Here is a 72089-nt window from a genome sequence, read left to right on the forward strand (position 1 = left end):
GTTGAGTACAATCGTAACGATTGGATTGAGATTGTTATCTCCGATAGGTAAGATATAAAAGTAGTCACAAACATCTTCGTCTCATCGTTTGTGATTCCACAATATCTTCTTTCGCCGCATCGATTAAGATTATTGTGAGGTGATTGATAATACTAGGCTGTTCTTCGGGAATATAAGTCCGGGTTATCAATTGGTTCCTGTTCATCTTGATTTATCAAAAGACGGAATAAATCTTGTAGGTATTTCTGTGAGAGACATATTTATATAGTAGGAATTACCTATAGATCCTATTATAGTGTTCTTAGTTAGTGGCAGGTCCACCCACTAAAGCCCAGTAACCGGAGGTCCATAATTAAAAGAAAAGAGAAAAATGGACCCAATTTTTTAAGCCCAGGTCCTGCACACGTGTGTAACCTATTACGTGCATTTTAAGAATTCCCAAAATAGCCTTCACTATATATAACAGAAATAAAAACAACTTTCCTCAATTTTCTTTTTCTTCTCAGATGCGTTTTCTCTCTCTCTCTCTCCATCTCCTCTTCTCTGCTGCTGCCGCTTATGAAGTTTAAACCTAGGGTTTGTGAAGATGTTTAGTGATTTTACAGGTATGTTATTTAATTTTTCTCTAGTTTTTCTTTTTTTTTTTGTTTTGTTTCTCAACTGAATCATGAAAATTCGATCGATTTCATGATGTTTTCACTTTCTTTTTGCGGTTTTGGTAGTTCGATCTCATGATGCGTCTCTTGTTTTCACGTGCTGCTGATTTTTAGACTATGAATCAACAATACATATTTGGTATACTGAAATATACTGCTCTAATCTTGTTGTTTTTTATAGTTTTGGAGATTTTTCTTGTTTGATCCAGAAGTACATATATGGAATACTCAAATAAAAGTGTTTCGATTCTATTTTTTCATAGATTCGTTACTTGTTTTTCACATGCAGCTAAATTTTAGATTATGAATCAGCAGTGCATATATGATGTACTGAAAAATTATGCTTTAATTTTGTTATTTTGTAGTTTTGGATATTTTTCTTCTTCGATCTAGAAGTATATATATGGAATACTGGAAAAAAAAAGTGTTTCGATTCTGTTTTTTATGGATTCATTACTTGGTTTTCACATGCAGATGATTTTAGTTTCATTTTTGTTGTTTTTTATATGCTTTTGAGTTGCTTTTGTGTATCAATCATCGGTACGTATATGATATACTGGTGGATTTTTTATGAAACAAGTTCATATCTAAATAAAAAATCATGTTTTATGTTTATTTCATTAGTAGATCTGATATTTTTATGGTTTTTGGTTTGTTTTTCAGTTTTCTTTTGTGTATTAACCATCAGTACATATATACGTACTGTTTATTTTTGTGTTTACTATGAATTTATAGATTTTTTCTTATTTTTTTGGTTTGATCCAGGAGTACATATATGGAATACTGAAATATGTGCTTTGATTCAGTTAGATTTTACGGATTCATCACTTCTTCTTGACATTCAGTTAAGTTTTTCTCTACCTGATCAGGTGCGTATTAACTTTGATTCTTCGTTTTTATTTACTTCTTTAAAAAATGAGTTCGATAGACTTACAAAATGAGTCTTTACAGGGATACCAGGTAACCCTAGATTTGTTAATTTTCAAAGAACCAAATTTGAAATTTTGAAGTTTCGTTCAAAACCCTAATTTTGATTTCCTTGGATGAGCAAATTAGTTCTGAGCTACTAGAGGCATTATATGAGAAATTTCAGTCTGAATGTGCAAAGTTCTCGCAATATCAGGTCAGTTAAGGAATGCGGGACAATTTTCAGGTCTTAACATTACTTTGTTCTCATTTACTTGATTTCCTATTGGAATCCACTTTGAATAACGATATTTTACCTTGATTTGTTCTTATGGGTATTTTATTTTGCAGTTTGATTTTCTTGCTTCTAGCTAATTTAGGATATCGATCCCGATGCAATAGGATTTCTCGGAATGTACTGCCTTTCTATTGGAGCTTAACAATAATTTTTCTGTTTGACTAGATATTTCTCGGCATATGTTTAAGAATTACACATCATATACCAACTTGAACGAGTTCCCCAAGTTGCATGATGCTAGGTCATGTTTGAGGTGATTCACACTAAGGAAAATGTGGTTTGGGTTCTGATTTAGATGCGATTATTTTCGACTTAGCAGACCATCATTCTCAGATGTGAATGATGAATACAAATACAAAGGGTAATATCCGCCATCAGACGACATTCCATGTACAAAAAACTTTGCTCGCATTTAGAAAAATTTGTAATATTGTAGGTTTAGAAATCATATTCTATTGTGTTCATAATTATAGGCATAAATTTGGTGCATATCAAAGCACTTAAATGAATCTTAATTAGAGATTGCATAGGACGGACACAAAAATGACATGAGTTATTGCGAGATAAATTAATCATCTTTTAGATGCCTATATGATAACGATGTTTTACTTGCATTTGATAGTCTGTGTTGCAGTAGAATTGAAATGACAATGGTGTTGATGTAGCTGTTGCAGTTGTGGTTTAAGCTAAGAATATTGTGATGCAGCAAGATAGAAGATTACTGAGAAGATGGAGCTGAAGGCAGTGGTGACTGGTTGACTGCAGAGGTGCTGGTGCTGCAATAAAGTAAAGTGAATTGAGGAGTACTCAGATTCCTAAGTAGTGTAGCAGATGTGTACTCATATTTGTAAGCAGTGTGGCAGATATGTACTCAAATTTGTAAACAGTGTAGCAGATATGTACTCAAATTTGTAAACAGTGTATCAGTTATGTACTCAAATCTATGGTAGTATGTTATTTCACACGTACTTAAACAGTGGGGTATATTAGTCATTTCCATGTTTTCAAATAACTTTGGACCTTAGAATAAGAGTAAAATCTAGTTGGACCCTGCTATAAATAAACTTATGGGCTTAGGACCAAACAAGAAATTTTCCATTTATATATTATCTTAGACTTTTCTGTGTGATACAGATTTGTTTATTAAAGTCTTCGACTTTGGGTCGTAGCAACTCTTAGTTGTGGGTGAGATCAGCTAAGGGAATCAAGTGCGTAGTATCCTGCTGGGATCTGAGACGTAAGAAGCGCAACTGTACCTTGGATCAGTGTGAGATTGATTGGGGTTCAACTACAGTCCAGACCGAAGTTAGTTTGTAGTAGGTTAGTTTTGTAGCGTCCTAATACAATGTGTATTCAATATGGACTAGGTCCCAGGGTTTTTCTTCATTTGCGGTTTCCTCGTTAACAAAATTCTGGTGTCTGTGTTATTTCTTTTCCACATTATATTTTGTTATATTATTGAAATATCACAGGTTGTGCGTTAAGATCAATCAATTAGAATATCCAACCTTTGGTTGTTGATTTATATTGATTGACACTTGAACATTGGTCTTTGGTACCTTTCAAGTTATTTCACGTAATAATCAGGCTCACGGATTTCTATCTGTTCGATTTGCTGATTACATTGTGAAAAAGAGATATTAAAACTCTTTGATATACTTTATTAAGATTGAGTCTAGTTGATTCTCTTGAAGTTAGTCCATACAGATTGCTAATCGAAATATTGGGTGTGGTTGTTGTACCCCCGCTTTTTCAATGGGGATGGTGGTGGTGGTTTTCTCCGTCTCCTCGCTGATTTTTCACCTCAGAGCTTCATAATTAAGTTGGAGACGAAACAAAAACACGGGTAAGAAGATTGAAGTCGAATATGTACCTGAATTTCTAAATATTTACGTTGATTTTACATTACCACGAAAACACGGGAGGGTATACGTGTAATATCACTGTCGATTGAAATTTTTGGTTACAAACACCAAAAAGACCTCTTTTCTTTATATTAGTATAAGATTGGATCCCTTCACAAAGATAAGCAATAACTGCTTCTACTGCATCCATTTTTGTGGTTAATAGGAACCATGAAACTGTATCTTTCAATGAGAAAAGAGTGAAGGGCATTTTGATCACAAATGAATATAAATAGCATACCGGATAAGTAAACCTTAAACAAAAACTTTGACAAAGTCTTTATGGTTCAAGATCCATTATTTTGCAAATCTTAACTTGAATAAACTTAAACTCCCAAGGATAATAAATTAACAACTATATATGACTTGAGCAACCTTGATGTAATCCTCATATTCTCAAGTTAATAATGAGGATGCAAACATCACTATAGTTAAATAGTGATGAAGTGAGAAGAATGCTCACATCTTGTGTCATCTGGTGACTTATCAAGGTTTGTCGTATAAACAACTTTCTTACCTCGTCTGACTCTGGTTCTCTTAGACTTCTTCTTGTCTTCAGGAGTTTCCTGTTGATTACCTAAAACCATATTCATCCTTTTGCATGCCATTTTGAAGCTTGGAAATTCGCTTGTTGTTTCTCTTGAATTTCCAAAACTTACTTTGAACATGACTTGTACTTCCACAAAACATACACTTCAGAGATGAATTTTCGTTTTGCAGATTTGACTCATGTTTATCACAACTTTTAATATCCACAGTTCCATAACCAGCCGGAACAAAGGAATTATTTGTGCTCACAGTCTTGCTTTTGAACCCTAAACCATTTGTGTTTCCAAAATACTTATGACTGAATAACATTGTTGAAATCTTGTCAGCACTTCCATATAACCTTTGCAGGTCACACTTTCTTTTTCTTTTAAAGATAGGGTTCTGGTGAATTCATCATTAAGATAGTCAATCTCAAGATTTTTCATCTAAAGTGATGATTCAAGTTTCTTCAAATTTATATTTAGTTGAAGAATTTCTTGGTGAATTTCTTCATTTTTATCTAAGAATTTAAAAATCTCAGTGTCAGACTCGCATTCTAAATCATAATTTGAGTTGGAAGAAGTTTCTGGTGTGATTTGGAAGTATGCAGATTGACCAACTGAATTGATATTATTTGTATTGAATCATCTGAAGCATTAGAGAGAAAAGGATGTCCCTCAGATATTTTGCTTCTTCTCACAATTTCCTTGATCTTTTGTAAAATCAATGACCTGTCAGGATCAATATGATTTGACAACATTCATTAGCCCAAGACAAGCAAGAAGGACTACTTGAGTTGGTCACAACATTGAACGCGGATGTTCTGACTGTATTCTGATGATGATCAAGAACTCTCAACTTTCCAATGAGTGAGTTCCTGGAAAGTGTTTCAAGGTTATTTTCTTCAACGATGGCGTGCTTCTTAGAATAGTATTTGGATGGTAACGATATGAGAATTTTCATCATAATGTCCTTTCCAGGAATAGTCTTACCCAATGCAAAAGATGCATTAACAATTTCAGACACTTTGTGATTAAAATCATCAAACGAATCTTCATCATCCATAAGAAGGTTTTCCGAATCAGAATTTAGGTTTTAAGGCCTAGCTTCTTTCTCATAGTAATTTCCTTTGAATACAGTTTCTAAGATATCCCAAGCATCTTTAGACTTAGTGCACGTAGTCACATGGCGATGAAGATCTGTGGTAATGGCATGTATGATAGCATTTAATCCGTCAGAATTTGGCTTCGCAGCAAGGATTTCATCAGGCTCATATCTACCTATATCCTTTGGAACAGTTACATCGCCTTCTGTAACAACTGGAAGATCATAACCATTAACTACACGAACCCATGTTTGAAAATCACGCGCTTGAAGATAGGCACGCATAGCAATTTTTCACCACGAGTAATTTGAACCATCGAAGACTCGTGGTACATTTATTGAACCACGCCGGATTCTGCGCACTTGATTCCCTTAGCTGATCTCACCCACAACTAAGAGTTTCTACGACCCAAAGTTCGAAGACTTGATAAAAAAATCTGTCTCACGCAGAAAAGTCTATTGAATAGATAAAGTTGTCTCCCACAGAAATACCTATGAGTTTTGTTCCGTCTTTTAATAAATCAAGGTGAACATGAACTAGTTGATACACCGGTCTTATTATCCCGAAGAAAAGCCTAATAATATCAATCATCGCACAATAATCTTAATCATATGGAAGAGAAACAAGATATTGTGGAATCACAAACGATGAGATGAACATGTCTATAACTAGTTTTTATCTTACCTATCGGAGATTAAATCTCGAGAAAATCTTAGAAAATATAGTACTCAACACGATAGAACAAGGTAAGTTCAGAACACGCAACTATAGAGAAAATAGATGGGTCTGGCTTTAGAATCCCGATGAAGTCTTTAAGTCGTAAACATATAATGGTTTCAAGAAAAACCTAGGTTAAAGGAGAATCGACTCTAGTCGCAACTAGTATCACACAAGAGGTGTGGGGATTGGGTTTCCCAGTTGCTAGAGTTCTCCCTTATATAATATTCAAATCAGGGTTTGCAATCAATGCTACATAGGTAACAAAGCATTCAATATTCAGCGTTATATGAAAACCTGATTAGAGTCAAGCTAATTTCAACCGTTAGATCGAACTTAGCTTGTTATACACAAATGAAATGTGACTTCATTTAGGTATAAGTAACCGTACGTAAACATGTGAACATGGTTGGATCAACAATAGTTAACCGAAGTTAGCCATATCAACACTTTCATATAAACCTTGTTCATCTTAATCACAACTAGTTCAAATGACTCAAATGAAATAAGTTATGGAGTTGTTCAATTGTTTATATTCTCATAGAAGTATACAAGACACAATTGAAGCAAAATCGATTTTGATTCACTCGAATCAATTCATGAACATTATAGCCATAGTTTGCAAAAGGTTGCATTCCTTATTATATAAATGTATTTGTTCCTGAACAAACCGATTTTACAACTTAACCAACTCAAGTATGCAAACGGGTACGCATACCTAGAGTTACGGACTTGGTCTGGGTTCGCCAGTATGCGAATGGGTACGCATACTGTCGTACATGGCCAACCTCAGTTGAATTCCCGAATTTGAATTGTTAAGCCGGTACGCATATGATATGCATACTAAGTTCCCGGATTTCAACTATAAAACCAGTACGCATACGGATATGCATACTATGGTTCCCGGACTTTGAATAACTTGAAACAGTTAGCATACAAGTACACATACTGTGTTATATCCAATCAATGGTTAATCATTATAAACTCCATATTAATCATTGAAACATTCTTGGAAGACGGGAATAGCTATCTCACACAAACTATTAACTTCAAAGAAATTTTCAAGTGATCAATAGATCAATAGAAACATTCCGAGTCTACATTAATTGACTGTCTCACACAAATCATGTAAGATGTTACCAGGCGATTTTCACATGATCATCTTTTAATTTTTGTCAAGAACAAAGATGAAATTGGTTAAAGCGAAAGCTTACCAACACATATTTCGAGAAATATGTAAGCGAGTTAAACTCAGCTCGAAATATCAAATGTGTATAAAATAAAGTCTATAAATCTATACGACTTTTGTCTCGATAGGAGATAGAATAGAAATAGAATTTTGAGTGACAGATGAGTTCAAGTCTCCACATACATTTTGTTGATGAAGTTCCACAAGCTCCCCTTAGTAGCTCTTCGTCTTCAATCGATGAGAGTCGTGAAGTCTAAAGCTCAACTACACATTTCATCCTAATCCGAGTCATAGATATAAGTAGACTAGAAATCAAGACTTATAGTTTTTGCAAATAAACTTGACAAATAAGCTTGAGATAACAACGCTTGAGAGTTCGACCGAGCAATGCTCTAACAGTTTGTATAAGAATATACATAGCTATCCGGATCACGAAACAAACATATTTTCCCATGATGTACATACTAGTATGCATATCACACAAATCTGAAAGTCGATATATAGCTACTCCGCTACGTGGGGGGCACACAGTTCCAATCCTAGATTAGGTACTCTTAGAAAAGTAGGTTTAACAGTATCTTTACAAACCAAGTCTAGGTCGTGAATCAACGACTGACTCAGAGAATTTTTCTATACGGATCTCGTTTTCAGCGCTCTCGTTTTCTTGAATTTAGGTGATTTGTTCTTTAATTCCTTCAAATTATACAATCTAAATGATTACTGATGATTAGGTGGTTTGATACGTGGTTTATTTGATGGATAATTGTCCTAAATCTAACATCAATATGTCTGAAGTTGTTAAAAAAGTTCCATCTATTACTTTACCTGATAATCTGTTTGAAGAAGTTTTAAATCCATGGAAATTTTCATTAATAGGAAGATTATAACTACAGAAGATTAAATTTGTGGATGCTGCTGTTATACTCAGAAATCAGTGGAAATTGGTAGGAGATTGTAAACTCATTCCAATGGGAAAAGTTTTTTTCTTTTACAATTAAGATTGATAATGAGGTTGATCGTCAATATATTAAAGCAGGATTGTGGGAAGTTCAAAATCAGGTATTAAGAATCATAAATTGGATTTCCAGCTTTCGTCCTTCTTATAAGAGAATATCTAAGGCTCTGGTGTGGGTAAGACTGTTTGGTTTAGGTTTGGAATTCTGGAAGGAGAAGATCTTATTTGCTATTTGTAGTGAAATAGGTACTCCATTGAAAATTGATGCAACTACTGATAAATGTGAAGTTGGATATTATACAAATGTGCTTGTTGAAATTGATTTTAATCAATCCATTCCTAACAAAATATGGATAAATACTAAGTATGGGAGTTTCTTTCAAGACACTAATTCCAGATTGTCCAAAGTTTTGCAGTTCTTGCAGAATTATAGGGCACCTAATTTCTGAATACAGAGTGGAGAAGAACAAGCAGCAATCAAATGATAAAAATCCTCCACAAATTAATGTTAGACAAGTACCTGAAGTCAATAATGTTCCTTTTGATATATGTGACAGGTCTGAAGTTGAAAATCAGGTCACTAAAGAAGTAGTTCAAGTTGTTCCACCTAATAATCAATCAGTTGAGGGGGATTCAATAATTAGTAATATTACTATTTCTCAAAAGTTGATGAAAACCCCAGAATCCATTCCTCTGGTGGGTGGAAGATTTAGCACTTTGTCACAACAATAAAAGGAGGATGATGATATTGTTGAAGAAGAAATAGTGGCAGCTTTGGATCCAAATCAGCTCATTCAAATGGCAGAGGTTGATACTTTAGAAAGAAGTGAAGTTAAATTTGTGGATTCTGGCTCAGGAAAGGTAACTACAGAACCTGTTGCTTTTACCACTTGGTCTTCAATTGCTTATAGTTCTTCCACAAAAAAGGGAGGAGCTTATACAAAGCAGAACACATGTCCAAGTGTAGTAGCTGACAAACACATTGCAGATACTACTAAAAAGGTTACAAATAAATATAATTTTAGGAAAAATGTTGGTAAAGGGGTACCAAACATCCCCATTACTCCAACATGAAGATTATCTTTTGGAATCTTAGGGGTCTTAGAAGAGATAGGGCCCAACAAAAACTTAGAACTTTAATTAAAATTTTTTTCTCATTCTTAGCAACAAAAATCTTCCTGGGATGCAGTCAATGGAAATTCACAATACTACTTCTTCTCATAAGGGAAATATCTGGTTATTTTGGAGTAGATCAATTTCAACTCCTTTAGTGGTTTCTATTACAAGTCAAATGATAATAGTGGCAGTTGGTGAAGTCATGATTTTTGGAGTTCATGCTAGTGTTAATGTAGTACAAAGAAGATTTTTATGGTCTGAAATGTAAATGATTAGTGAATTTAAAAAGCCTTGGATTGTATTAGGTGATTTCAATGCAATTTTGTCAGTTGAAGAAAAAGTGGTTGGTAGAGCTCCTTCTAGAAGATCAATGCTGGACTTTAATGAATGTTTGGATCAGTGTCAGTTACTACAAGCTCCAAAAAATGGTTTGGATTTTTCTTGGTCTAATTGCCAATATGGAGATAGGAGAATTTTATGTCATCTTGATAGAGCCCTTTATTACATGGAATGGTTGGAGAAATTTCCAAATTGGGGGTATAAAGTTGGATTGAGGGTTGTGTCAGATCATTCACCATTACTTGGAGGGTGTGTCAATATTCCTCAACCAAGAAATGTTCCCTTTAGATTTCAAAAAATGTGGCTTGAACATTCAGATTTTATGAATTTAGTTGCAGAAAATTGGGCATTACAGATGCCTGGTGATTCAGCTTTTGTTTATATGCAGAAGCTAAAAAGATTAAAACAAGTATTGAAGGACTGGAACTGGAATGTTTTTGGAGATGTACAAACAAAAATTAAGGAAGCAGAATAAGATGTAAGAATCAAAATGATTATTTTATATAGTGATCCACAGAATGTTACTGCATTAGGTGATTTGGTGAAGGCACAAAATGAATATAATTCAAGAGAAGTTCACTATAACACAATGATGAGGCAAAAATCAAGAGTCAAATAGGTTAAAGAAGGTTCAGCTGATACTCAATTTTTTCATACTAATATAAAAGTTAGGCAGTCTCAAAATATCATTACTAAAGTGGAAAATGAAAATGGAAATATGGTAGTTGATCAGAGAAAATTAAAAATGTACTTTTCGATTTTTTTGAGAAGAAATTTCAGCATCAAGAAAAAATTATAGATGATTCTATTCTTTCAGTGATACCTCAACTTATTACAGAAGAAGATCAACAAATGATGGAAGCATTACCAACAACATATGAAATTCAACAAGCAATTTTTGACATAGATGCAGAAAGTGCTCCTCGGCCTGATGGTTTCTCAGGTATGTTTTATAGAAAATGTTGGAGTATTATTCAACAAGATTTTGTCAGTGTTGTTCAGTTTTGTTGGAGAAGGAAATTTATTCCAAAGGGTCTTAATTCAGATTTTTTAGTTCTTCTACCTAAAACACAAGGAGCCAAAAAGCATAGTCAATTCAGACCTATAGGATTAAGCAATGTAAGTTTTAAATTTTTCATTAAAATCATTACATCTAGAATGGGAACTTTAATTACAAAGCTCATATCTCCATAACAAGTTGCATGTGTTACAGGAAGAAGTATCCATGAGCAAATCCTTCTAGTTTCAGAACTTGTGAATGAAATGAAAACTAAAAGAAGGGGAGGTAATGTTGGTTTAAAGATGGACATATCCCAAGAATATGATTCTGTGAGTTGGTCTTTTCTATTTAAAGTTCTTCAACAGTTAGGTTTTTCTCCTGCTTGGTGCCAATTTCAAATACTATTTGAGTCTGCAAGAGTGTCAGTAATGGTCAATGGAGGACCAAGAGGTTTCTTTTCAACATGAAGAGGATTAAAACAAGGAGATCCATTATCTTCCATTCAATTTATTCTAATGGAAGGAGTGTTAAGCAGAGGAATAACTCAATTGGTTCACTCTAGAAAATTACATCCAATGGTAAACAGAAAAGGTATTCACCCTACTCACTTGATGTTTGCTGATGATGTTTTCATATTCACAAATGGTTCTAAAAGGTGTTTAAATAATCTTCTTCATTTTTTTAAACAATATCAAGATAGTTCTGGTCAGATCATAAATAAAAGTAAAAGCAAATGCTTTGTAGATGGTTGCACTCCAGAGAGAAAACAACAAGTATCTACTCTATTGCATATGGGTTTTACATCTTTTCTACACAAGTACTTGGATATTATTCTAATGCCAGGAAGAGTGAATCATTAATTTTATGGACAGTAGTTGAAATGATGCAGACAACATTAGCTAGATGGAAAGGAAAGTTATTGTCTTTTCATGACAGACTGATACTAATCAAGTCAGTGTTGTCTAGTTATCCAGTATATTCTATGGCAATATATAAATGGCCAAAAACAATCATCAAAATCTGTGAAAGGATTATGAGGAATTTTTTATGGTCAGGGGATGGTGAAAGAAGGAAATATGATATATTAGCATGGAAAGAAGTCTGTACTCCTATCAATGAAGGAGGTCTTGGCATAAGAAGACTTTAAGTTCTTAATCAAGCATTGTTCATGAAGATAATGTAGAAGATGCATAACTCCGGTGAAGAGTGGGCTAACTTCTTTGCAGCTAAGTATAAAGACGAAAATGGTCAATGGTGCAACAAATGGAAGTTCTCATCAGTATGGTCTGGTTTGAAGTGGGCTTGGAAACATTTGAGGAATGATATTAGGTGGAATATTGGTAATGGTGACAATATTTCTGTATGGTTTGATGTGTGGATAGGTGATCAGCCTTTAATTGAAATAATAGGGTATACAGAATATGTGAAGGCTAATTTGAATATGAAAGTTGGAGCATTATTATCTCATCAAATGTGGAAGATTCCAGAAGAAATACAAGATGATTTGCCTACTTTGTCGCCTGTAGTGAGTGGAGGAGCTGATATCATTGTGTGGTGTGGAGATCTGAAGGGGATTTTTTCTGCTTCTTCTGCAGTTAATATAATAAGAGACAAGGAACCTTCAGTTCAGTGGCCAACAAAAATTTGGAAGAGGTTCTTACACCCCACTATTTCAAGTAACATTTGGAAAATTAAATAAGGTGTTTATGTGGATGATATCAAGAAGATGAGTCAAGGTTATTCCATAGCTTCAAGATGCTATATTTGCAAAAATCATCAAGACAGCATGGAGCACATTCTATGGAACTGTCAGTTCAGTACAAATATATGGGAATGGCTAGGTAATATTTTCAGCTTTAAAATTCCTTCCTCCTTTGATGATATTTTTATAGCTGCTAAGCATAAAAGTTCCATCATACAAGAAATCTGGGCTACAACTGCATATTTCACTATTAGAGAACTTTGGTTTTAGAAAAATAAGGCCATGTTTGAAAACTTTCAACCAAATATGTCTCATTTCAAACGTAGAATTGTGAACCTAGTGTTTGAAGGTAGTTATAGAATGAAGGGAACAAAATGGAACCAAGTCTATGATACAGATATTCTTAACTTCTTCAATATCAGAAATAGATATACAAAGTACAGTTCAATTGTAGAATGCCAATGGTTTGCACCAGCAGAAGGTTACATAATGTTTTGTTGTGATGGATCAGCATTTGGAAATCCAGGCAATGCAGGTTTTGGAATTATTGCAAGGGATCATACTTGTTGTGTGTTGGGGACAATTTCAGGTGGTATTGGAATAGCTACCAACTACATTGCAGAAGTCATGGTTGTGGTATGAGCAATTGAATGGGCAGTAAAATTAGCTTGTCAGAAAATTATCATATGTTCAGACTCCAAGGCTGTTGTTGAAGATTTTAAGAAAGGTAATATACCTTGGTTTATTCATACCAGATGGGTGAATGCTTGCAGAATGTTGCAGGAAATCATATATTCTCATTGCTTTCTTTTTCTCTTTCATTCTTGTAAGAACTTTTGGCCATTCTCAATAATAAAAATTGTGACTTAGCAAAAAAAATAAATAAATACTCCACTACGTGTACGAATACATGTAATACGGCTTCAGAAAAATTCCGAATATAATAGTTCTATATTTCTCTAAGTCGATTCGAAATAATCCTGAATAATATCAATGACACTTTTCACCGTTCCAGGCTATTTTCGAATGATAAACTTGAATCATGATTTGGTTCCGAACAATAAATTGTTCTCCACCGAATTTGATCAAGTATGAACAAATGTTCATTAAGGTTAGTCATATATTTCGAGAAATTCGTAAACTAAATAATTAGTTCTCGGATCTAAATTCTTGTCTACGCAAGCTAGTCTAATTAGTTATGCTACAATCGTCCCAAGATAAAAAAAAAATGAATGTAACTTGAGAAATAGGTGGTTCAGTCTTCACTTACCTTTTGTTGATGAAGTTCTCCAAGAGCTTCGGTTGATCTTCGCCTTCAAACGGTAGAATGCAAATGATGACTAGTTTATTTCTCAACTCCATTATTCTAGACCGAAACTTAAATAATTGTAGACTAGAAATCAAGATATAGTTTTGACAACTAAATTTTACAAAAAGCTTGATATAGCAACACTTGTGAGTTTGATCGAGCAATGCTCTAACAGTTTGTAATAGAAAAAGCGAGCAACCCTCAAAAATCTGGAACTTACGACACTCGAAAAACATCCTGGATTCTTAAGTACCTCTCAAGAACAATCTTCAAACGATAAATTAAGATCAGTTTTCAGATATCTATCTCGAGGAATCATAAAGTCTGAGATGAAGAGAACTTTGTGATTACTATTTATCTTTCTTGAAAGAGATTACGGAAATCTCGATAACAGAAAAGCAAGATCAACATGCACGAACTATCAAGGTAAAGATAGTCGGACCTGGCTTCACGAATCTCCAAAGCGAAGTCTTTTGGTCGTAGACCTAATTATATTTCTCAGAGGAAACCTAGGTCTATAGAGGACGACTCTATAATCAACTAGGACACAAAGTGTTAGGGATTGAATTTCCTAGTTGAAAAAGCATCTCTATTTATAGTTTTCAAAGACCATGTGTTGCTGAGAATTCAAGTTAAGATAACTTGAGAATCAAGCAAACACTTTTAGATCTTGAAAATACAATAAAATAATATATATACTAGGATCCGGTTCTAGAACCGTGTATAATGATTGTTCGGTTTGGCAAGTATGCCAAAGTACTAAAGCAATTTGACGTTCGTTTAAACACCTAACATTTTGATCATGACACACACACATAAGTGTTTGAATGATCAATGAAGTCTTACAAGTGTTTGAGAGAGTTCTGGTAATGCTAAATACTTTAAAAATAAGTCTTTGAGCATATACTAAAAACTTAAACTGGGACAGTTGGTACAATGGTTCGTGAACCGTTAGGCTTGTTCACAATTCAGAGTGCAACGGTTCGTGAATAGGGCTCGCCAACCCTACAAGACTACCGAACTCAGTTGACCACAGTTCGTGAACCAGGTTCGTCAACTGCTAGCCTTTAATACCAACTTTCAAATTTCAGTTCACACCGGTTCGTGAACAGTCCCCAATGGTTTCGAACTGGTTCGCTAACCCTCTTGTATTTCAGAAACTCATATATCTATGATTTGCGAAATTGTTCGCCAACCTACCCTGGGTAAAAATATCAGAAAGTTCAATATTTCTCTCTTATGATGTTTGAAACATTCTCGCGAGATTACGCGAGTAATTTTCAAATGATCCACAAATTAATTCACACAATTGTTCAAAACTAATATTATTAAGAACCGTTGAACATATTTGCTTAGAATCATATTTTGAGATTTTTAACAAGATAAGCTTGACTCGAAATTTCTTCTTTGTAAATCTACTAGAAGTCATACGACATCGTCTCAAAAATATATAAATAGTAAGATAGTGAGTAAAACAGAACGGTTCAGTCTTCACATACCCGATACAGAAGTTCTCCATATGCCTTTGTCGATCTTCAGTCTTTGAGGGTGATGTATGATACTCAACTACCAAATTCTAACCTAGTATGATACTTGCCTTAGTAGACTAGAAATCAAGATATAGTTTTGATCATCTAACATTGACAACAAGCTTGAGATAGCAAAACTCGTGGGTTCAACCGAGCAATGCTCTAACAATACCCCTAAGTGTAGTCATGACCATTAATAGTGAAATTACAGTATGGAGCCAACACATCTTAAGATCATCAAACAATAGTGATTTATGCAAAACATTGATGTAATTTTGTGAACCTGGTAGTCCAAAGAAAGCATGCCAAATCCAACAATCATAAATAGACGAAGCTTCAAGTACTGCAGTTGGTTTTGGATAGTGACCCTTATATTGACATGCCCATTCAACAGGACACGCATCTCACTTCCAGTACGTGCAATCTAGATTACCTAGCATTCTTGGAAAACCTCTACTTTTGTTTTGGGCAGTGATTCTATCAACATATAACTGAGGTAAGTTTTCGTAAGAAAGTTTGATTAAAATGCTCGAGTATTGTTTCACAAAAAAATTTGAGATACCTAAATGCGATTGTTTTTCCCTTACGGATGTACTCATTTGTGGAATCTACCGGTACCCCATAACATAATATTCAGAGGGCTGCATTGACCTTTTGTTCAGGTTACTAATAAGTTGTACCTAACAAAGCTCAGCAATAATCCTTTAAGTCAAGTTGCAGCCCATGCGGAATCGGCGCAAAAAATCTGCATCAGAAAACGCTTGTCGTGGTAAAAATGTCGATCTTGTCACTTCCATCTTCTAGTCATAACATCTTGTGGTTCTAAAGGCTTTGATATCATTCCTGAATGTAATTGTAATATAAGAAAATTGCCGCCATCTATCCTCAATTGCATCTTTGTCCACTTGACGCAAAATCTCTAGATACCTTTCTTGCTCTTTTTAGTACAAGATTTCATTCATTTTCATATCTTCCTCAGAAGAACCAAAATCAGGATTAATGGTTGAAAATTAAAAGAGATTGAAAATGTAGAGATAATGAGAAAATTTTGATTGGATGAAAAAGAGTTGTGGAAAAGGAGAAAGTACCCGTTCTGGTGACCATTGGAAAATTAGTTGTCGGTGGTCGTGGCTAACTTGCCAACGACTGAGCTTTAACCACTTTCAGTTCTACTTCGGCCGCGCGTTCCAACTTTCTCCCCACGGGTTTTTCATCGTCCGTCAACTTCATTTTACCATAGTTGAAAATTCACTTTGCCTATCCATGTAACTTACCAAATAATTTTATTAGATCATTCCCATAGGAATTGCCCCAAGTGATTCAAAATTTGCCCTAAACCTGTAAACCTGAAATCTATCATGGTCACTTGAAATATGCTCCATGACCCGTGACAAAAATCTTGACTGTGACCCAGGCCTACCTCTATGACTTTAATTGCAAAGCAAAATGTTCTATTGAGACCAAAAATATGGCATGCTACCCAGAATCGGGTTGTACCAAAATTCAGAAGCCTTTTAATTGGTGAGATCATTTTTACTATTGTTTGCATTTTGAACATGTTCCGGGAAATCTCAAACTGTAGTCAAAGAGGGGACAATAGTGGAAGAGAGTTGAGAGAAAAGTGCCTCACAAAGCAAACCCCTATCTTCTATTAATGTACTCGTAGTAGTACTATACCCAAATAGGTAGAACCTCGGATCTTAGCTGCTACATGTGTTGGTGGAAATGTTGCCGGAGAACTTTGTACGTTGCTGCTGCTCCGTGGCACGATCAAACCACAATAACATATACAGTGTGTCCTTTGATGCGACAACCTTGGGTGGAGTGTAAAGTCAAATACGAATAACCCCCGTACTGCAAAGGAATAGCATAGCTTAGGGAGGTAGACCCAAACAATTTATATACTTGCAATTTGATGAAAAAATAATAAAAAGTTTCAAGAAAAAAAGAAGAAAAGAATCTGATCATCGAACTGATGTTGATAATAGTAATTAACAAGAGAAGAATGTTTTCCTTTCACTTTTTTTGTCTTAGCTTCAAACATCTTTTGTACAAGTACATATAATAAAGAATGAGCCGAAAGGGGAGGAGGGAATCAAGTAGATGAGGTGAGTTGTGAAATTTAGTGCCATTTCCATATATGTATGCTGCCATTCTTCTTCTAGCAATAGCTTTTCATCTTGCAAGTACTCCTTTTCTCTACTTTGATTAAGAAATAAACACATATGAAATAAACACATATTAGCAGCAATAGCTGCTGCGTACTTAACCCATGGCATGCACTGAGAATTAAATTTATCATTTAAGAGATGAGAAACCTAACCTAACTAATAAGTAAAGGCACTATGCAAGTACACATATCCACCATTGAATACTACACTAGAGCTGCTTACTCATTCACTTGTCAAGCACCATTAACCTTTTCTTTTATACCAAGAGTTCTTGAAGTATAAAACAAGTGCTTTTGCTTGATATAGAAAAGTTTAACAACATATGTCCATATATGTTTTTAGTTCTACAAGTAAAATATTGAGTTCAACAGCTTCAATCCTAACACTTTACTCCTCTTTGTCAAAAAGCTAAGGTTTTGTTGTTTTATGCAGTCCCTCCACTTCAGAGCCAATGAAACTGATGATAATTAATGGGGCGGTGTTCGTGATATTTTATTTTTATGGTCCCTTTTAGCAGCATGTCTTTGAAATTTCAAACACACATAAAAAAATATACTGCAGCAGCCACACAACAAGGAGGAGGTCCGTTTTTATACAGTTTTGCATCAAGCACGTGTCGATTCATCTAATTTCTAAAGAATGTATGTAGCATTTTCTTTTGGTAATAACCATTTGGGTGGACTCGAGAGATATCACACAATGACTTCAAAAACAATAGAAAAATTATTTCTCTCACAAGCAAAATTTGTTTGTAACCCCATACTGAAGCAAGTTGAAGTGTGAGCTGAACTGAACTGGTTCATTCGTAGGGACAACTATGGTGTGGTGTGTTTTCTAAAGAAAGGGACTCTAGCTACAGGGCTGCTTATTTTAGGGGACTGGGGGTCTCCTCTTGGGATGTCGGGAGGAAAACATAATAATAATAATAATAATAATAATAAATAATAATAATAATAATAATAATAATGCATTGAATTATTGGGTTTAGAGGGGAGATTTATATTCGGGAGTCCTTAATTAATTTTGGAGATAAGGAAGATAAGGGTAAGTACGTAGTAAGAGTACATAGGATGAGTTATATGTTACAGTGTAGAATTGGAAATGAAATGATGTTCTAAAACAGCAGCAGCAGCAGCAAACTGATGCTGATAGATGATAATCATCATGCATGTACACAAACTCTATTCTCTTTACTTGGTAGTTCGGTTTTAATGTGAAAGAATAAACTCCAGTTACTCCAAATTCTAGTACATTAATTAACTAGTTGGGTGCCCCTGTTAAACTGACAGACCTTAGGACGATGATAATGATGATGATAAGATGCATGTGTGCATGATCTGAATCTGTCAATGTTACAAACAGTAAAAAGAAAAGTGTACTTAAGATTACTTACTATAATTTAAACCTACATATAAAGTGTTAAAGGAAAGTTTTGTTGCCATTTTTTATTTATATAATTACCCCACAAAGGAAGAAAAAAGAAGCACCACCACCCGCAAGTTGCAATTCATACAGTAGTCTACACCGAGAGATGGATAGTGAAAGACGATAAGAATGGAGATAGAAAGTATATGATGCTGGAGATGGTGGTATGTGTTATTTTCAAAGCATGAGCAGTGGTTATGTGCATATCAATATGAGGAATTGTAGCATGAAGAAGACTGTGTTGAGTGTGGGGTGGTAAGGGGGTAAGAGAGAGTGCCCCCTACTTTTGTCATCCTTAGAAGCAGACAGAAGTAATTATAGCTGGATTTTTTTTGTTTCTTCAATTCGAATCAGGGGACCCCTATACTACCCTACCCCCCCAAAGGACCCAACCCCTTCTCCTTCCAATTATTCCATCACCCCCCTCTCCATCTCCTCTGCCACTAATACTGTTTGCTATAACTTGATGAAATTGTGCCCACCTCCATAATTATTGTTATTCTTTTGCTATAGTACTACTGTTTTTTACATGCTTAGTACATTCTACAAGGACATTATAAGCATCTCTGTCTTTTGAAAATTCTCCCAAAATGCTTTATGTTACTCGGAAGATATTTACTTGGTATGCAAGATTTACTGGCCTCAGTTTCAGCAGTTTTTACTCTCCGGCAAAGTTTTCTTTTGCTTTAAATTTTCAGGCAACTTTTGGTATAGTTTTAAATAGAAAAGAAACACCAAGGAAAAGATAGGAGATACTTCCTATACTCGCCTTAAAACAACCGACAGCTTACCCTTTTCCAAGATCTCTCTCTAGTGTCTCTACTATCCATCTTCTTCTGCAAAGTGTACACCAACTTGTAATAAGATAAAAAATTTATCCTCTTTTTTCTATATATTCAAACATTAATAACATTAACACCCCAAAATTAACAGAAAGTGGAAAAAAAAAAAATGTTCCCTAATGGATCACCTCCTCCTCCCTCTCATCTACACCCTACATTACATTTTTTTTTCTTCTTTTTTTTTCCTCTCCACAATAATCTTCTCATCATCACCATCTCAAGTGAAAACAAGAAAGAAAAAGAAAAAAAAATGTATTATTATTTGAATATGGATGTACTAGAAATGAGTGGGTCTGTTTCAAGTGATGATGACTGCTGCTGCTTCACTTGATCATCCTCATCATCTGTTACACACAAAACTTGTTCCAAATTAACCACCTTTTTGTTAACAACTTCTTTGGTAGAAGATGAATCATATGTTAATTCCTTTGCTCTTTGTACTTGGACACTCCAATCAGTTGTTAATAAAACATACAGCATTAGCAGTGCACATGAGCCTTGAGCTGCTAACAATCCAAGCCAAAGTCCTGTAAAACCCATCTTGATGACAAACCCCATGACAATTGCAACTGGCATTCCTATTAGATAGAACGAGCTCAAGTTTATATTTGCTCCAGTACTTGGTCTTGCACTTCCCCGTAAAACACCGCAACCGGTTGTTTGCGGACAATTTCCAAGCTCGCAGAGTCCGACAATTGGCAAAGCCATTGCTGTGATTTCAAGAATTTCGGCGTCGTTCGTGAATAATCTTCCCCATTGGTGTCTCATCAGGACTGTAAATGTCATGGCTCCGAGGCCTAATACAACTGCACAAGCTAAAGATACGATCATGGAGATACGGGCTTTACCGGGTCGGTTCGCACCTAATTCATTCCCGACCCGAGTTGATACTCCGAGACTTAAAGCCGATGGAAAGACATAAACTAGAGAAGTTGTTTGAATTAGAATTCCCATGGAAGAAATGGTGGCCTTGGGATTAACTAGTAACCCACATAGCAGTATCATGAATTCATACCACCACCATTCTAGACACACTGAAATGCAAGTTGGAATGGCTAAGCTAAGTAATGAAGACCAACCTCTTAGACAATCCATACTAGGAGCAACCCATGAATCTTTATACACACCAGAGAAGAATATAAAGGCAGCCAATAAGATGAAAAGGTTGAGATTAGTCCAAACCATGGCTAGTGCAACACCTGCAATACCCATCTTGAGATGAATGACTAGTAGATAATTCAGAGGGATATGGATGATAACAGAGATGGCTGAACAGAAAGATATTGGTAATGTGATGCTTTGAGTTCTGAGATAGATTCTAAGAGGATGGAGAAGAGATAGAAAGAATAAGTCAGGAATGGAGAAAAGTATAAAGACATGAGCCACTGATGAGATCTCTTCATCTTGTCCACACCATAAGAGAATCCTCTTCATGTTAACCCACATGAATGAAATGGGTATGGATGTAGTGAGTAGTAGCAGAACTGTTCTCTGTGAAGTTAAACCTAAAATCTTCTTCTGTTTGGCACCAAATGCTTGACCACAAATGGGTTCCATTCCCATGGCTAAACCAGAAATGACTGAATAACCAGTGATATTAGCAAACCCAATTGCTAATGATCCTCCAGCCAGTTCAAGTTCACCTAGATAGCCTAAGAAAAGCATGGAGATCATTGCTCTTGAATATAAAAGTAGACCAGTTAAAGCTGTTGGACCTGAAATCTTTCCAATAGCTTTGATCTCTTCCACAACCTGAAACAACACAAAAACATAATTCAGCAAAATGACGAAATTTCTGTACAAAAAAACTAAATGCATTTGTAATGATCATCAAGTACTAGGAATATATCTGATCATTCTCTTTTAATTACCTCAGTGGGAGTTGGCAATCTATGAAGTTCTGCATCATCTTGTTCATAGTCAGAAGAATTACGGACAGGAAGAAGATCCATGGTTTTGTGATTATTATTACTCATGAGAAGAGTTTTTTTATTAGGAGGTAGATATGAAGAAGGAGAAGATGGTTTTGAATTACACATACTCTCAGCAGGTCTCTCTATATGTAATCCTTCAGGGTTCTTATAATTACTCACTCTGGGAAATAATAAACACAAGAAGAAGAATAAGAACAATAACTCTGATCAGAAGAGACTGAATGAATTAATTTGTTGTGTTTAGAGTATTTGGAAAAAAATTTACTTGATGATATGAATATGGAAGAGATAGAAGAAGTGAATGGGCTATATATATACATGAAATGAGTGGGGTTTTTGCTTTGCAATTCTGCACAGCAGCAACAGGTGTCAAGATTTCATGAAAGAATCACAAAAAGCGGCTAAAAATGTTTTTGGTTTCTTCAAACTAGTACCACACTGTGCATTCAAGAAGAGGGAGCTTAATTGGAAGGGAAATTATGAGTGGGGGCCTCTATCACTCCAGCTATCTAAAAAAAAAGTTGCTCTTGGGGTGTTTCAGTACAACTCACTCTCTATTTAGAGATGATGATGATCATCATCAATGAAGACTAGTGCAAAGAGAAGAATTGGGATGATGTTGTTGGATTAGACAGTTTTTGTGTTGACTGAGCAACTACTGATTAGTTAGAAGAACAAGGAAGGAAGAATGAACAAGTAGTAGAAGAAGATTGATTTTCTTGCATTAGTGTTTGTTTCAATGTGGAATTTTTTTGGATGATATGTCTGTCTGAATCCTTATCTTCAATTGAAACTGGGGGATGTGATGGTTCCAATTGTTTTTTACCGCCCCATATAATCAGTTTTTATTTTTTTCTTTCTATGTTTCTGTGTCTGTGGGTGGTAAAGGATTTTGGATTTGTTTTTGGTTATGATAATTATTGATGATGATAATTTGTTGATTATTGGATCATTTTTTTCCCCTTCCTATGTTCTAACTCTATTTGTGTTCAAGTTCAAGTAAACTCTTTAGTAGGCTTTGTGTTTATAGATTAGATTGTGTTTTAGATTTTTTGAGATTAATATAAGTCATCCCATAATGCTTAATTTTGATTGGTACTTGTTAGATTTTCATATAATTGAATTGAAACAATAATTTATGGCACCCAATCTAAGTTGCATATCATTGAGTTGTCAGGCATTCACCCAAACAGGTTGTCCATCGAACAAATGCATCCCGGTGCAATGGATGCTACTATATGGCTCTATTTTAACACTAATCACCATCATTATAATGTGTGTGCTTCTCCTCTCTTTCATGTGTATATATAAGACAAGTGATTACTGATTCTGTTTTAAATGTTTTACTTTTTTTTTTTCCTCCTTGATGAAAAATCTCAGTTTGTTTTTAACCTTTTATCAGTTGTCTGCTGCTGCATAGTTTGTGTTTTGTGTGACGGATACATTCTATTGTTACCTACTTACCATGCATGTATTGTATTGTCATTTACACACACAACAATACTTGCTGCTTAATTATTCCAATTTCCAACTCATGCTTGCTGTAAATTAACATAATAAGATACATTGAAAGTGTGTCAGGTTTCAAAGAATATTTCCAACAATATCTTTCAGTTTTCAAATTTCTAATCTAATTATACAAAATGATTTCTATGTAAAAACTGGAAATTCTTAGAGTTTTATGCGTTCGATTCAATGTTTCCAATCTAAATTGGCAAGGCAATGAAGATAATAAAAAGATAAATCAGTTTCTTGCAAGTGACATACAGCTTTTCTTGTTTGTTCTGTAAAATTTAGGTGCTGACGAGTTTTAAACTCACGTCATTTTTTCAACGCCTATTATTCAAATTTCACCTCCATTCTTTTGTGCACGTTCGATTTGTTTTTCAATCATTTTGCTTTCCCTCGTTTTTCTCTTTTTTATTTCTAAATTTATTATTAATTGATATTAGATGAATATATATAAATGTGTGGTTGATAGTGAGGTGGCATCTTGTTCTTTTTGACCCTTATCATACCAAATGTATACTAGAAATGGTTCCTATATATGGCCCCTTGGCCTCTGCCACTAATCAAATTCTTTGTATTACAGAAGGTTTTTCCATATACAAAAGAAAATAATGGGAGCCAAATTCGAACCAAATTCGAGGTCCTACTGTTTTCCAAATTTTTGTCAAATTAGCAAAAAAATCATACATGGACCTGCAATTTTGCTTTTGTGAAAGGGTGTGTGGGTCGGTCTATTGCCCGTACATTCAGTAGTTCTTCTTCCTTGCTTTTCTTTTTGCAGAATGAATATTGACAGCATTGCCAATACCATTACCATCTAAGGCAATGTGTAGTAATTGCATGGGGGCAGCATGGTGGAGTGGACTCTTGAAAATTGAAATCCCAAGCTAAGAACAAATGCTTGAGATAATATATTTTTTGGGGGAGTTTTAATTCAACCCTTAGTTAAATTGCATTATCATTGGATTATGGATTAGGGAATAATCACACTTTGCAATTTTGGTCATGCATTAATACAACTTACAATTGGTTAATTTGTTTCAATTGTCCATTTCATTGTTATGTTGACATTCTCTTCTAGATTATTATTGTAATCTTTCGCAAAATCAGAGGACAAAACCGAAGCCAAGTATGGATAAGTAGGTACAACTACCACTTCTGCTTGCCAACTGGCTCGCAGCTTGTATTTTTTGTTCATTGTTTGCTCATAAATAGTAAGAATTTATTGGGCTTCCTGGCTCCTCCTTAGCCAAAGGGTTACAGGTAAGAAATTTCAAATTTCAAGATTTCAAATTTTAGAAATTAAATTCTAACAACCAATAGGGGAAATAAAAAAGATTCTGTGATGAGATTAGAAAGAAAGAAAAAAAGATCATTTCTTCTTTTCAAATGAGTCCAAAAATGGTGTTTGGACATTAATAAAAATCAATCAAAAACCTAATTTTGAGTCCACACATAAAACTACTTTGATGAATTGACTGTTAGTGACGATGATGCAGTTACTGCGAAGACTCTCTATCACGTGTGCATATGAATTTGTCAGGCAGGCAACAATAAAACTGATACATGTGCACAGAGCCACAGGGCATAGTGCATATACATACACTTGACACACTACTACTTGCATTCTCTTGAAACTCACTTACTCACTCACCCCATGCATGTGATGATCATCAACTCTTTTGATCTCTAGCTTCTCGTGTGTGTGTGTGTCCATTACTTATTTGGACTTACACGGGCACATAATTTTGCTGCATCCACTATTACTACTGAAACTCTAGCTAGCACTATGCCAATCTCCCATTTGTTTGTCTGCCAAAATCTCTGACCGACCGATAAGACATGGAACACACCACACAACCCTGTTTCTGGTCTAGTCTCATTCATTCATTTATTTTTTGTTTCTCTTTTTTAAGACCCCTCCACAAATTACTCAACCATTTGGATTTGGATACGATTCATTCCATGATACACACACATTTGTTTATAAGGTTATCCGTTTCCAAGATTATATATCATCAACTAGTTTGTGAATCACTTGTTTTCTCTATTTTGTCTAGCTTCAAATTTTCACAATATCCCTTCCCCAAGCTTATGTGAAAGCAGTTTGCTCTTTATCTTCGGGAAATATCTTTTTCTGGATGAGATTTTTCCAGCACAAATGCATGAAATTTTGCATGAGTGGCCGTTATTTTCTATCTAGTGGAGTTCAATTGAAGTGTGTTATGTATGCGCTCACTGTCGCAGAACATGGCCATGAGCCTTAAAATGACCGTTTGTCAAATCTTGCTTCCAGCTATTGATCTTGCCACAGTTTCAAAACTGATGACAAAGTTGACACTATATTCTTAGTTATATCTAGTCACCAAATAAAAATCCCTTAAACGTGATTTGTTAGACTTGATAATGATGCCAATTTGTTGGATTTTTAGGGTATCAAATCACTAGATTTCAAATAACCCCATAAAATTCATCATAAGCATTGCAGATTTGCAGTTGTCAGTGAAACAGTGATTCTGTCACCCCACTGAGTAAATATAATCTGAACATTTTCAAGGGTATGGTTTTTGAGCTGTGTATGAATAGGACCACAGTGGGGGAGTAATAATGATAGATGAAAATGGTAGTGCTAAGAACCGGCAGCCGGAAGGAAGGAAACATTGATAGACAAGGAGACAACTACGTGCATAATTTGCAGCCAGCCATTCAAATCTCTTATCATTACAAAGGCAAAAACTGTGAACACTCACACGCACTCACCTCTGCTATCACACTTATTGTTTTTGCAAGAACAGTGCCCCCACCACACTCTCGATTCTTTCTTTTTAACAGTCTGAGCAACTACAAGAATCAGTTTCTATTTTGTTTCAAAAGAATAGAAAAATAAATACAATCCATGATTCATCATCTACTCAGTCCTCGTGTGGGATGTCAGAAACTCCTGTCTGTCTCCAGCAATATACACCTCTTCTTCTGCTGCTGCTGCTCTATCTTTCTCTACAGATTACCATATGTGTTCTATCTACAAAAACAAGAAAAGGTTAATACACAAATAGTTTTCACAAAAACAAGAGTTTTATCTCATTTGGGTCTATGTGGGTTTCTCTCAAGTATAGACTGATTATGGAGATAGAATCATGTCACTACACATTGCTCTATGTCAATAATTGAGCACCTTTGCTATCCACATATGCATCATCGGCATTTCTAGCTGCTACTACTACTGCACAACAGCTTATCCAAAAACAATGGGAAAGGAAACATGAATGATCCTTATTCACCCGGAAAAGAAAAGCTGGAAATTTACTCCAAGTAAAAAGAATCCTACTGGATTCCTTTTTTCTTTTCTTTTGAAATAAAACTTTTGGCAAGGAATCGAAAGTGTTTCAAAAAATAGAAAAGAAAAATAAAAGAAATGAAAATTCCCAAGGAACAACTATGAGAAAATTGATTACAATGTGCTAAGTGGGATTAAAGTGTTTTATTCCATAAACCATTTATCTGAGAATTAGAAAAGATTCTATGTTATTATCATTATTTAACTAAAAAGAGTCGTATAATAAGAAGGAAAGATGCTCATAATAGAATTTTACTCTATCCCTGTGATGAGACGTCAAGCAATCGTTTCTTCTCTTTCTTGCTAACTTCCCTTCTTTTTAACTTTTAGCAATTTACCTTTCATAATAGCGTTTCTGATAAAACTCTTGAAGACATGCAATTGAAAAAACAATAAATATCTGCTATCAAGTTTTGCTACTAAAAACAAATTATGAGGAATTAAAGGCAAACAACATGATATTCTTTGAAAGATAAATGCAATAAACTTCAGAATTTGTGCCAATATTCTGAAGTAACAAGCATGAAAGAAAAAGAAAACGAATAATAATTATAATAATGAAGAGAAAAAACCTTTCAAGAAATCAAATAGACAATCAAATATGTCTTCATCAACAAAAGGTTTCAATACGAATATTTCATATATTCTGCCACCTAAAATACTCGCACTATAATGCTTAACCCATGATATGCATGACAGAATGTGTGATTCTTCAGTATCAGCATTGTAGACAAACAGACGGACTAAATTTTTGTAAGAAGGAATAACTCTAACTACCGGTTAATGAATGATTAGACATGCTCCTACTCATCACTCAATTCAACCATGTAACATGAAAAACTATACATCAACTATACATCCAACTAACACGATAAATGTACCCTTGGTCATATTCCAGTTATCCCCTCATCAAAAATTTCCAATCTCTATACCTGTCCCTTTCAAGGAGAGTTAAGCTCATTCAACTTTAACATGGTATCAGGGACGGTGTGTCAGTGATGGGTAGGTTTATCTTTTTGTTTGTTGTCCCTAAAGCAAAGGAAACGGCTACATTTGCAGGCATACTTTGCCTTAGCTAGCGTACAGGGAGAGTGCTGTGCGGCAAAAGTCCTAGTGGAAGGAGGGTAACAGAATAGTACTCCTCCCAATATGTGCAGAGTACAAGCTGGACCCCGGTTTAGATTTCTGAGATAAAATCATCACCTCCAGTAGCGTGCATACTTGGCCTAAACTAAAGCAAAGGGGAGAGTACCAAGCGGCTGAAGCCCCAGTCGAAGGAGGGTTTAAGTAAAACAGATTAGTCCATCACGCCTTTGTACTCGATTTATGCGGTGTATGAGTTGGAACCATTCGACAGATCTGAGGTAACCAGTCTACCGCCAACCCCCTCCCCACCCCATCCCACACACACACAAGGATGTCTGACGTAAAATCATCTCATACCCCCATTAAAATGAGAGTAATCCAACTTGTCATTAAGCTAGCTAACAACAACAAACGAGAAACCTGAAACTAAGTTTATAAAAATAAAGTGCTTCTTCAATCCCAGATCAACCGAACAGAATGAAAAGATAAATGCATTACACATGTTTAAGGAGAAGCGTGAAAGAAAGGGACAAGATTCCTTGGACGAACAAATGAAACAAAACTGTTTATAGATCTCTATAACGCATTATTCAACTAGCTATATTGATGAAAACAGCTATAAAATTCAAATAATATACATTACCTTATAGGATGGTCCAACTGCTCAGTATGTCATTTGATAAGAGAAGGCTGGTTCTCTCCTGTAATAAGCAATTGCACCAGCTCTTGCCACGCCATGAACCTATACATCAAATCACATTATTTTTCATAAGCTACAACTAGAGCCATTCAGTAGTCAATGAATTTGAAAGAGTAAAAGCTCTTTCACTTTATTCTCCCAAATCCTAAATACACCGAATGGGGTAAAATCAGTGGTCGTACCTTGTCATATCATGAATAACAGGGGTATATTCAAATCAAAAACAAAAAGGAAGGCAACTGAGTGAGACATATACACCAATAACAAAATAAATTGTTAATGTAAGGATTATGATCCAATGTCTTGAGATAGCTTTCCATATACATAGTAACATGTATGTTACCACTGGTGAACCCACCAACAAAAGCCTGATTCGCCGCTTTTAAATCACTAGAGGTGAACATATCGTCTACCTCAAATAATTGGTTTCAAAGGAAATGTTAAGATGTGCTAAGAGTTTGTGGGGTAACAGCAATCAGATAAGGTACTGAATCAATGAGAGGATGGACAGGACTATCTGTCTAGGTTTCTGGAATATACAAGTGACGAAGAACTAAACAAATGCAAAGCACAGAGTTCAGGCACGAAACTGTATGATTTGTTGTGTTTTGGCAGCATATTCTTATACAACTTAAACGTAAATGTGGTTGGGTACATACTTCGGCGTCTTCAGTGTAATAAATTAGATTTAAATCTTTAATTATACAGTTCATCACTTTCTAAGTTCCTTTTTATTTTAGTTTTTGTTGCTTGGAAGTTTACCGATAAGAAAAAACTCGGTGAATTCTATAACTTGAGGTATACATGCTAAAGGCTAAGAAGAGATAAGAATATCTGTTATAATAGTTGAAGTTATGACGCAATTTTCTAACGAAAGCTAACTTTAGCATTCCCATTTTGAGCATAAGCTGTTCAAGCAACTAAGTTGTTAAGGGTTCCGTAAGCCACCCTGTCTCTCTGACATACACAAATCCTCATTCGATCTATAATTCTTGCAACAGAAAAATATGATATATCACCTACTATTAAAACAATCAAGAAAGGCTACTTTCACAAGGATAATAAAATCATGTCTTCAAAAGCAATGCAACTTGGGGGGAAATATGGCCTGTCATAATCAAATTAAGGGCCAGATTCGAGTAACATTCATGAAACTACTGTAATTACTTCACATTGTCAAACAATTCCTAGTAAGAGATACACACATCAATCAAAATAAATTCGCAATTATTGACAGGGGAAAAACAAATAAAAACGTGTTAACACTTACAGAGCAGTTCCAAAAGACCAAGAAGAGAGCTTTGCGGCCTCTGCCTCGGATAGAGCAATAGTGACAGGCCTTGTCCTGGAGGCAAGTGAGTCTTCCTCCTGTGTCTAAATGGGCTCAAAACCCCACCAGCATCAAGAAACACCAATATTCGATACATTTTTTTTATATGTTTGACACTCATGTTCTTCAGAGTACATCTATGATAATGGCAACTGTCTCATACTCCGAGAACCAAAATCCTGTAGGAAAGATACTTTTGTCCACAACTGAAAAACCCTCTTCCGAAGAATTGTCAAGTGTTTCATTACAAGACTAAATTGTTTACATGCACATTTTACTTTATTTCCTCTGCTTAAAGCATGCTGCTCTTTCATTTTTGGTTGCAATCGTTTGTGTACAGAAATCATAGTGCAACAAACGCAATTACAATGTATGAACCTAAATCCCAGTACAAAAGAATCAAAAACTCCCATAAGGTATTTTACCTATCTTCATATCTCATTGCCATCGACTGGACTTGGTTCCACAGTTGATTAAGTCTTCCTCCACATCTCTCCCCCATCCCTTTCTGAAGATAAACGACTCTACTGACTGAAGCTGAATCTCAAATCAGACAATTGTTTTTCAAATTAGAAATAACTCCATTGCTGAAATGATATTTAGAACTATAAAGAGTAGAACCTTCAAATGGGGAGGGTGAGAAAAGAAAAAAAAAAACCTAAGGGATTCGGGTGATGATCGAATTGGAGCCGAGATTGGGTATTTAGGGTTAGTAATTGAGAATGAATGATTGAAGGGTTTCTTGTGAGTGAAGATCCTGTGGAGATTTGAATGTCTGAGATGGCTGGCGATTTAGAGAAGATCACATTGCTGTTTGCATATTTGCTCAACACAGTCAAAGGGAACCTAGTCAGTGTTCGAGACTGATCTCGACGGACCTCGGCCCATGACTAAGACGAATCTCTGCCAGGCGAGATGTTTTTGGGGTGGGTGGATAATGTGACGGTGGAGATCTCGCCAAGATGAATTGTTGAGTGTTCAGTATAAAAATTTCACTATAAAATATCAAAACCAATCCGGAAATACTGGATTTTCTTTTACTATATAAGGGTAAAGGCTATATGGGTGTTGATGGTGGTTTTTAATTTAGGGTTAAAATCGTAATCTGATGTGACGTCATTCTGTATATGCGGAGACATGAGTGTCAACCTCTTCACTGGCATATTTATTGAGCCGTTCAATATATTTACATGAAATTTATCAAGACTGGCACATGTAGCAATAATCCCAGATGCTCTGTAAATTTCGGCGTTTGCCTATATTACTTATTAATATGAGACTCACTGAGTACCTTTCTGGTGCTATGTTTCCCGGCAGAACGCTTAATATCGGTATGGCATGACGGATTTGTGTTCACTCGCAGCAGAGTAGCACGGATCTCCAAGTACCAAAGTTAAGTCCCTTGCACAAAATACTCAGTCATAAAGTGCACTGCACTCTGTAAATAAAGAATTTTGTGTCAGCACATAGAATTCAATCAATTTTGTGATAACTCACAAAACTCATGGACCTTAATTTACAAAGTTAGGGTTTCTGCGCCCTGCGCAGTATACCAGACCCCGTCGGTCGAGACTATGCTTAAACAACTAAGCAATTAATCCGTTATGGATTAGTAGGAGCAGGGTCCTACCCAAAATCAGAATACAAAGAATAACGGAGTCACGCCATAGGCTAGCCAGCGCCGCTTGGCCACGCCCCATGCTACTCAACCGGCCCTTATTCCTTTATTGACCAATCATGTCGTATTAAATCTGCCACGCGCACCAAAAGGGTAGCCTCGCCCGTGCTTGGCCAGCCCCCTACTTTCAGTGACCAATCAGGTTTCTCTAAACCTGCCACAGAGAGTTGGAAATTGTGTCAAGAGGTCTCCATACAATGTTGGCTTTCCAAAACCGTGCCAACATGCTAACGGCATGCCAAACATGCCAAAACAAGCATGCCAGGCGCACATGCCAAACGCGCCACTTACCGCGACAGCATGCCAAAACTTGTCAACCCACTCTCCGTGCGTGACTAGTTTCACAAAGGACTTCAATTTGGCTAGCCTAAACCCTAGGTGCGGCCATGCTCTAGTGGCGGTGGAAGAAACCCTAATTTCTAATCGTTGCACAAAACTATGCCACCTCGGGGCCGCAACATGCCATATATGCTAATTAGGATTTCGACATGCCAAACCTTAATTTAGGCAAATTTGCTGCGCCAACCGAGCCAAACAATGTTCCACGGAACATGGGGGTCAATGTGGCCATTGAAACTGATGTTGCCACACCATATTTGAGTCTAACACCAACGTGCCAAAATTTCAGTCGCCATGGCTACGCCAGGCGCCACTTGCACCATCGTTGGCATGCACAAACTATGCCAGCCATTCCACCGTGTCACTGGCATGCACGAACTATGGCAACCATGCCGCAATGTCGCTGGATTACACTAAAGGCGCCATTGTGCCACTATCAGGCGCCAACAGAAGGTAGCGATAATCAACGGCTACCCTTCCTCATGAGATACAATCTCATCCATCCAAGTTTTCCACCGAACTGACAGACTTGTGGCAACTTTTAGGCGACCAGCCACCTAAGTCTAGTGTTCATGGCTATGACAGGCGCCACTTGCACCATCGTTCCTATGGCATGCACAAACTATGCCAGCCATTCCATTGTGCCACTGGCATGCACGAACTATGCCAGCCATGCCGCAATGCCGTTGGCATGCACGAACTATGCCAGTCATGCCGAAATGCCGCTGGCATGCACTAAAGGCGCCATTGTGCCACTATCAGGCGCCAACAAAAGGTAGCCATAATCAACGGCTACCCTTCCTCATGAGATGCAATATCAGGCATCCAAGTTCGCCACCAATCTGACAGGCTTGTGGCAAGTTTTGGGCGACCGACCGCCTAAATCTAGTGGCCATGGCTACGCCAGGCGCCACCGTTCCACTGGCATGCACTAGCCATGCCATCCATGCCGCACTTCCACTGACATACACCAAAACAACACTGTGCCATTATCAGGCGCCAACACAAGGTATCCATAATCAACGGCTACCCTTCCTCATGAGATGTAATCTCAGCCATCAAAGTTTGCCACCGAACTGACAAACTTGTGGCAAGTTTTAGGCGACCATCCAAGACGAGCCTAATAGCATCACATGTTATTTTCCTACGGCAAGCCTCTTGATTTTAACTTTCAACATGTAGCAAAGTGCTACATGTTTTCCACGAAAATACTTGAGACATCAAACATGTCACAAACTAGGGGATACTCATCAGGGTATTGGTCTGGCGGTTTACAGCGTACGGCGTGCAATACGCCCGTTACAAGAAATTGTCATAAAGTGGGGCGGTTAGTAATGACAAGAAGTAATGGTGTAAACGGATCCTTCATTATGGAAGCATAATTCCTGACATTACACATTACTCCACTCTTCCACCACTCAATCGTTTTCCACTTCCTACGAGGCCAAGGTACGTTTTATTACGACTTGTATAAATAGGTTTCACCTATTTCCACCAAACAACAAGTTTCGGTCGAAGAACATCACAGTATCCAGAAATCACCTGGTAGCTATCCATTTTGCTAGCCAGTTCTACTTTCTTATACAAGTCATAAACAACCACACCTTCAGGATCAACGATTCTGGTCTCAATAATTTCTTCGCTTCCCTCCCTAAGACCAACCCTTCTCCTTCACTTTGTGACCGAAGCAAGCCTGGAACGACAATTTCTTGGTTTAGGCCAGGATTGTACAGATTGATCTCTCGAATCAAAAGTACTCATGTGCAGTACATTGTTTAGGGTTTAGACTCGTTCCTCATCCACACTCAAGAATTTACCAAAACCAGCAGAAACTGTTTTCACCCTCAAATAATTGGAGACCACAGTGGGAGATTAATCTCTCGATTACAATATAAATTTCCAATTTCCAATTTCATTTTTCAACCCTGGTCTCAAGATGGTAGAACTCAAGTTCGGATCAGCAACAAACCCTGAGAGCACAAGCGCTGGAATCATCCTCGGTATTAGTGCTCCTTCCAGTGGCATTAATACGCCACTTTCCAATACTAGCGGCGCGAAAAAGTTTTCCTTCAGGCGTTACGCCTCCGATCACCAGAGCCAGAGCCGCTGGTGCTACCCCCAACGTTTCTTCAAGTATGACACCTCCAACCGTCACCAGAGCCGCTGCTACTCCACCATCAGGGAGAGAGACTGGAGGAGCCAGAGGAAGCCGATCCTATATTACCATTGCTGATCTGATTAAAATACAAAAGTTCTTGCTAGAGCTCAGACGTACATGGCTTCGACTCAGGAGGAGGTGTTTGTTTTCCTCAAGACACTAACAGAGCGGCTAGCAAAGGAATCACGCCAACCAGAGCCAATGAGGAACACATTCAATTCCCCTGGCGCCGATACCTCAGCAGGGCGTACTTTTACAGATGATGAGACTCGTTCAGGAGCTCCAGCATAGAGGAATCATCCATACAATTTCGTCACACGAGAAGATTTGGAACGACTCCTTCGAAACCGAGACAAAAGCGATTATGCGTGCATGCATCAGCATCAACCACCGTACCCTCCCAAAGTAAAAAGAATCCCTCTTCTGAGGGGGTACTCTTCCCCTCAATTCTCCCTGTATGACGGCACCGGTAATGCGCGTGAACATATCTTTCGATTTTTGGAATCCTTGGGCGAGCACGAATACAATCATGTTCTCCGTTTGAGAGAGTTTTCGAGGTCACTTAGCGAAAGAGCATACACATGGTACAACAACATTGCACCAAACAACATCTCCAACTGGTGTGACATGTTTACAACTTTCTACAAGAAGTACTTCTTTGTGTCTGAGCAAATTATATTCTCAAATTTAGGAAGGATGTTCCAACGAAACAATGAACATCCAAATGATTTTGTCAAAAGGTTCAGAATTCAAGCGTTGGATTGTCACGACCCAAACATGACCGAACAACAATTGGTGGATTCTTGCATCAATGGCATGGTTCCCATCTACCGCGCCTTACTAGAGAATCTGCGATTCCAGACATTCCCTGAACTTCATGAGGCTGCTAAACGGTCGGCCACAACAACACCAACATTGTTGGAAAGAACCAGGACAACCAAAGGTGAAGACACACGAGAAACTCGAGGAAATAGACGCCTCATCAACAAGAAATATAACACTGGCCCCTCTATGAGCGTGGTAGAGGAAGGAGGAAAAAGGAAGGATCCAGCGGCAGAACAACAATCCAAGCGCGCGGCGGCAGCACGTCAGACGGCTCCACCGCGGAAGACTGCAACCAGAGCTCCCGCGCGACACCAAGAAGCCGGAGAAAATACCTTAGATTTCCCGTTCCCAATCGAGGAACTAATCGAACTCCTGGAGGCATGGATCCAAGATAACGCCATCAAACTACCTCATATCAGGCTCCTACCAACCGAGGAGGAAATGGCGAATCCCAAGTGTTGCCGCTACCACAGGTTTGTCCATCACCCGACCAGTGAATGCAATATATTAAAGCATATATTCAAAGAAAAAAGTGGAGGCATGGAACTTCAACTGGGCAACGAGGGAGTTCACAGAGATCCACTTCCAATCAGGAGTTGCATGCTCTCTGGGGACTCTGTTCACGAAACCGTGCAATCCATCATGCAGCATGTGTGCGAAATCCTCTATTTCTCCAAGGCACAGCGTCCATATATATTTGCAGCCCTTAATCGTGTTGTATCGGACAAGCGACTTTTTCTTATTACAGAGGCCACACCAGAATCCCAAGCTCTCTCAGGAAGTTGTGCTGGAAAATACAACTGGGGATTGCTCACCACAGCTTGCTTGAAGAATACCGAGTTTGATAGCATATTGATCGACACAACCTCTAACTTCAACATCATTACCATCAAGATCCTGAGAGCCGCAGGAATTTCGAAACAGGAGGCTACCCACTCCCCAGTCGTGGTCAAGAATTCAGAAGGAGAAGCAATGAATGCGTACGGCTACATTAACCTCGAAATCAAGGTAGGAGATGCTCTAACACTCGGAAAATTCCACATTGTCAAAGAATTCCTAGAATATGACATGATTCTGGGACGCTCATGGGTACATGAAAATAAAGTAAAGATGGGAGTGTCCCCTTTGCCGGTGTCCATACCTGAAAGAATCTCCAACAATCCATCCAGTCCTGGAGATTATCGGTTGCCGCATAAACAACTTTCTCATGTAACCCAACTACCTGGAGGGAACATGCCTACGTTCGTCCGCAGATTCCGAGAAAAAGTAAGTTTTATTGAACAACCCTTTCTGCAATCAACGACTTCTCCTCTCGTCCGGACTTGGGGACTCGATCTGATCCTTAAACCGAGCGCCACTAAGAGATGTGAATGGGTTTCCGGGCCTTTCAAGTGTTTTGTCAAAAATATGGAGGATGTCCTAGACGAGAATAATGGATCCGGAGATCAAATAACCATGAAGCCTCAAAACCCCTTCCAGGTCGGAGATATGGTGGTAAAAATTTCCGTTCAGCCTCTTTCGTCTAAGCCCGCAGACGAACCCTGCCTAGTAGCAGAAGTCATTTCAGGAGGCTACTGCAAGCTCATCAATGCCGACAAGTTGGAAGGTGTTATAATACATGCCCGCTGGCTCAAACCCTTTAAAACTTGAAAGTGTTACACCGCCTCTTGCCTCAAAATTCTCCTTAGTATTTCTTTCAGTAATTTCCCATTTATTCAATATTTGTAATTCCTCCGAAAGTGATTGCACTGCTTGCATTCATGGATAGGGTTTCACTTTTAATTAAAAGCATCTTCCCTTCAAAAATAAGCTTTTTTCCTGGATTATTTCAAGAGAAAAACACCGATTAAATTCAAACCCTCACAAAAACCATTGTCCATCAAATCGAAACCAGAAAAGTCAAACCCTACAAGAAATACCTCATTCGAAAACACCGAAGAAGAGAATATGCAAGAAAGATAATCATCAAGTGGAGGAACATATATCTTCTTCAAGGATATCTAGCTTCAAGTCTCAGCTGACGCTCCTCTATTTCTCGTGGCATGCGATAATTGTGCTACTACAAGGGGGAGACAAGAAACAGGTCGGTCAAACCTTTAACCATTATTATTATTTCCCTTGTTTTGGGTCGTTATGGATAGTGCCGGCACTCAGAGGTGTTAGCTGCGAAAACAACATGCTGGCCAGCACGTGTGGAAATTCCATCCAACTATTTGCGTACGATGTCTTTCCATTTGTTGGATAGTCTAGGAGAACCGAGGAACTTATTTTCGCAAGAGGGGTTTCAGATTCAAAGATTTTATTCAATCATTCAAGACGTGAAACTACAAAAGCTGAATGAAAGAATATTACTTGGCGAAGCCCTAGCTCCGTCATATAAACGAGAAAATAAAAATAAATCCCTGAAAGCATCAAAAACGTCTACACGCCAAGAATAAATAACAAAAGTGAAAAAAAAACAACTAGTCGTCAATGACAAGCAATGACGCTTCCATCAGAGTTTTTTCAAACACTTGCCTCAGCACCCTCTCCGACAGTAAACATTCCATTCAGATGTCGCTTCAGCAGCAACTTCAGCATCCCATCCAGAAATCGTTTCCGCAACAGCTTCAGCATCCCATCCAGAAGTCGTTTCAGAAATAGCTTCAACATCTCATCCAGAAGCCGTTTCAGCAGCAGCTTCATCATCCCATCCAGAAGTCGTTTCAGCAGCAGTCCCGGCATATGTTTCCACAGCTTCTCCAACGGCTTCAACATATGTTTCCACCGCCTCCCCATATGCCTTGACGACATCCTCAACATACGCTCCGACTTCCCCAACAGCAGTTTCAGCATCCACTCAAGAAGTTGTTTCAGTCTCGCAAACTGCATCGACATTTTCCTCAGGAACTTTTCCAACAGCCTCTTGAGGATGCTCCGTCTCGTCCACATCAGGATCAAGGATTACGATACCATTATGGACGGGGTAATTAAATTGGATCTCACTTAGAAGTTTCCTGGATTCATTCCTTCGTCGTTTCACTTGAGAGGAGAATCGCTCAGCCCTGGCACTGGTTTGCGGAGAAACTTCATCACATTGAGACTTCCCGACGCGCTGGGATGCTTCATCATGTCTCCACTTCTCCTCCATGTCCATCGAAGCCATGAAAGCCTGAACACGTACCCGCACAATGCATATATGGGTGAGGGACATGCCTTGTATAATCTCGCCATGCTCACGGAACAAAGAATCGATTTTGTCTAATACCTCCTCATGTGAAGAAAACTTGGGTTTGTCGACTTCAAAAATTTTCTCCGAAGAATCAGAGGTACGGTCATCGCCGGAAGATCCCATTATATGCTACAAAAAAAAATTACATTATGTCTGCATCGGCAATCTACATGATGAAGAAGACAAAATGGAGAACTAAGAGAAGAGACACGAGACGGTACCTGTGAAGAGGATGGACACAATTCTATGATGATCCATATGAACGAAAGGTTCAAGATCGCCTATTATATTGAGCAGATTGATGAAGGCTGGGAAAGAAAACCCTTTTACCATCCGTATATTAAGGCTCCGAACGCGGGATACTAGCTGGATTAGATACATGTCTATACGGGATAATTAGGGTTTGGCATCCAGGTCATCAACCATGCATGCCATTCCTTGACCTAGCTAGCGTCATCTTCTCCGCTTCACAGCCAGCCAAAGTCCATCGCCATCTTCTCCGCTCCAGAACCAGCCAAAGCAGTGCCATCCTCGCCATTCGAAACAACGTCATGGCTCCAGCACTCCGAAGACAAAGCAACACCATCCACCTTCCCTTAGCCAGCTAGCGCCCGTCTGCGGACCAAGTTGCAGTGCCACCTTTGCCGATCAGTAGCCAAAGTTGTTGCGCTGACGCCAACACCCTATGGCCGAGCCAAAGTTATGCAAAGCCGCCAAATGCAAGGATCACAGATTCTTCATGCCTTCTGACAAAGGTTAGCCAAATTTTCCTGACAATCTCTTCATGACTTTTCATTTTGATTTTATCCTTGTCTGTCACCATCTCATGCTTACCCCGCAACAATGACACTGTCACGGGCTAAGCAGGGGACTTAATGTTGATGGTGATTTTTAGCTTAGGGTTAAAATCGTAAAACCTTGCATCTGATGTGACATCACTCTGTAAGGAAGCGGAGACATGAGTGTCAACCTCTTCACTGCATATTTATTGAGCCGTTCAATATATTTACATGAAATTTATCCAGACTTGCGCATGTAGCAACAATCCCAGATGCTCTGTAAATTTCGGCGCCTTGCATATATTGCTTATTAATATGAGACTCACTGAGTACCTTTCATGTGTTATGTTCTCCGGCAAAACCCTTAATATCGGTATGGCATGACGGATTTGTGTTCACTCACAACAGAGTAGCACGGATCTTCGAGTACCAAAGTTAAGGACCTTGCACAAAATACTCAGTCAGAAAGCGCACTGCACTCTGTAAATAAAGAATTTTGTGCCAACACATAGAATTCGATCAATTTTGTGATAACTCACAAAACTCATGAACCTGGCTAATTTACAAAGTTAGGGTTTTTGCGCCCTGCGCAGTATATCAGACCCCGTCGGTCGAGACTATGCTTAAAAAACTAAGAAATTAATCCGTTGTGGATTAGTAGGAGCAGGGTCCTACCCAAAATTAGAATACAAAGAATAACTGAGCCGCGGGGTAGGAGCAACAATAGGCTAGCCAGCGCCGCTTGGCCACACCCTATGCTACTCAACCGACCCTTATTCCTTTATCGACCAATCAGGTCGCATTAAACCTTCCACACGCACCAAAAGGGTAGCCGCGCCCGGCCCCCTACTTTCAGTGACCAATCAGGTTGCTCTAAACCTGCCATAGAGAGGTGGAAATTGTGTCAAGGGGTCTCCATACTAAGTTGGATTTCCAAAACCGTTCCAACATGCTAAAGTCATGCCAAACATGCCAAAACAAGCATGCGAGGCGCACATGCCAAACGTGTTATGAAATTAAGTGTGATTTCCTGTTTTGGGCCTCTTCCATATTGAGATGGGTTTCCTATTCTAGATTTTATAGAGTTTAGGAAAGAGTTAGTTTCCTAGTTGAAGACTTGTGTTCTCTATATATAGGACTAGAATTATAGGTGTTTATGATATCTAACCTAGAAGAATGGTAAATCCTTGTGCTTAGGATTTTAGTCTCTTTGTTAGGGAGGATCGTGTGCTACCGTGAAGGTCAATATCGGTGTGATAGAAAAATTAGAAAGAGGATTTTGGTGTTCTGGGGTTTAGGGTTTGGGGCTTTGCCCTAAACCTAGTTTCTAGTGTTTCCATGTTTCTCCTCTCTTAGTAGTAGCTGTGAAGACGGTGTAGAAGAGAAGACATGAGGCTGGTTCGAGGAATGGTTAGAGAGTTGGTTTCTATGGTTTCTTTGATGGTGTTCTTGGGTATGTCTTGTTAACTATTGGGTCTTGTCTTCGGTTGAGGAAAGATCATGTTATGGTCTTTGATTTAATGGAAGTTTTTATGGTGGTGTTGGCCGTGGACGTGGCCTGTAAAGGTGAACCACGTATATCTTGTGTTGTAGTTATGTGCTTCTTTATCTTATGTCTCTTTCTAATTATTTCTCACATATTTGGTTCAAATCACCAATTGCCATTTGTGATCCTGTGATTCCTCTGCGCTAGGGTGCCATTTTCCCAACAAAACGCACATGCTAAACGCGCCACTTTCCGCGACAGCATGCCAAAACTTGCCAACCCACTGATAGGCTCGGAAACCTACAATAATATACTGCAAATACACAACTTCTAACTAGTAGACAATGGAAAGTACAGGTCGTTCCCATGAGGAGTGTGAAATACTCTACCAACTAATACCAAAAAAACTAAGTAATCAAATATGATGCTTTTGAGAGTTTTCAGAAATTCAGACAAAATGATAGCAAAATAATAAAAAGGTAACCAAAGATGTGAATGTGTTAAGGTTTCGGGAATCCGTTGTATCAAAGTTATTTGTATTCAATCACAAAAATCTCTAATTTACTCATGTAAAATAGCAAACCTTGCTACTAGTGCACTGAAGATATTTCATTAAGAATCGTTGACAAGAATTATCATTTTCAAAATGGTAGTTTGTTGTAACCTCAATGTAGAATTCTTAAGCACTAGATATACATGACATAAATAGTCAAATGAAATTCATAATTCAATTATTCCAAAGGTTCAATGAGTTCTTCTACTAATCTAACTATGGATTATACATGGCATAAAACATAAAAAATATAGCTAGGGTGAAACATTGAAAGAGAATCACAAACATTATCATTAAGTTCAATTGGTAGAAACTTTATTCAAGAACATAAAATAAATCACCTACAACTTCATCTGTTCACCCTAACATGGATTAGCTAGACATGGTTTTCTCAAAAAACCATAAATCAATATAAATAAATCAAACTCTAGCTAATAAAAACGAAGAATAGAAAACAAAACTTTAAAACCCTTCTCTAGTTGCGGCACTATGGCCGACCCCCATTTTCATTTTGAAACAACACATAAATATAGCCCACAGATGAATTCACGTCGTCTCCACATCACCTCCCAATAGAAGTCTGCCACATGTCATGAAATACAATCCGCCCAGTAATATTGTGTCGCGTGTCATATTATGACAAAACATTGTAAAGTATCAACAAATCTCCACTTTCCATAGTATATGAAACCACCAAGGAAATGAATAAATTCCATTTAAAAAGCATGATATGTTCTTGCATGTGTTGGGCCCACCTTAACTGTATTTGCACAAATGACGTCATTTGGTCTCAAACATTCCTTCAGATTATATATATATATATATATATATATATATATATATATATATATATATATATATATATATATATATATATATATATATAGCAAGAGAACTTATGTAAGCACAAGATATGTTAATCTTTTCTTTTTCTTCATTTTGCACTTCATTTGCACGTGGTCATGGAGATGATACTCTTCCATTATTGTGCTAACAATAATAAAGTCACTCGTGACCAATCTTAGGTGGCATTAGTATGCTGACGTTGACTCGCTTCACCATGCATTAATTGAAGAGCAAATTAAAACTTGTCTGCCCATTGTGACCTCGGCTGTGAAATAATTCTATGCTGCTGATATATATGGAGATACCAGGTCAACATAATAAGTGTTGCTGATATATAGAGATACCAGGCCAGCATAATAAGTGCTACTGATATATAGAAATACCAGGCCAGCATAATAAGTGCTGCTGATATATAGAAATACCAGGCCAACATATTTGATCATTGTGGTTGTTGATATATGGAAATACCAGGCCAACCCCATTTCATCATTGTGGTTGCTGATACATGGAAATACCAGTCCAACCACGTTTCATCATTGTGATTGCTGATATATGGAAATACTAGGCCAACCACATTTCGCAATTTTCGTCGCAAACACCATTAAGTCTCACATTTTGCTGTTTATTCGCCGGACGATCGAATTCACTTGTACTTTCTACAAAAGCACTAAAATATTATTAGCAACTAAAATATTGTATCCTAGATAATATAAATATGGGTATAAAATGTAGCATTTACAGGCTTATCAACACCCCCACACTTATATTTTGCTAGTCCTCGAGCAAAACAGAGATATTATGCAATAGATTTTTTTTTTTAAATAGAAAAATCCTAACAAAAGCGCCACTCCCTCACACTTAAACATTACATCGTCCTCAATGTAATTGAGTCATCCAACGTATAAATTAAGGTGGGAAATTCTAAAATACATATGCAAAAACTAAAGAAATAAAAATAAAAGATGGAGTGCAGGGAACAAATCTGATGGGTTGACTCCCATGAAGCGAAATGTGTTTGTTTCCCGACTTTCCAGTAGCACGTTCTCAAACAATGTGGGGTTGGTACCCCAAGGTAAGTTGCGAACACTAGTACAAATCTTCACATTGGCCACACTTAATCACCGTGTCCATAGGCTTTTGGTCATGGATTTTTTTCACTCCAAAAATGTGGCATCAGGTGCCGTGACAAAGAGGTACCTTTATGGCTACATATAATTTGAGTGTCTATAAAATATGATTTACCATGGCCATAACTCTATAACCGTGTCTATATGGTACCCTATTTTTTAAAGTAGTTGAACATTTTTTCTTCATCCATGGCCATAAGTTCCTTATAACTACACAATTTATGTTTAATGTGGCTACTGTTTACTTTAAAGCTACATGGATTTATTTGAACCATGGCCTTTGCTAATAATCAAACACACAAAAGTCATTTTTATCATGGCTGATTCGTGACCTACAGTCACATTGAAATTGTAACACCATGGCAATAGACTTTCTTAAGATACAATACATGATTTCAATGTGGCGATTGTTTATCCTAAAGCCACATGGATTTATTTAACCATGGCTACCTCTATTATATAGACACGCAAAATAGTTTCAGTATGGCTAATTCATGTCTTATAGCTACACTAAATCTATAGAACCGTGGTAATCCCTATCATCCAGTCACGCAAAAATAAAAATAAAAACATGGCTAGTTCATAAGCTATGGTTACACGCAACCTAAAGCACCATGACCAAAAGCTTTATAAAGACACATCAAATGTTTTCAATGTGGTTGTAGGTTACGTTTTGGACACATGAAAACTTGTAAACTGTGACCGTATTTCATATTCAGCCACAGAAAGGCACAATCTTCTTTTATTGGTGTCTTTAGGCCTCATATGTATGTCAAGATATTAAGAACCTATTGGCCGCCTTTTTGTATTAAATGTAGCAACGTAGAATCTATGGTCATTAATACAAATTAATCATTGATACTAATGAATCTGTTTACTAAAAAATTCTCAGATACTCTTTATTTATCATTGAAAAATTATTGTTATTACTTTTCTAGAGAAAATTCCTAAAGGTATATCATTAAGTAAAAACATGGAACACATATTCATCACCACTGTTAGATCTTCGAAGACGATTAACCACCAAACTATCACCTTTAATTCCAAGTCTTCCCACCTGAGCAGAATTTCCTCTGCATCTCTGTGTAGCTTCTAATTAAGTACCTGCAAGAGAAAGAGGGAAGGGGAACAAATTCAATCATTTGGATGGAATGTTGCAAAGAGAACTATTACGATCTTTTATAAGAATAATCTATGTCTTAAATTAGAGATTATACCACGAGAACATTCATTAATAAAAATAAGAGATTGTGACAACTTTTTATGTACCATAATGACAAAAAATTCTAATTTTGCAGTGACTAGAAAGGGGAGCCTGGAGAAGTCAATATTTGGATACAAAGGAAACATGCAAGATGAGTGAAAAAAAAGTACATATCATATCCTTTTTAAGCAGAAATTTACAAAATGACACAAGTAGGAGATAAAAATTGAAATACCTTATTTTCAATCTCTTAGCTTTTTACTTCTGAAACAAAAAAAGTCTCTTAAGCAGATTGTAGGCGATTTATGAATTACCAAGAAAACATAAAATGCAGTGCCAAAATTAGAAAAATTTGAACCCAAACAGAATAAAATTGTATTAACAACTAAACCACTGTATTAGATGTTCAAAACTGCAATTTAGTTCTCAGACAACCACAATGTTGCGGCAACTATTCAATGGAAAGCAAGTAATTTCCCTCCGTCCGTAAAAAAATCCCAATGTACAACATCGATTCTATAGAGAAAAAAGATAATTAATTATCAGACACATGGATGAGCTCTAGAAGATCTAACTGTCGCTCAGCAACATCTATTACTTGTGGAGTCATGGGGCATATGGGGGGTGACCTCCAGCGTATGAGCTACGCCAGGCAGATGAGCAAGCGGTAAATAAGAACATGAATGTTCATGTAATTGGATTCTATAATGCCAATCTTAGTAATAAAGCAAATTATTTATCATTTATTAATGTAAATTGCAAGACGAAGAAGAAGAAACAAATAGGAAAATAATAAGATCATTAAATTGCGCCAAAAAGTCATGGTCATTAATAAAAAGTAGATAGAATTGACAGGTTATTCCACATACGATTTCAAGATAAGTGTGTCAAAGTGTAAGGATGAGATGGAGAGGCATACCTATAGTGGTGCTGAGTTCAGTAGTAGCACTGGTTCTTCCTATGAGAGGGAACAGAAAATAAAGGGAACTAAAAAAAGTGAATCATATGTAAAAGAAAAGATTTCAGTAGTAGCACTAGTCTCCTCTTCCATAACCCACAGAGAACCGATAAGACTCAATGAAAACAAGAGATGATAATTTTATTTGAGAATAAGGTTACATGATCAAAAGCAAATTGCAGAAGAAGCTGATACACCAACATCAAAGCACATCGATTATATTGCAGGGAACTCTACGAAAGAAAAAATGGAGAAGTTCTCAGGAATGATACATGCGAAGGGTAACTTGAACTCCCAAAAGCTTACAGCATCCCCTGATTATCACTGCACATTCCTTTAATCTCAGCAACCAATATAAATAAACATTACTCTCAATAATTTTTCCTTCTTTCACGATGAAAAATAATCTATCTCTGCAACATCTATCCTAGAAATCAATTGATAGTGATCATAAATGTTAATTTCAATGACTTCAACGAAAACAAAATCTTGGGTTTAAATTTTTAAGATGTGGTTTAAATGTAAATCAGTCATAGCTACAGAAAACTAATCATAAAAAAAAGTTCAATCAGGATCTCTGAACTCAAGATTGTACTACAATTATAAGAACACTATATTGACAGATAAAGATTAGTTAACAACCAACATTAATCTGTGAAACACACACATAAATAAGTCCAAAAGAGAGTAAGGAGGGTATTGTTATCATCAGTGGTGGTGATAGTGGTGTATCCAGTTCATGTTTATCTTTTTCCGGTGTAATATCATCCGCCTGCATTTTTACTCTTCCCAGTTCACTGGAAACACAAAAGGGAATGATGTGCTTCAGGTACACCTGCACAATAGAGAAAAAAGGCTTGGATTAAAAAACAAAACAAAAAAAATATCTCCCAGAGCAAATCAAATAGTATATGAAAAATCAAGTTTCATTGACGAATAAATCAATTATTGCATACGTACTAATCATTTTCATCACTTCGATTAGGGATTGTGTATGACAGATTGGAGTTTCTGGTTTTGGAATCACGGTGAAAAATATGGGAGTTCTTGGATTTGAAAAATAATACGGTTTTGCTTGTTAGGGTTTTCACGAGGTTCTGCATCTTCATAATTCACATTAGAGGCGGAGGTGTTCTCATCTCTTTTAGAGATACAGAGGCAGATCTAGATACGACGGTAAGTGGAGGCGCATAGAAAAAAGCGAGAGAGAAAGAAAAAGGAATACTGTATAGGGTTGTACAGTATAAAGTTTTGAAGTTTCAATGGAACGAATGCATCAAATATTTGATGTTCAACAAATAAGAATATGCCACGTTGAGATTATGATGGTTTGAATTTTTCATCCATAATCTAAACCGTCCACTCAGACGGCCAAGCAAGTACGAAGTATATAGCCAAACACGCTACTTCTGTTGGCTCCGATCAAACTTGGTATCTATGTCCACCTGACTTTTTGTGTAATCTTTTGTATGAAGACTCGGTGGGGAGAGCTTTCCCCCGTTTTGTAAGGCTCAACTAGTTTTTTGTTAATAAATCCCGTTTATCGTAAAAAAGAAAAAAAAACAATGGTATCAAAATATTATCTGTCAAATTTTATGAAAAATACTTTTTGTCCAAGCTCTTCGGTAAGACCCTACGAGCTATTCGAAAGATTCAACTTTATCCAGTTTCACACGTTACCATTATATCCGCTGAATAACCCTTGACGTCAATCATTTTTACCTAGTATCCTTCAATTTCATAATATATCCCTCAATATCACCTTATTGATTTCACCATTTATCAATTGATTGTATCAGATGCATTTTTTTCTTGGAATTATTTATCACAAATATCTAAGTAAATCCAATGATATAGTACAAATTCTTGAAACATATAAATGTATGTGATTTTTATTGAACTAGATGGTATTAGGTGCATAATCAATTATACTGACACATGATGATATCGAGTATGATCTAGTGATTTTGATAGATGAGTGAAATTGAGTAAATTTGGGTTCAACTTATGGATAACTAGCGAATTTTGGTATTATCTAGTGATAGTAATTGCATGATGTCATTCAGACACACCAACACATTCAGCCTTCTCCGCAGTTAACTGTACATCTACATAATGGCATTTTGCTTCAATTCAATAAATCCTGGGATAAAAAGAAAATTATAAGACACAACATTAAAATCTGGGTCTAATCCGTATTCAACGTCTGATTTCAGTCTCTCACGATGATGATATATTGTAACACCAAAGACTGCAAAAAATAAAATAAAAAAATTACACATACAACATAGATACATACAAATAATTGTAATATAACACCCGATCTCATCTGGTGCTTAGAGTTATACCCATGTTAATTTAATTCATGATTTCAGACTTTGCTCTATCTGATCAGAATTCATTTGATGCTTAAATGTCTAAACGGAATAAGTTACTTTGTAATTAAGGATTTCAAATTTCTTTCTAACTCACCGGGCCTTGTCTAATGTTTGAAGTTTTTCACAAACTATCATCTGATTTATGATTTCTATTTTATTTTATCCTACTCAATTTTATCGAATGCTTAGAGGTTCATATTGATCCCTAAAATGCTCAATATATAATGAATTCATCCGACTCAGGAGATTTCATTCGATGTTACTTGTTGTGCATCACTGCATAAAAGGCCACAAATTTAAGAACGTCACGAAACTCTAATTCATTCGTTTGGAAAACAAATCGATCTATTATAATAATTTACCGAGTTATCTATATATCGGTATCTAAAAATTATAGATTTAAGTCATTTAGCGAATTGAAATTTTATGTTAAAAAGAAAAAAATAGTTAACACGAAAGGCCAAGTGTGATTCGTATGGTGTTTATCAGACTAGTAGAAAATCAGAGTCTCTAATCCAACGAATGTAAATGCAAACAGAAAAAGTGACATGGATCACTACTTACAAAGGAGGGAAAATTGCTCGATGGGCAGGAACAACAAAATTTTGGCGCATTGTTTCCCCCAAAATTTCACTAAAATTTCTTTCTCCTATGAAAACCTAAATGCATCTTGCGATTCTCTGCTCTGCCTCTTTTTTTTTCTTCTTTTCTTTCCAAGCTGGAAACCCTTCCACAAAACACATGAACAGAACCTCACCACTTCCATTGTTCACAACCATAATATAAATAACCTAGAAGTAGAGTAATTAAATCAGAAAACTGAAAACGGCACCTCTCTGAGTCGTTAATACCCTCTAAACCATAACACATCTTCTTTTCTTTCAGGTTTTATCTCATGAAATTCTTCTTTTTTCCAGAGATTTTGAAGATTGAGAAAAGGAAGATCTTGTTCCATGTTATTGTACATTGATTTGGGTAAGAAGATCCATGTTAATTTGAAATCTTTATCTTGTTATCTGGGGATTTTCGAAATCTAGATTTAAGTATTGATTTAAATAGGTTTATGTACTTTTATGTCGTAGGTTTTGTTATGGGTTCATGTGAATCATGTCCCTTAGCTTCCTGTAATTTTGAACCTTCCTTCACTGGTGTTGTGTTGCAATTTGTCTTTTGCGAAGAATAAGAAAAATAGATGGTTTGACCATAATGAACAGGTTAGGGGTTTAATTTAAATCAACTCATTTGGTCTGCTGATAACTTGATGTCCTTTATCTGTTTGCTGGAATGATTAACTAGAATCTACTTGGTTTTCATAAATAGGTAGAAAAGATGGATTGATGTGCAATCAAGTACCAGGTGAAACAAAATTCAGTCTTGGTTTCTTGATGCGTTTGACTATGATATTCCAATCAAGATGGATCTACTAAATTTGAATATAAGAGGCCTTTGATTATTTGGACCTTCCTTTTGTCGAGAAGGTAAAACATTTGTTGGATTGGCATTCGGATTACCCTGCATACCAAGTGAGCTGCATACTGCCAAGGCATTAGTAGAACACTTGAAACTCAACTTGCATTTTTGAGAGATCTTCATTGTCAGATTATAATAGAGGGGGAAAGACATAGGGATATTGAATTTTAGAGCTTACTGCTTTTGGGACTTACTATGATCCATATTGCTTGATTAGTCTTTCCAATTTCTTAAATTTGAGCATCATATGTGAAAACTGTCGTAGTTTATTTCTCTTTGTCATTGTTCAATCATACTTCATGAAAATTATATTTGGTGTGAGTACATTGGCAGGGGATGGTCCAAGAAGCAATGTGTCACTAGTGTCCAACTGAAAAATTAGATTTGGTTGATCGCTGTTTATGTCGGCAGCTTGGAAAAACAATTTTGAATATAACAAGATTATATTACTTAAATAGATTACTTGTAATTGCCTGAAAAAACTAAGTTTCTAAGTAAATTACTTGTTCATATGTTTTTTTTATTAAAAATAATTGGGTTAACATGATCTAATTAAAAATAAAGAACAAAGAAATTGCTCATCAATTTGGAATCAGACACTATGAGATCCTGACTCATACTCGTTTCTCATGCCTGAACAGATCCGTGGAATTCTGAATGCTGGAGGGTTGGGGAATGATGTTTCCTGTTCGCACGGTACCTTGCGCATGTTTTGAAGAAGCAAACCATGCAATTGGAGTTGCATGTCATGGAAACATTGTTCCCTGAAATATTGGAATCGCCATCTTATTTTTGCAGTATAATTCCTCATAGTTCTCTCTCGTATAAAATGTCATTGAGTAAGTAATGCTTACTAAAAAAGCTTGATTGAGTACACCTGAACTAGTTAAATGCAGTAGTGACTTTGTGTTGTATTATCGACCTATGTGTGTGGGATGCTCCTGCTAGTGCTGATTTGTTTAATTCATTCTCTCGACAATGCCCCATTATCATATTCTTGCCTATATATTGGTTTTCTTCAGCATGAACCGCATACTACAACCATTGTAATCCCTTGAATTTTGGAAGTTCCATAATAAACTACTACCACTACAACAGTGGGTGCCGACTTAAGTTTGACTTAATTTCCAGTCAAAATGCAGTGAATTGGATGAAATTGTAGTTATTTATTGGTTGGGGGCAGTTTCATGACTGACGGGTATTATTTTTAGCACCACAAGAGGGCCTCATATATTGCATTCTTTACTTGTATTGCTCCATTGTCCATTTCTGGTCTTCTTTTCCAAAATCCTGATTTTCTGCTACAGAAAGCATCTCGCAACATATTTGTATGCTTTATTCTTATTCTTATGTTTTGTGTACTCAAATAGTTAGAAATAGAAGAACTTAATTTTTTTATGTAAGGTAATATTCATTTTTTCTTCATTTTAGCTCTTTGTTTACTTGGTTTGTGGTCTTTTTGCTTCTAAGCTTGATTGAGTACACCTGAACTAGTCAAATGCAGTAGTGACTTTGTGTTGTATTATCGACCTATGTGTGTGGGCTGCTCCTGCTAGTGCTGATTTGTTTAATTCATTCTCTCGACAATGCCCCATTATCATATTCTTGCCTATATATTGGTTTTCTTCAGCATGAACTGCATACTACAACCGTTGTAATCCCTTGAATTTTGGAAGTTCCATAATAAACTACTACCACTACAACAGTGGGTGCCGACTTAAGTTTGACTTAATTTCCAGTCAAAATGCAGTGAATTGGATGAAATTGTAGTTATTTATTGGTTGGGGGCAGTTTCATGACTGACGGGTATTATTTTTTAGCACCACAAGAGGGCCTCATATATTGCATTCTTTACTTGTATTGCTTCATTGTCCATTGCTGGTCTTCTTTTCCAAAATCCTGATTTTCTGCTACAGAAAGCATCTCGCAACATATTTGTATGCTTTATTCTTATTCTTATGTTTTGTGTACTCAAATAGTTAGAAATAGAAGAACTTAATTTTTTTATGTAAGGTAATATTCATTTTTTCTTCATTTTAGCTCTTTGTTTACTTGGTTTGTGGTCTTTTTGCTTCTAAGCTTGATTGAGTACACCTGAACTAGTTAGATGCAGTAGTGACTTTGTGTTGTATTATCGACCTATGTGTGTGGGCTGCTCCTGCTAGTGCTAATTTTTTTAATTCATTCTCTCGACAATGCCCCATTGTCATATTCTTGCCTATATATTGGTTTTCTTCAGCATGAACTGCATACTACAACCGTTGTAATCCCTTGAATTTTGGAAGTTCCATAATAAACTACTACCACTACAACAGTGGGTGCCGACTTAAGTTTGACTTAATTTCCAGTCACACTGCAGTGAATTGGATGAAATTGTAGTTATTTATTGGTTGGGGGAAGTTTCATGACTGACGGGTATTATTTTTAGCACCACAAGAGGGCCTCACATATTGCATTCTTTACTTGTATTGCTCCATTGTCCATTGCTGGTCTTCTTTTCCAAAATCCTGATTTTCTGCTACAGAAAGCATCTCGCAACATATTTGTATGCTTTATTCTTATTCTTATGTTTTGTGTACTCAAATAGTTAGAAATAGAAGAACTTAATTTTTTTTATGTAAGGTAATATTCATTTTTTCTTCATTTTAGCTCTTTGTTTACTTGGTTTGTGGTCTTTTTGCTTCTAAGTTTGATGATACAACAACAACAAGAAAGAGAAAAACAACAACTCCCCCCCCCCCCCCCCCCCCCCCCACACACACACACACACACACCACCACCACCACCACATGAATGTCAAATCTTTTTTCTGGTAAGTAACTTTGTCAATTTATTCTTATGACTTACCTATTTTTGGTGTGCATTTCATTTGTGATTCATGTAATTTTGAATTAAGAGGTACTGAGAACTTAGGAAGTTAGGTGCATCTCACTTCTTGATTGATCTAGACACGGATTGGAATCTGAGTCTTCTTTAATAGATTTGCAATCATTAACTATGGAGTTTGAAACTGTTAATTTTCAGTTTGAGTATCATAAATGAGAAATGTGAATGAGTTAATATGTCTCTAGATTGGGCACATGATAGTGAGCAATGGTATTTAATGGTATACAAAAATGATGAATTTTTGGTTTTACGTCGATGTCTTACATGTCGCTGAATCACATTTTTTTTCTTCTTTTTTTATCTCTTAAATTGGTTCTTAGTGTGTATTACATGTATCATTTCAGGTTTGAGTCGGTCACTTTTAGAAGAACAAAGGAAGCTAATAAAAAGAAAAATCCAATGCGACAAAAGACTGGATTGGTAGAAGCTGCTTTGTTTGAGGTCAATAATAGGGATAGGATAGGTGGTTTCTTTTGTTGGTCCTGATGCATTGTATTGTACTCCTGAACTTGCCGAGCATGGAAACTGTAAGGTTGGAGAAGTTATTATTCACCTTCGGGAGAATGGTGAATGGCAGTACCCAGACATTCTTAGAAAGAGAAGAGAAAGAAGCTAAGATGACACCTTTATCTCATTATCTGTATAAGTGGATAGCGCTTGAGTGTATTGTCCAAGGATTTTGGATACGGAAGTATTTTTTTTCCAACTGTTGGACTTGCTTCCCCCCTTTAATTAGTGATTTAAAGATCGGAATATGTTTATGCTGACAAACACAAGGAGCCTGATATTTTACATTCTGGGAAGTAGCTTACTCAGTCGATGATTTACGTAATAGGGCTAGTACATACACATGTTTGTGTCTATGTAAGCATAGGGTTTATACTTTGTTTTGGATAGTATTTGCACCTTGCTTTTTATGTTTAAGTAGGATACTTTAGAGTTTGTACAGTGTAAGGGACCTCATTTGTATTGAATCCGTAATTTAAATATATGGATACTCTTTTTTGTAATGCAAGTTTTCAGAAAGATGCACATTAGCATGATCGACTTTGGCTAAGAGGGAAGCACTTATCTTACACCATTTCATAGTATATGCTTGTCTAATAAACCATATTATGGACACATAAACAAACCAAGTGGCTAAATAAATTCCCTTTCCGTCACAGGTTAATAGGTGTGTCTATTACCACCTTGAACATTCGACACATACATAATTGCTTAATGTGACCATATACACATCTACGGCTACATGTGAAGGGATTAGACTGAAAACCATGACCAAACGATACCTTATGGTTACACTTGATGGGTTTAGGATTAAACCCATGACCAAATGCTTCATTATGGCTACAGGGTAACACAAAATGTGGCTATAGTTATACTGATGACTAGTAGCCACGCAAATAACCCGAAACATGGATAGGTTGTAAACCAAAAACCGTGGCCTATGTGAAGGTTTGTACTAGTGGAACTATATATATATAAAGCCTGAAGAGTTGGGGATCAACCCAACTAATCTGATTAGTTGAAAACATGAACCTACAGTAAGAAATATTTGTACCCAAAGAGATAAAACTGAATTCAATCTTATTTAAAGCATAATTCGAACCTTGAATATGAAGTAAATCAAGCTCGTAGATGAAAACTAAAGATTGTCTAAAGAATTGAACAGTTATTGTACTCCCTAAATCTGGTTCTAAGTCAGCAGAAATAACTTCCACGACTGATATTTTTTCAAATTCACTCGCTGAACAAGGCCTCAATGGAGCAATAATATTACGACTCTTAGACCCATTATCATCTAAAACGGTTTCATTATGAATATCATCAAGACAAAAAAATTCAGAACTTAATGGCTTATGGGTCAAGGTAGGAGCATTCTCGACTGATGGAACTAGTCGGGAATCAGAAAAAACTAGAGGTTCTAGTTTGGGTTTCCATTTATTAGTGTCTGGCAGCGGTGTGGAATCTAACAAAGCATTGACTTCACAAATAACACTATCATCATCAAAATCATACCCAAAATGAGCTACGCAAACATCTAATGGATCTTCCAAGTAGCTCTTGCAAAAGATTTGCTAGTGCATACTTTCTTTTCGCCCACTACTGGTTTCAATTGCAACACTTCAATCACTAAGGTACCTAAAAAAATTAAACAAAATGCGTAAAAAGAAACTAAAGAAAATCTAAAAGAAAAATAAAAATAAATTATGTACAAAAACTAAAACTAAAATAAAAATAAATTATATACAATGATATCAACTAGAGAGTATTTTGCAACCACTCCCCGGCAGCGGCGCCAAAAACTTGATAGGCTCGGAAACCTACAATAATATACTGCAAGTGCACATCGTCTAACCAGTAGACAATGGCAAGTACATATCGTTCCCATGAGGAGTGTGAAATACTCTACCAACTAATACCAAAAAAACTAAGTAATCAAATATGATGCTTTTGAGAGTTTTCAGAAATTCAGACAAAATGATAGCAAAATAATAAAAATGTAACCAAAGATGTAAAAGTGTTAAGGTTTCGGGAATCCGTTGTAGGAAATTTATTTGTATTCAATCACAAAAATATCTAATTTCCTCATGTAAAATAGTAAACCTAGCTACTAGTACACGGAAGATATTTCATTAAGAATCGTTGACAAGAATTATCATTTTCAAAATGGTAGTTTGTTGTCACCTTAATGTAGAATTCTTAAACACTAGATATACATGGCATAAATATTCAAATTTTTCATAATTCAATTCCGAAGGTTCATTGAATTATTCTACTAATCTAACTATGGACTATACATGGCATATAACATGAAAAATATAGCTAGAAGATGAAACATTGAAAGAGAATCACAAACATTATCATTAAGTTCAATCGGTAGAAACTTTATTCAAGAACATAAAATAAATCACCTACAACTTCATCCGTTCACCCTAACATGGATTATCTAGAAATGGTTTTCTCAAAAAACCATAAATCAATATAAATAAATCAAACTCTATCTAATAAAAACGAAGAATAGAAAAAAAAACTTCAAAACCCTTCTCTAGTTGCGGCACGATGGTCGTCCCCCATTTTCATTTTGAAACAACACATAAATATAGCCCACAGATGAGTTCACGTCGTCGCCACATCACCTCCCAATAGAAGTCTTCCACATGTCATGAAATACAATCCTCCCAATAATATTATGCCGCGTGTCATATTATGACGAAACATTGTAAAGTATCAACAAATCTCCACTTTCCATAGTATATGAAACCACCAAGGAAATGAATTAATTTCATTATAAAGCATGATATGTTCTTGCATGTGCTAGATTAACTGTATTTGCACAAATGACGTCATTTGGTCTCAAACATTCCTTCAGATTCTTTATATATATATATATATAGCAAGAGAACTTATGTAAGCACAAGATATGTTAATCTTTCCTCTTTCTTCATTTTGCACTTCATTTGCACGTGGTCATGGAGGTGATATTCTTCCATTATTATGCTAACAATAATAAAGTCACTCTTGACCAATCTTAGGTGGCATTAGTATGCTGACGTCGACTCGCTTCACCATGCATAATTGAAGAGAAAATTAAAACTTGTATTCCCATTGTGACCTCGGATGTGAAATAATTCTATGCTGCTGATATATAGAGATACCAGGCCAGCATAATTAGTGATGCTGATATATAGAAATATCAGGCTAGCATAATAAGTGTTGCTGATATATAGAAATACCAGGCCAACCCCATTTCATCATTGTGGTTGCTGATACATGGAAATACCAGGCCAACCATGTTTCATCATTGTGATTGCTGATATATGGAAATACCAGGCCAACCACATTTCGTAATTTTCGTCGCAAACACCATTAAGTCTCACATTTTGTTGTTTATTAGCCGGATGATCGAATTCACTTAGACTTTCTACAAAAGCACTAAAATAGTATTAGCAACTAAAATATTGTATCCTAGATAATATAAATATGGGTATAAAATGTAGCATTTACATGCTTATCACCCACTCTCCGTACGTGACCAGCTTCACAACAGACTTCAATTTGGATAGCCTAAACCCTAGGCGCGGCCATGCTCTAGTAGCGGTGGAAGGAACCCTAATTTCTAATTGTGGCACAAAACTATGCCACATCGGGCCCGGAACATTCCATATATGCTAATTAGGGTTTCGACATGCCAAACCCTAATTCAGGAAAAGTATCTGCGCCAACCGAGCCAATCAATGTTCCACAGAACATGGGGATCAATGTGTCCATTGAAACTGATATTGCCACACCAAGTTTGAGTCTAAAACCAATGTATCGCTGGCATGCACAAACTATGCTATCCATTCCACCGTGCCACTTGCATTCACGAACTATGCCAGCCATGACGCAATGCCGCTGTCATACACTAAAGGCGCCATTGTGCCACAATTAGGCGCCAACAGAAGGTAGCCATAATCAACGACTACCCTTCCTCATGAGATGCAATCTCAGCCATCCAAGTTTTCCACTGAACTGACATACTTGTGGCAACTTTTAGGCGACCAGCCACCCAAGTCTAGTAGTGGCCATGGCTACGCCAGGCGCCACTTGCACCATCGTGCCGCTGGCATGCACAAACTATGCCAGCCATTCCACCATGCCACTGACATCCACGAACGATGCCAGGCATGCCGCAATGCCGCTGGTATGCACTAAAGGCACCATTGTGCCATTATCAGGCGCCAACAGAAGGTAGCCACAATCAACGTCTACCTTTCCTCATGAGATGCAATCTCAGCCATCCAAGTTCTCCACCAAGCTGGCAGGATTGTGGAAAGTTTTGGGCGACCATCCGCCTCAATCTAGTGGCCATGGCAACGCCAGGCGCCACTTGCACCACCGTGCCACTGGCATGCACGAGCCATGCCATACATGCCGCACTTCCACTGGCATACACCAAAAAGCCATTGTGCCATTATCAGGCGCCAACACAAGGTATCCATAATCAACTAATACCCTTCCTCATGAGATATGACCTCAGCCGTCGAAGTTTTCCACCGAACTGACAAACTTGTCGCAAGTTTTCGGCGACTAGCCAAGACGAGCCTAATAGCATCACATGCTATTTTCCTAAGGCAAGCCTCTTGATTTTAACTTGCCACACGTAGAAAAGTGCTACATGTTTTCCACGAAAACACTCGAGACATCAAACATGTCACAAACTGGGGGATAATCATCAGGGTATTGGTCTGGTGGTTTACAGCGTGCGGCGTGCAATACGCCCGTTACAAGAAAGTGTCATAAAGTGGGGCGGTTAGTAGTGGAAAGAAGTAATGGTGTAAATAGATTGTTCATTATGGAAGCATAATTCCCGACGTTACACGTTACTCCAATCTTCCACCACTCAATCGTTTTCCACTTCTTACGAGGCCAGGGTGCATTTTATTACGACTTGTGTAAATAGGTTTCACCTATTTCCACCAGACAACAAGTTTCGGTCGGATAACATCACAGTATCTAGAAATCAACTGGTAGCTTTCTATTCTGCTAGCCAGTTCTACTTTCTGATACAAGTCATAAATAACCACACCTTCAGGATCAATGATTCTGGTCTCAACACTTTCTTCGCTTCCCTCCCTAAGACCAACCCTTCTCCTTCACTTTGTGACCGAAGCAAGCCTGGAACGGCCATTTCTTGGTTTAAGCCAGGATTGTACAGATTAATATCTCAAATCAAAAGTACTCCCGTGTAGTACATTATTTAGGGTTTAAACTCGTTTCTCATCCACACACACGAATTTACCAAAACCAGCAGAAACCGTTTTCACCCTCAAACAATGGGGTTGAGAGTCTTGTTCAAAATGAAAGAAATCAACCTAAAAAGATATAATTTGAATTGTTGGTTTTGAAATCGGAGTGGTACGCAAATCGGAAAAGTTCTATGAGTTCATGAACTTGTTTTGTCTTAAGGGTACAATACCCGGTACATGTACCATGAAAAAATAGTCGCGAACAAGGTAGAGTACACGTTCCTGGTATGCGTACTTACCTTGTCGAATATTTTCAGCTGCATCATAATTATTTATGTGAGATAATCGGCAGTTGAACAACTCTTTGGAAACACTATCTACACATTTTTGATCATATGTGTGATTCAAGAAAAGTCTTAAAGTGTTATATGAAAATGGTTAAGCTTATTGTTCAATTGGCTAGTTACGGCTAAAATTCATGGACATGTCATTGTACACGGTTCGTTTACGCTCCGTTCTAACCAGAGTGTATATTCTACTATGTTAATCTCAAATTAGTCAAGTTTTTCATCTAACGGTAATTATTAATTGCTTGGTTCCAAAGATATCTTAGCTTAAACCTAAAGAAACCTTGACCTTGAAGTCTATAAATGGATAACCTCAAACAACTTGGATCTTTGAATCCCTGAAACTATTCTTGTGTGTCCTAGTTATAAACTAGAGTTGTCTTCTCCTTCAAACCCTTCTAGGGTTTAGCGACAGAAAATACTTCACTTGGAAATTCGTGAAGCCAAGTCCAACTATCTTTATCTTAATAGTTCGAGTATCCTGATCTTGTTTTGATGTTGAGATGCTCACTCAAACAAGATAAATAGAAATCACAAAGTTTCTTCGTCTCAAACTTTGTGATTCCACAAGTTTTGACTTGTGAGGTGAATAATAATATAGGATGCTCTTAGGGAGTAATAAGAACGGATTTTGAGGTTTGTTAGACTTTGTCTTTTGCAATCGATTTCCTACCTCACCTTGATCTTTGATTATAACGGAAATCACACATATAGGCTTATCTGTGGGAGGCATATTGGTTTAAAGTATCCAATTGAATTGAAGCAACTCTTAAGCTGTAAAGGACGTCATCTAAGGGAATCATTTGCACAGAGTCCTGCTGGGATTCAAGAGGCGTAAGGAGTGAAAACGCGGGGGTACCAAAATACACCACCAACTTTTTCTCAGGCAACATGTATGGACAAACTTAAATACAATTCTAAGAGTTCAACTTAATGAATCTCAATCAAGGAATAATATTTAGAGTTATATATCTTTATCTCACATAGGAAAGTTTACAGAGACAATTCCGTGAACCTGATTTACGTGTGAGAGTACTTGGACGATTCCAATGATCAATATCCAAGAATCAATCAAGTCGTATCCAACAAACAAGGATGGATGTATCTACTTTGGTTGATTTATGTACAACCTGTGATATTTCAGTTACAAAAATAAACAATATAATGTGGAAAAGAAATAACACAGACACTAGAAATTTTTGTAACAAGGAAACAACAAATGCAGTAAAACCCCGGGATGTAGTCCAGATTGAACACCAAACTATATTAAACCGATACAGACACTAGCCTACTACCAATTAACTTTGGACTGGAATGTGGTTGAGACCCAATTAAACACTCACAAAAATCAGTTACAGTCGTGCTCCTTATGCCTCTTGAATCCCGACAGGACTCCACACAATTAATTCCCTTAGTTGACGTCTTTTACAGCCTAAGAGTTGCTTCAACTCAATTGAATACTTTAAGCATCGTTGTTGTTGAAGATCCGTACGTAGCGGTAACAACTTTGCAAAAAAATATTATCAATCGCCGTTATTCAGAAACATAGTATTATTATCTTCTCCAAGGTTCAATTGTATCACAACTTCAAAGTATTACTACGGTGATATGTTTCTCCCCTTTAATCAATACTTATATATTTTGCATAATAGGTGAAACGTATAGATATTGATTCTCTCTCCCTTACATAATGATCTGTAAACCATATGTATGTAGTATGAAACTACTAACTAATTCTCCCCATTTTCGCCAATAAAAATTGGCAAAGATTCGAAAATCATGGGATCGTAATGAATACAACCAAAATATAGTTCAAGACTTAAAGGAATTAGGGATGATATGTACGAACATAGTTAATATGTAATTCCTTATATCAACTTTTATTTAGATGATATCACATAGTATGAAAATATGTAGCACTCATCTAGGATATTTAAGATACAAGCATCCCCCTTAAGTTCCACAACCACACACCCCACAAAGATATAAAAATTAAGCACGAGTTTATTAAGAACTCTCCCCCCTTTTGATGTCATTCCCAAAACAACATGAGTGACCTTACTTTAATGAAAAAAGGATTTTATCGGATATTAACAAATCACATGGAATTGTATCCTAAACATCGACTTAAATTAATCTCAACGCCAGTTACGAACATAAAGATGATTTTAATTGGTATGACTCAACATAAGCAAATCTTACGGAGTGTATAGTGTAGTTTTAACACAAAAGTGTGATCACGAGTAGATCGATACTGGGAAAAAATCTCACAAAGTTTGTTCTATTTTCAGTTTATAAAGCATAATAGAATTAACTTATGAGCATATATGAGATATCATTTCAATTTAAAAAAAAAAAGTTAAGGACACATATATCTCATAAGACTTTGCAATATTTTAAACCAATAATGATTACATACTGCAAGTTCATCTTCCAAAACTCTATAATTTAAATAAATAAATCTAAAAACATGCAAGATGAAAATCGTTGGAAATAGCTTGTGTAATCACAATTTATGCTATACCAAATCCTAGTTATCCTTCTCAAAAGCAAGAATAAATTCTCACAAGAAGTTTCATCGAAAATAAGCTATAAAACAAAGTAAACTAGATTTTTCCAGACTCTTTATGGGTATTGAGACCCTTGCATTTTTCATCAATTGTATCCACGAGCTCTTCAGAGAAAATATCCTCATTAATAAGATCACAAACATGAGATTTCATGAGAACAAAGTCAGCAAAAACCTTTTTCAACTTAGTCCTTTACATGTCTAGACATTAAGGTGTTTCAACATGTTCTAGTTTTGCCTCCTCAAATGTTTATAAAAATCATAAACAACATTAGCAGAGATCATCTTTCATCGCTCAACATCTTGATGATCATAACCAAAATAACAATTTACACCGAGAAAATCTTTGGATGATTCAACAACTTCTTCATCAACCAGAGTTCTCTTATTTCCTCTTGTTTCAATACCATCGAAATTAAAAGCTTTCTCCATGCTTTCTAAGATTCGTGACATGGAAGACATGTTTGATTGTTGAACTCACCAACCGCTGGCATGTCAAGTTTGGTTGTCATAATTTAGTATCAACACTCATCTAGAGTCGCTTGATTAAATACTAGAGTCAACTTCATTTAGGTTAGACTAGAAAGTCTAGGAATGTTGAGACATACAAGTATTACTCCGAAGAGCTGAAGAATGAGATGAAGTAACGACTACAATGACGACATTATCCTTCCTCTTGAGGTTAGTAATATTGACTTAAACTTATTGTTTCATTCCTAACATGTATTTCAAGTCATGCTATATTGAAAACATAACATGTGAATCTGTATATATCGTATATAATACTCTAGTGGATAAACATGATCATAATAGTATGGTCATAGTATTAAGGAATTATATTACGAAGTATAACACTTATCTTTTGAACTTCGTAGATATGACATCAACATAATCTTATATATAGTTTTATGATTATGTGTATGGGTTAATGGTGAAGATTTCATCCTAAGAAGAAATGTTTTATATTTATTTAAAGGAAGTACATTCATGAACTTGTTTCATGAATAAAAAAGGAAATCAATAGGTACATTGGTCCGGCTATTCATTGAATATTCTTTGGGTGACCAATATGTGTGAGTCGGTAGAACCGATCTTAATTCAGGTTATGTATCTTGGTATAACCGATCACAATACCTAGACTTATGATTTGGTATGAACCATTCTGGTAATTGGTGTAACCGATCCTAAGTAATAACCATGAGATGGTATGATCGATCCTTGTAATTGGTGTGACCGATCATAAGTGCTTGTGTGACTGATCCTTGTAATTGGTATGACCGATGCTAGTGACAGGTGTGACCGATCACAAGTAGGTACTGTATTTAGGTAGAATCGATCCTAGTGACTGGTATAACAGATTCGAACCCATGTATGTGACTTGGTAGGACTGATCACAACCAACCATTGTGACTTGGTATTACCGATCACATAGTATTCTTGGAATTCTGGTAGAACCAATTCTAAACTTGTTTGGAAGTGTGGTTCCAAGATGCAAATCTATGTAAATACACAGTAAGGATTTGCAGTGAGAAGATGTCAACATACTTTGAACATGAGCAATAACTCTTATAATTTATTGTTCAAAGATATTCCTTGGTACTCAAGGTGATCCTGTGCCGAAATAAATTAAAAATCCTTTAATTAAGGTTTTTGGTTTTATATGACTTTAATTACCTGCAATTAATGCATATCTCTAGAGTATAAAAATTAGTAATGTGCATTTACTAATTGGAGATTTTGTATGAGAGACTTCAGAAAATATTGGACCAACATTTATTGGAATTAGGGAAATCGAATTGGGAATTCATTGCATATGTTGAGAATATTTTCGTTTTTGTAAATTCCTTGGTGTCCAAACATCCTTGATCTATAAATACCTAAATTTTCATTTCTAGCAAACTATCCTAAGAGCCAGGAAAACTTTATTATTTGTTGTTTCTGGTGGAGACGTCTTTTCGGAGAGGAAAGTATCCTAATTAGGTGAAATTTCTTACGACTGCTCGTTTAAAGACTTATGTGGGAACACAAGTTCGTTTTGGTTCAAAATGGATTTTTTGATTCTTTGTGAACATCTTATCTGAATTTATTTTTCAATTTTCTATATGATAATTGTGATATATGTGATTTTTTTTATTAAATTTTGTATATAAATAAATATTAAACAAAAATCATTTAAATAGTGTTTGTACATATTCAGATACATTTTTGTGTTTCTTATGCATATGCATAAATATGGCCAAATACATATATAAAAAAATTTCTTTTGGTCTGTTCAAGTTAGACCCCATAAGAGAATATTTTTTGTGGTCCCTAGGATATTCTTATACAGAGGTCTTACTGTAATAAGTATATTAAACAAAAATTTGGGGGCTCCTGTCGTCCGGGGGCCTTAGGCGACTGCCTATGGCCTAATGCTTAGGTATGGGCCGTATGGCCCTCACTCTCTTTGCCAGAGTTTTCAGAACCGCGGGAAAAACAAGGTATATAAATAGAGAGAGTCCCTATGTGTAACTCAAAAACAAGGAAACAGAGCAGCTGTATGAAAAAGCCGACTGTGAAGATTCTCGAAGAAGAATTGATGTCAAGATTATATGCATCATACGTATATGTAAAGATTATCGAAAATGATTGATACACAATGTTGTGTATGTACCGTGTAAGGGAGGGGTAGGGCCCACTTCTACCCACCCCTATCCCAATGCAAAGAGGGTGACCTTTCTGCCGTTGGATCCCCTCTCGGTGTACACAACGTTGTGTATGTAGCAAAGTTCAAAGATTATATATGTAATGTTGCATCATCATCATTTCCAAATAGACACCGCACACCCACTCATAACTTTCCTACAACCGTGTAAATGGACTACATAAAAACAACACACTCACAACAGTACCCAAAAGTGGGACCCCGTATTTCTCTTCTGGGATGGGGCCCATGTTTTATGTGTCTAAGTGGTTTTATATGGACCGTGAATTCAAACTATATGAAAACCGCTTACACATAGAGTTGGTGGGCCCCATCCCAAGAGAAAAACAGAGGGTCCCATTATTTGTGAATGGTTTTGAGTGTGCAGTTTTATAATGTTCAAAATCATGGTCCAAATAGAGTTTTTGCAGTTTCTTTTTATTCATCATCTACTCGGCCCCATGTAGGATGTCAGAAATTTCACATTTCTTTTTTATTCATCATCATCTTGTGAGTGAAAGTCCTGTGGAGATTTGAATGTGTGGGATGGCTGGAGATTTAGAGAAGATCACATTGCTATTTGCATGTTTGCTCAAACAGTAAAAGTGAACCTAGTCAGTACTCGAGACTGATCTCGATGGACCTCGGCCCATGACTAAGATGAGTCTCTCAATATCTGCGAGGCGAGATGTTTTCGGGGAATTTAATGTGAAGGTGGACATTTCGCCAAGATGAATTTACTAAGTCCATGGTTAGTATAGAAATTTCAGTATAAAACATCAAAATCATAAACTTGAATTCTGAAAGCTAGATTTTCTTTTAAATATCAAAATCATCAAAACGAATCTTGAAAGCTAGATTTTCTTTTATATCACAATAGGCGAGTTAAAATTAGTCTAGAATCCCAAACGTCTTCGTCACTCCTTAAAAATGGTGCAAATTTGAAAATAAGGATACCGAGATTTTTCCGAGAATCTCACCGAGATAACATTATCTAGGTATCTATATCCAGACCAAGGAAAAACCGAGATTCAATATTCACTATATTGATAATACATATTATATACTAGTGATGAACCCAATAATTTAGTTTTGGGTATTTATATACATTGTGTTTGGGTAGCCGAAGACCGTCAAAATCTTTTAAGATAATGAAAAACATTAAAGTGAATTGCACTTTGTATCCATTATGAGGGGGCTAATTCTTCCGTATAAAGAATTTCTCTTGTCTCTTGTCTCTTTTTATTTTTTTCCTTTAAAGTAAATTACAAAATGAAAATAAAAATAATTGAAACAACCTATGAAACTAACGAAATTTTATTTGTTTTTCTTTCCCCTGTTTGAGACAAGGAAAAAACAAACTGAAAATAAACCTAAGTTAACTAATGAAATTACTAAGTACGTGGAATAAGGACTTTGCCACTTGATTCGTCACAACTTGTATTGTATTGATATCATAAACTTCTTAAACTCCCATCTTCGATAATCTTCTTTCTTGTGCATAAGTCTTCAACATGTAAGAATTTTGCTCATTGTCTTGCTGTTTTACTTGAATTTTAAATCTGCTCTTTCTTGCACTGTTGCTTGTAAACCTTGAACGACTTCAACCTTCCTTCAAATTTGTGATGCACTTCTTGATGATGATGATAACTGCAAACAAGATTACAAGTGGTATGTAAGTTAGCAATTCGGTGACACATTCGTGATTGTAAAATAGCACTCAAGAAACCAAAAGGTAGTGCTGAAAGCGGTGCAAAGATGGGTAGCTCACCGTTCATACCCAGAATTAGCGCAGGGTGACACACACTCTACAAAGAGTGAAGGTCGGTGCCTCGCTTGATATAATTATGGGAAATCTCCACTAATCCAAACTCTAATACTAAATAGTAAACATCTTTCTGCACCTAATTTGCCACCAGCATAGTTGAATCCAACTTTAACTCTCGAACAAGTAAGAAACCCGACCTTGTTCTCTAGTACCTATAAGTTCAGTTACTCTTGTGACAACGATGTAGGTAAACTTAGCAACATGTATACTATGTGACTCTAAAATATCTACAAGTTGTTGTGTTCATCCACTATTTTACAAAAAAAAAGTTAAAAAATTTCTACCTAAAGGTGAATACCTAAGAAATCCATATGCTTAACCACTCCCCCTCACTTAAACTTTACATCGTCCTCAATGTAAAATGAATCGGTGGAAAATCCTAATATGATATGTGACAAGAAATCATAAATTAGAAAAAAAAATATAAACAAGACAAGAAAAAGATAAAAACAAGACAAGACACGAAATACTAAACCAATGAGTTGCCTCCCATGTAAAAACTATCTCCTTGGTTTAAAGTTTTTATCCCGACTATCTCCTTGTTTGCTAAGACTACTCAAGAGGGGGAGCTTCCACAATGTTAACTCCTTCCACAACTTCCGAAGTGAAATTTTCGAACTATGGATTCAACAGGTGCTCATTCACTTTAAGCTCCTTTCCATAGCATAGCTACACTACGAATTTCTACAGCATCACGAGAAAAAACATTAGTCACAATAAAAGGTCCTATCAAAGGAGAATGTAATTTACCCAAAAACAATTGTAAACGATAATTAAACAAGAGACCTTTCTGACCAACAAAGAATTGTTTCTTAGTAATCATAGTATCATGAAACGCTTTTGTCTTCTCCTTGTAAAAACGAGATATTTCAAATCCATCATTACCAATCTCCTCAAGATATTGAAGTTACAATTTCCTTTGTTTTCCAGCACCATCCATCTCTATGTTGTATTTTTAAATCGCCGAAAACTCCTTATGCTCAATTTCAACGGGTAGGTGACAAGGATTACCATGCACAAGTCTAACGTGAGACATCCTGATAAGTGTCTTGTATGCAGTTTTATATGCCCAAAAAGCATCATTTCTCACAATGGGATAGCTTCTTTGTCCACAACAAGACGAGTCAATTGATCCACAACGGTGTTCTCAATCCCTTTCTTATTTTTGATCTCAATATCAAACTCTTGTAAGAGTAGAATCCATCGTATGAGTCTTGGTTTCACCTCTTTCTTTTTAAGCAAGTACCGAAGTGTTTCATGATCAGAAAAGACAACAATTTTTGTACCAATTAGACAAAAACGAAAATTTTCCAATCCAAATACAATAGCTAACAACTTTGTTTCAGTAGTTCTGTAGTTTTGTTGGGCCTTATTAAGTGTCCTAGAAGCATAAATAGCATGAGGTAGCTTCCTATCTGTTTGAGGGAAAAAACTGATTCTGCTATTTTCGTAAATTTGGGGTGTGTTGATGAGAAACGAATGCAAACTCTAAATAAATGCACTGCGCGGGAGTACTTTTGAGTTCGAGAGATCAATCTGTAAGACTCTGGCCTAAACCAAGAAATGGCCGTTACAGATTCAATTCGGTCACAAGGTGAAGGAGAAGGGTTGATCTTAGGGAGTGAAGCAGAGAAGGTGTTTGAGATCAGAATGTTGAATTATGAAGGTGTGGATGTTTATGAATTGTATCAGAAAAATGGTTTCTGGCTACCTGTGTTGATAACACTTGTGTTCTTGTCCCCTTTGAATAGGTTGAAAACCTATTTATACAAGTCATTGAGCGCACCCTTATCTCTTAGGAAGTGGAGGAAGTTAAGTAGTGGAGAAGTGAGTTTTTGCGGAAGGTGGTGATCATCGTGTTTCCGTTATGAAGGAAGATTAATCACACGTTCACCCACTATCACATTGTTGTTAACCGTCCGTTCTTTCCTGACATTTTCTCGTAATGGGCATGTTGCACGCCGCACGCTGTAAACCGCCATACCAATACCCCAGTGAGCATCCACCAGTTTGTGACATGTTTGATGTCTGGAGTAAGTGGGTCGAGTCGTGGGACTCGTTGCTGAAAGCAGCACACAGTGCTTTTGGTCAAATAATAAATTATTTGTGAAACCAATATTTATAAAGCATTGCTTATAATCGATGTATGTAATGCATCGCTTGCGAATAAGCAGCTGAAAATAATCGATGTGTTAGAAGCATCGTTGTTTTTGTGCTCGATCGAATCAGTCACGGATTGAGCGTCCTAAAAGTAGCACGACCTGCCATATTTGGGTGACCGTTTGAGGACATTATGGGCGTGTTATGACTTGGTCGATCACTTCCCACGGAGGAAGAGTGGCCAGCGATCAAAATGCTACTTTGTTAGTTTTCTGAAAATAAATCTACACCGTCTGATGAGTGCCAAATATTGTATATATTTATCCCTTTTTGTTGGCATTTAACTCATCTTTTATGCATTAATTCTACATTTTATCCCATATTCTGTATTTTCATTGTTTTCAAGAATAAATATTTTTATTAATTAATTTTGCATTTTTAGGTAATAAATAAAGTCTGGATGACTTGCGGAGCAAAAAGAGCAGAAAAGTAGTGAAAAGCCGGGAGAAATCACGCAAGGAAGCCGCGAAGAATGGTGCGCACAACCTCATTTTCTACACACAAAAACGCCTCCGTTCTCAGCCATCAGATCAGTTCTCAGAAGCATCCGATGGTCGCTCCTTCATAGAGCATCAAAATCTGAAGTCTCTGCCAAGCACCACAGCGCTGAAATTCCAAGCCTTCAGATTAGATGGTAGTTGAATCCAACGGTTGCTCCATTGTTGTTCATCAAAGTTTGATATCTCCGCCTTACACTACAGCACCTAACCTAATCTAGCACCGTTCGTTTCGTTGTATCCCTTCATCCGACGGTCGCTCCTCGCTTGCCTCCGCATCACCGTCCGATCTACCTACCAGCTCCACATCTCACGGCTTAGTCACAAAACATCAAAATTTGATGAAGCCGCCACACACTGGAGCAACGAACCCTATACACCCTAAACAAACGCATCCCTTCTCCCAAAATCAACTGAGCTCCTTCTTCCCCGACATTTGCAGAGCCACCTCTCTGCCACCACCTTCCCCGACCATTTCCAGCCACCACCTCACGTCTGCAACACCATCACTTCTTCACCAACATCATCAGTACCTCCCCAGTCCGTTCCTTTATCTCTCTAGCCATCTATTTTAGTGACTTCTCACCATTCTAAACCCTAGGTTGGAAATCACTAAAATAGATGAGGCTCTAGACATCAATCGAACACAGGAGAGGGAGCAGGAAGATCAGAGGAGGAATGGGTCGAAGATAAGAGAGTCAATTCCTCGATTTTGGGTAATGAAAGTTAAACCCTAATTTTTGGGATTTGGGGGAAACCCTAATTTTAATGTTTGGGTATAAATTGAGGGTTGGGTATCACTGTTAAAACTTGTTCTTGGACTAGCCAAGTTACCAATTAGGTTTAATTTCAATTTTTTGGTTTAATTCCAATTTTAATTGCACTGTTAATTTTTAGGGTTCTTGTTTGGCAATTTTAATTCTCTGTTTAGAAGTTTAAATGTTTGTTATGTTCTTGTTAATGTGCATGTTTGAATTTCCTGTTTTAATTTGTCATGTTAGTGCCATGTCTAGCTCACTGTTATGTTTAATTCACTGTTAGTTTGATGGAATGCTAGGCTAGATACCTTTGAAGCACTGAATTGATTGAGTAGTGGAAGAAATCAGTGCTCAACTGTGCTTAAGATTGATTGTACTGTCAAAAGACAGTCAATGCTAGGAGCACATCAGTTGAGCAAGCTGATTATCTTGCCATTCCATTTTTGTATGCTTAACTCTCTTGCATTGTCACCATTTCAGTTTCACTATCATCCTTGCCCTTGGCCTTAGGCCTTGGTTCACTTGCATTGTTCTTTGCTTTTGCCCTGTGTTGCCCTGTGTTGCTTCCATGTTTATTTTGTTTGCTATTTTCTTTATTGCATTCATTCCCTTGTGCTGTTGCTTTTGCCCTGTTGTTGCATCTCTTGCACTGCCATCTCTTTTTTCTCCTTGTTCTGCTGCTGCTACTACTTGCACTGCTTGTGCAGCTACTGTGCAGTATTGCTGCTGCCTCCCTTTCTCTGCTTGTGCAGCTGCTGTGCAGCACTTGTGCTGCTGCCACTTCTTCTCCTGTTGCCTTCACTTCTCCACTGCTGCTGCTGCATTGCTTTCCTTTCCCTTGCTGTTGCTGCAGCTGCCTTTTCCTCCTACTGCTGTAGCTGCTGCTGCAACCCTTCTGCTGCTGCTTTCTTTGCACTGCTGCTCCAAAGCTCACTTCAACACTGAGCCCAAGCTTAGTTCTCAGTTCTAAGCCCACTGTCCATTGTTTGTACAAATTGAAGCCCATTTCATTAAGGCTCAAAGCCCAGTTCATTAAGGCCCACCCACAGTTTAGGTTAAGGCTAAAAGCCCAATTCAGTCAACTGTGGGCTTAATCAAAAGCCTGAACTCAATCAAAGGCCCAAAGCCTAGTGCACTTCAAGACCAACTGAGCCCAAGCTCAGTTCATTTCATTGTTAAAAACAAACCCATTAGGCCCCATTTACTTCTTGGGTTAGGCTAAGAGTTCATAATCCCAACATAAGGTTTTGAGACCAATAGACCATATTTTCATGTTCTCAACCTTAAGACCATAATGCAATTTGGAGCCCAAAATAGCTAAACACACAAATCACACCCAGTCTCTGTGGATCGACCCGTACTTGCACGAGCTACAACCGACGACCGTGCACTTGCAGTATTACTGTAGGCCCGCGTTTTATTACGCTTAATTTTATACACGTTCCCGGGCCCTACCAAGTTTTTGGCGCCGTTGCCGGGGATTGGTGCTGTGTTTTTCTTGTAGTTTTCTTAGCTATTTTTGCATTTCACTGCTTAGCATTTGCATCTGCATCTGTTTCACTTCATTTGCTGTTGGACCTGCTGTTCTGAACCTGTTTTTCCTCTGCTGGGACGCCATCAAGGAAAAGAACCAAAACCCAACTGGGTTTTTGCAACAATATCAGAGCAGCTGGGATGTGCTTAAAAGGTAACCCATTTAAGAGAACCCGAATTGTGGGCTTCCAATTTTTTAATTGTGGGCATGTAATATTAAAGCCAATTTTTGGGCTTCTCTTATTTTCTGTTGGGTTTGTAATAATTTATTTGTGGGCTTGTTTGTTTAATTTGTGGGCTTGTTTAATTTGGACTTGTATTTTGTATTCTGGGTTTTTAAACCCAGCTGAGCTTGTAACCGATCACGCTAGTTGAACTCGTTAGTGGGCCGAGTACCCAAATTCTAGGCCGAGATTTTGGACTCAGTTCCACCAAAAGTTTTCAACCAAGCGGAGCCAAAGCAAACGCAAAACAAACAGTGGGCTTGCTCCCATTCAAAAACCAAATTTTATTTTCTTTTAAAAAAAAAAATTTCTTTTGCTCCCAATTCAAAAAAAAAAAAAACCAAAAAAAAACCAAAATTTTCTCTTGCTCCCATTTTAAACCAAATTTTTTTCCCATCTTAAACCAAAAGTTTTATTTTTCTCCCATTTCAAAACCAAATTTTCAAATGTCTCCCACCAAAACCAAATTTTTCCCAAAAATCCAAACCCATTAAAAACCAAATTTTGGGCTTTGTAACATAGTTACTTAGCTTTTGAGCCAATCATGTCTGGATTTTGGTATGCTCCTGGGGATGGAAATAAAACTCTTAGAGAACTTGCTTATGGGCATGTGCCACGTTATGAACCTTCCACGGACCATGATGTCAATAGTCATAGGAATTATTATGGACATTTTCAAAGTCCCGAGCCGCAATACATGAACCCTAATGACTATTCATACATGCATCATTCATCGCAACGTGAAAATGAACATTTTGCTAGTGCCTCACTCACACAATCATCACTTATGGATCAAATAGAAGCTCGAATCACAGCTTTAGAAATGCAATCACATGAGGAATCTGTCACATTTAATTTTCTTAGGCAACCTGAAATCTATGCATGTCCCGCATGTGGTAGTTTAGACCACCCTGTTGAGAATTGTCATATTTTGCATAATTTTAGGCAATCTAGAGAAAATCCAAGGTATGAAATGCCCATAAATTGTGAGAATGGTAGTCATTGGGACCATAATCAATCCTTTGAGGGTTGCGATCAATATTTTGTAAACCCTAATGACCATGCACACATGTACCATTCACCACAATTTGAACATGAAGAATTTTGTACTCCCATGAATTTAGACTCCACCACAGAAGCTTTAAGACTCTGCAAGCAAGACTATGATAGATCTACATCACGAATTCATGCACACTTAGATCAGATTTTGCTTCACCGACAAAAGGAGGAAATTCATGAGGAAATGTATGTTGTCCCTAATGAAGTGTCTAGTCCCATTCATGTAAATAATGTTGAATATGAACCTAATTTAGAGGAACATGAATCGACTAATGACACCACCACTGTTAATGAGGACCAATATGCATGCTACCATGATGATGATTATGATGATTATGATGATATGTTAGAAGAACATGAAAATATTGTGGAACCTGTTGGTTCAAAAACATATGGCTTCTCGCCCTCGACCTTCATGAATGTTGTTTTTTCTAATACTCATTGTAATTCATATGATTTTGATATTGACATGGGATTCGTACAATTATTCTGTGAAGATGAGCATGACATAGGAATAGTTGAATCTTCTGTAGACACTGATATGCATGAAAATATATTTGATGTGTCTGATTCTCTACCTAGGTCACATTGTGATATTTCTCCTGATTTGCCGATGCATAATAATAAATTTGTTGATGATGTTGATGACTCTGATTGTGATCTTGCCAATTTGATTTATGATTGTGAGTATGATGTGACATGTGTAGATGAGTTAGGAGATTTTGATTTGATTGATAATGATATGCCTATTCTTCTACCTAAGTCACAATCTGATGGCCTTCCACCCAACCTAGATTTGGTTTGTACCCATATTGTCACACCGATTTTTCTGAAAATTCCTAATCTAGGATTGGAACTGTGTGCCTCCCAAGTCCTCTTGGACTATTTTTCTTCTAATTATAATATCTTTGAGGGACCACAGTTGGAAATTGCATGTTTGCCCGTCCCTAGCACAGTTCATTTCGAGCTAGACCTTTTGCATGATGAACCCCCGAAACTGCGCGATTTTGTTTTCAAAATTATATCTTCTGTAAAATCCAGGTTTGGGGGTAGCTCATTTTGTTTCACAGTTTCACTTGCGTTTCTTTCCTGTTATTATTGTGTGAAGCTGTTGAAATGTCTACACTTTGTCTTTTGGGTTGATCCTCAACTCTTTAGACTTTTGGTGTATGGTGAATTTTTTTGTATATAATCAAGTAGATAAATTTTAAAAA

At 36.8% G+C, this 72089-nt stretch overlaps 1 protein-coding gene and 1 long non-coding RNA gene across 2 annotated transcripts; both read right to left on the reverse strand.

The window, feature by feature from the left end:
* Nucleotides 1-19704: 19704 nt before the first annotated feature.
* On the reverse strand, nucleotides 19705-22355 carry LOC113288450 (protein DETOXIFICATION 48-like). The gene is made up of 2 exons (XM_026537489.1): nucleotides 21563-22355; nucleotides 19705-21443 (listed from the first exon to the last, which is right to left on the reverse strand). Exons 1-2 carry the CDS (start codon nucleotides 21728-21730, stop codon nucleotides 19950-19952), a joined length of 1662 nt encoding a protein of 553 aa, XP_026393274.1. The 5' UTR covers nucleotides 21731-22355; the 3' UTR covers nucleotides 19705-19949.
* A 3445-nt stretch (nucleotides 22356-25800) lies between these two features.
* On the reverse strand, nucleotides 25801-30437 carry LOC113288451. Its single transcript, XR_003330632.1, has 3 exons — nucleotides 29528-30437; nucleotides 28201-28299; nucleotides 25801-26156 (listed from the first exon to the last, which is right to left on the reverse strand). It is a non-coding gene; the product is annotated as an uncharacterized LOC113288451 (long non-coding RNA).
* Between the last annotated feature and the right edge of the window lie 41652 nt (nucleotides 30438-72089).

Source organism: Papaver somniferum, chromosome 6 (assembly GCF_003573695.1).
Source record: "Papaver somniferum cultivar HN1 chromosome 6, ASM357369v1, whole genome shotgun sequence".
Classification (NCBI taxonomy): Eukaryota; Viridiplantae; Streptophyta; class Magnoliopsida; order Ranunculales; family Papaveraceae; genus Papaver; species Papaver somniferum.

Excerpts from the sequence above, each read along its gene's own strand:
- LOC113288450 (XM_026537489.1), bottom strand. The coding sequence starts at position 21,730 with ATGTGTAATTCAAAACCATCTTCTCCTTCTTCATATCTACCTCCTAAT. Across the intron at positions 21,444-21,562 it reads GATTGCCAACTCCCACTGAG|GTTGTGGAAGAGATCAAAGC; the intron begins GTAATTAAAAGA and ends GTGTTGTTTCAG.